The following is a 72,089-nucleotide window of genomic DNA, read 5'->3' as shown; positions in this document are numbered from 1 at the left end:
AAATAAAATAAAATAAAAGGGGGAAAGGGATGGAAAAGCAAGGAATTAGAGGCAAGGGAAGAAGTTGGGGGGAAGGGGAAGAAGAAGAGTGGAGATGAAAAGAAGAATGAAAAGAAAGAAAACCTGTAAAGTATTTGGAGGGGAAAGCAAAGGAAAGGGAATGAACAGGAGCCATTCAGACCTTTAATCTGATTTTAATTGGGAAGGATACACGTGTACAAGATAGAGAATGCATCCTTGAATGCATGTTTCCATGTCTTGGTCTTGTTCAAGCCCCTGGCTGACGGAGCCATGTGTGAAAAAACAGTTTCCCTCCTGGAAGGGATTATGCCCTCTGACTTTCCAAAGACTTCTCTCCCCTTCTCTACATCAATAAAACTCGATGGTGTTGGGTGTGCAGCTGCTAGCCTGAGGAGTGAGGGGCAGACTTAAACTGGGAGGGAGCAAAGCTTCTGAAACCTTCCTCCATACCTGGCCAAGGAGTAAGCTTTCTTTATACACATACATGTGCATGTCCATAATAAAGCTAAGAATTTATGCATAATTACCAAATTAGCAACATGAGAAAAATAGTAGATTTTTTTTTGTTTGTTTGTTTGTCGAATAATGATCCAGGACAAGGGTTTGCAGTGGCAGCTGGGGGAGCAGGAGCCGATCTTTGAGACCAAGCTGCCATCTAGTGTTCATTTTCCCAAAGTCCTTCCCAAGCTGACAGTCTGCCTCATTTACCTTCACAGCTGGAGATGAGGGAAGTGTATTCTCCTAAATGTGTTAACTTAGCAGTGCTATACGCTAGAAACAAATTAATATATAATTCTTCTGTGTCTTAAGGTCATTACTGTCGAGGCATAAATTAATAGAGCTATTCCAGTTAATTCATTTTGGCATTTGCTTCTGCATGTCTGAGCACATATGTGGAAAGAAGCCTGTGCTCATTTCTTCAGGAGAGGGGATGGGAAATGAGAAAGTCCTAAAAGCAGCTTAGCCAAAGGAACAAACTCCATGACCTCAAAGCTTGGGGAGGGTTGTGAATTTCCGATTCACCAGCTTCTCCATTCTCACTTGCCTAAGCTGGGTCAGAGCTGTGCACTCTGCCTCTGACAAGATCCAAACCGAAAATGAAGGGCATGATGAGATTTTCCTCCTCCCTCGTGGATTGGGAGCATTTTCCAAAGAGCTGTCATTCAACTCATCAAAAGACCAGGGCTGTGGCCATTTGCTGATCATAAGTGGTCCGATAGAAAACGCAAGATATTTGCTTCCAAACCTGAAAATGGCATCATTAGTGTATTCAGAGCAAACTAGTCATTGACAAGATCACAAGGATAATTACTAGCCCTGACTCTGCTTACCAGAGTGCTTCATGTTCCCTTCATCTCCATCCTTTCCTGCTGCTCCCAGGATGACTGGATTTCAGAGCATGTCTCTGCAACAGAGTTTCCCTATTAACACCTATCGGGAAAACAATTATGGCCCTAGGAAGGAAATAGTTCTCTGATTTCTTTAAGGCTAGGTTTTAGAATGGATTTACAAACAGCCCAAGCTGGACTAAAGATCCTCCAGGAAACTGGTTACAGATCATTAGTTTTTGCTTCCTTAGTTCATTTTTGTCTTCCATCTTTGTTTTTTCAGTTATTCTGACACCATCTTTTCTAGCAGCCAATTATATAGCAATGGGGTCTCAATTATTCATAACCAGGAAAGAATGATATGGATCAGAATCCATCGTTTTCTTCAAACTTTATTTTCACCAATAGTTACTGTCATGAGTATATAAATTTTAAAATCCCAAACAAAAGTCTCAGAAGGGGCATTGGTCCCTTTCTTTGCTATTAGCAAACTAAACAGAATTCCATTGAAGAGGTTTCCCCCCTTTGATAGATTCCCCACTGAGTGATATTTACAATTCTGTCAATAATTACAATTCCCCATCCTGTGTTATGCCTTTTAGGAGAACTGCCACTGAGAAACAGAATGGACCACTCTGAGATTCATTTCCTGCTAGTCTGATCAATTTATCAATCAATCAGCACCTATTTATTAAACACTTGCAATCTGTTCAGAAGAAATATTAGCTATGTATCGGATCTTCCAGGAGCTTAGGGCTTAACTGAAGAAGAGAAGACTGTACTTATGTAGCAACACAAGCAATATAAAATCCTAAATAATGAAGGGCTAGATTGTATGATATAATCTCCAAGTGTTACAGGAGTTCAGGGTACCCTACTGCCATTTTCACATCAAATTTTTGCATCATGAATATGGACATATGCCTTCACTCATCCCTTCAGACCATAGTAATCATGGTACAATTTTTGTTGTCACTCTGGGCAATTCCCTTAGCTCAACCACCACTATCTGAATTACTAATTTTGGTCTGGCCTGGGTCCCTAAATGTGGGATCTTCAAAACTGCAGGGCTCTGGCCTCTGTTCTAGCTCAGTAAGTAGAGAAACATACAAGGAAAATGTCAGCTGTAACCTGAGAATTGAAGAAGATGGATATTCAGAGTAAGGAGAACACTGCAGGTGAGATGAAGGTATCATCAAAGGTATAGAGATGGGAAAAAGAGCATTGTGTTCGTGTGACAATGAGAAGAATAGCCTGAGTGGAGCAAAAGGGAAGAGCCAGATTGTGCTGGGGCCTGGCCAGACTCTAGGAGGACACATAATGAATCCATCAAAGGATATGATCTCTAGAATGAGAGGAAGACAAGCTTTAAAAAAATTAACCCCTATCTACCAGAGGATTTGCCCACTTTTCACTTTTGTCATGGACCTCACTTGTCTCTGACCTACTTCTGGGGAAGTTGGATATGTAAGAAGCAAATGATTAGTTTTTCCTATTGCACTGTTACCGGGAGCTAGTTTCCTACTTCAGGGTTGAATAATGCACTCAGCCGCATTAAACAGACAATTAATTTATCCCCATGGCTGCCCACTACCCAACCTTAGTATACTTCTTTTAAAAAGAAGAAGGAAAAAGAAGAAACAAATAATGCTTAGTTTGCTTTAGCTAGTGTGGTATTTTAAAAGTACAAAAGAATACAGAGAGAGAATATAAAATCACTGCTATAAAAGACAATTCAGGTCAGTTCTAATGGTCTTGTGATGGACAGAGCCATCTGCACCCTGAGAAAAGATTATGAGAACTGAGTGTGGCTCACAATATAGTATTTTCATTGTTGTTGTTGTTGTTTACTTGCTTTTTGTTTTCTTTTTCATTTTTTTCCTTTTTGATCTGATTTTTCTTGTGCAGCATGATATTTGTGGAAATATTATAGAATAATTGCACATGTTTAACATATATTGGATTGCTTGACATCTAGGGAAGGGGATAAAGGGAAGGGAGAGAGAAAAAATTGGAACACAGGATTTTGCAGGGGTGAATGTTGAAAACTATGTGTGTGTTTTGAAAATTAAAAAAAAAATTAAAGAACTCTCTTGAAATGAATTTGTATATGTTTTGTATTAATTTGTTGTTATACCACCAATAAAATGAAAGATGCTTGAATAAAAAAAAAGAAAAAGAAAAAGAAAAAAATCACTGCTATAAGAATTATCCTCAACACCTCTGGATCAGCATGTCAAATGTTACTTTATAATATTGTTACAGAGAAATCAGAGCAGATGAGTAAGAAGGATCTTCACACAAAAGAATGGAGTGTTATTACATCATTTTTGTATTTATATTTTGCAATCAGAAGATGCACTGAACTTCAGTAAAGTGACCAACACATTGCTTGCTAAGAAATATGAGGCTTTCAGATTTCTAGATTAATTGGCCACATCCCAAAACCTGCCCAATTGAAACAATGTCAGGCCCCTGCACTATGGAATGCCCATTCAAAACCATCCTGCCATAGACTAAAGGGAATGGCAAAAAAATTCAGGCTACTAAATGAGAAGCACTTAGTAAACTCCTATGGCAAAGAAGGACTAAAAAAGCTGATCTTTCAAGAACTTCAAAAAGCTACCTAAATGGTTTGCCATTAACCTGGCAGACATTGATGTTTTCTGAAGGGCCCTGTTCATTCTGATAGCATGTGATTTTGTGGACTTCAATTTGTTCATGTCATTCTCCTACTTAAAATCCTAAGTAGTTCCCTGAGGTCTACAAGATTTGAGTCAAACTCTTCAGTCTTGCATTTGAGGACATTAATAATCTAGCCAAACATATACAAACTGTTTATCTCCTTCTATTCATCCATATAAACTTTAGTTCAATTTGCCTGTTGACTTATCATCTCCTGAACATGCTTTTCTATTCCATCAATTCTTCATACTATCTTCCAAACTAGAAAGGTCTTCTCTTTTCTTCTGTATATAAATTCAACTCACTCTTCAAGGTACAACTCTTCCTACTTTTCAATGAAATCTCTTTCCTGTATAGCACTATATGAAATTTTCTCTTCCCCATTGAAACTAATATTTTGGCATATCTTATCAGCATTACTCATATGTCATAGCTCACATACTATTTTAGCATTAAGTATTGGTTTTGTTTTTGATTTTGTTTTGCGTTTCGCTACAGCTTGAGACAGGGTCTTAAACTGCTTTATCCCTAATATAGCACCTAGCACAGTTCCCTGTATATAGTATGTGTTCAACATAAGCGACAGGATATAATTGGGAAGTCACTTTATTGGGTGTGCAGAGACCTAAAAAAAACCCTAACTTTAGTATTATTTTTCTTTGAGATCTTAAGGTTATCACTTCTCATTGGGTCTGAGTTTTGCCATTTATATGTGAGGAAAATTAGACTAAGACTCTAAGTTTAATTTACTATCACCAGTCATAAGGATAAAGACTGAGTATAAAAAAGTTAGAGGTACAGATTCTGATACAAATTATTTTAGAATGAGAATTTTTTCTTTACCAATATTGCAGAAACTCTTTTATTCCTATCCATTGATAAGACAGAGAGGTGCTACACTTACTCTTTATGTGAGTTACATCTTTGTACAGCAGTTTCCAACAAGGAAAAACACAGATTAGAGAGAGAACAAGACATGTTTTTAAAGGCAAGGCAAGGATTGAGCCAACAAAATTGGTTCTGTCTTCAGGTCCAAGTTCTTTCTGTTACCTTGGTAAAAGGAACCAGCAATATAACAAAAATATTTTTCATTCTCTTGGTAAAAAGCAAGAGCTAAGGGGACAATTAATCAACAAATATTTATTAATTTAGCGTCTATTGTGAATTCAGTGTTTAATAAAATGTATTTAATAAAAAAAAACTGTTTCAAAAGGTCAAACGTATGGCCTACGAGCCCCATGCAGCTTACAAAATGCTTTTAAAAACAATTCCATGTTTTCTCTACCTAATCTTTATCCTTCCAATGATACTAAATTAGATCTTAGAGATTGTTTAGTCTCATTTTACTGCCAAAACCAGATTAAAAAGTAATTGTGAAATGTTTAACAGAATAAATAAAAATAAAATAGAACATATATAATGTTAATTTGTGGTTTTCTATGTCATTTATATTGTCATAACTTCCATCTGTTTCTTTTTGCACCACTGCAAGTGGATAGGACATACTAAAAATAGCAGGTGAAAGAGATACTTGGACATTTGGTCATTCTTGGGCTCAGCCAGTAGCCAGGATGGAGTTTTATTCTAGTTTGAATGAATTGCCTTTCTCTGCCACAGATTCACTTATTCTCCTTGAACAGATTCATTATGTCCTCAAAGATGGGATATTTGATTTGTCTCCTTACTACCAAGTCCCTCCATTAGTGAAGTAGTTTATATAAAAAGGGTCATCTACTCCTTCTTGATTCCCACCCTGGATATTGCCAAGAAGCATCTAGGGACAAAGTCAGCTGGTAAAAGAGCTATATTTAGCATCTCAAAGCTGTATTCTTTAGGACCACAATAGGTTACTAAAGCATACATAATTCTAAATAAACCACATAAGGAAGGCTCTTCTAAAAAGGAGCACCTGCCCCTGGCCCCTACTCTTTCCTTTTCCTTTCCTCACTCCATCCACCCCATAATGGATTTGTAGTGTTGGCAACATTGCCACTATTAATGATCCAGACCCCTCTACATAATGGCCTCCTGGTGCTGGCCATTATAGATGAGATGTACGTTATTTATAAATTAGTTCTCTTGTTCCTGCATATTCCTGAGTTTATCATCATTAAGGAGAAGAAATGTTTCTCAACAAAAGGCCCAGGTACTATGGTGATAGACACAATAGTAATGCTTAGATACACAGATAGGCATGTTTCCATTTTGGTCTTTTGTATCCATTTTCACTTGTCCCAGATATGCCATATTCTGATTCTCAGGGTGAAGAATGTTTTGAAATGCATTTGCGTATTCATGGATTGTTGGCTGTATTCAAATTTTTATATTCAGCTAATATTTAAATGTATTTAGGAAACAGGCATCAATTTAGATTTGCAATGTGGTATGAAATATCATAAAGGGAAATCACTTTCAGGCTGTTAGATGTAGAGCAGCCTGGGAGATAGATAGGTTCAAAACATCTGTCAACCCACAAAATTTTCGTGAACCCTTTCCACTCTCAACAATGTCATATCTGTGATGTATCTGATAATAGAAGCATAAATGCCTGAAGAAATATCGAAGCAATGGAGTGAATCTAGTCTACAATTATTTTATTAAAATTCTTACTTGCTTGCTGCTTGAGTTCTTTGAGGGTCTGAGCCAGTTCTCCTGTGCCCATTTCTACTATTTCAGTAGACTGAAAAAAGGACTGAAAATCAGGACCTCAGGGCTATTCCTGGAACTCAATCAGCATATAATACATTATAAATCTGAGTACTGGGCTTACCTACTCAGTACTTAGGGCAAATTAAGTGAGTTCATTGATAAAGGAAACTGAGGGGTCAGCATTGTTGGTTTGATCCCCACGGTCACAAGTTATGCTCCAACCCCTGGTCAACTATCTTGCCCTTCTATTATTAAAGTTTTAAAACATGTCAGACGTTGTACTGAATATGAAAGCAAATAAGAAAGTCTCTGCCGAGAAGTTTAAATTCTAAAGAGAAAAGACAGCCCATATTAGGGGGCTGGAGAGTAGGATGTCATGCCTGCAGTGACATGGCAGAGATATGAGAGGTTCTGTATGATGCTTGTGTGTGTGTGTGTGTGTGTGTGTGTGTGTGTAAAATTTCCAACCATCCAGGAACAGGGCCAGCTTTTACAGATGGGGTTAGTAGAAACATCCAAATTCCATCTGTGGCCTGAGACAAATGGTACCCTGTGGTAGGAAGTGTCCTTTTTCCTCCATGTGGCAGGGGGCTGAAGATAGACAATGAAGAAGGAGGTTGCCTAGCTATGTTGATATCTGCCTTCACTCGAGAAAAGATTACTCATGAAGGCACCCCTGGCCCATACCCCAGATTCCAGAGGCACATAATCTATATTCATAAAGCACTTTAGGATAATTAAATATCAGATTCGAGGACAGTACAAGCTACAATTAATCACAGAAACAAAGATGCCTCTCTGCAGCTAGATTCAGTGCACAACTAGTAGGTGCTGAGGAAGGTACTTTAATTCTTTCAGGGCAGTGGGCAAATGCATTAAGGTGCCAAAGCCATAATTCACTATGTGACCCCCTCCATTGGCCTGAGTGAGTTAATTCCCTTCCCTTGTTCCCAGACTGACTCCTAGTCAGTAATTTACAGAGGGAGAGAAAATGGCTGAAAATGTAAGGAATCATTGCTACAAACCAGATTCTAGGGTCCCCCTCAAAGGTAAACAAAATGTCACCATCTCTAAGTTGCATGTGATTTTTATCTTATACTAACTCATATTGTAAACTTTGTCACATACCTTTATCTTGCTACCCCAACTAGTTTTAAGCTCCCTGAAGACAGTAGAAGTTTGCAGAATACTTCTACAGACACCCACCCAAATGCCTTGCATGTAGCAGCAACTCAATAAATATTGATTGACTTTTTTTTTTAATTTACTCAGAACTGAGCAGATGTTGTCATGGTGTTATATCCAGAGCTCCTGTCTTCTTCTTTTCCATTCTTAAGCCTTCCCCAACAACACACATTGGTGGGTTTAGTGTGAGTGATCCTCACTTTTTTTAAAAGGCTACCTGTCCCCCTCCAAATCCTGTTCATTTCTTCCTTCTATTTATGAGCAATGTCATTGTGATTCTCTGGCCTGTCTGTTCCAGGGAAATGACCAACAGTCCCCAGCCCCCACAAATGTACTCCTAGTCACTCAGCTCATTTGTTGGGGATGAATAATTGAATCCAATTAATACACCCTGGCTATTCATGGCCAAGTGAGCTCTGACAAGAGTCAAAGCAAAGCGGAGGTGGTAGGACCATTAAATCTAAGAGCCCGTGCCTTCCCCATAGCATTAGAGTTAAGTGCTGTGTTTAGCACAGTGTTGCTAAAATGTGTTTGGTTAAATCATGGATAGAAAATGTTCACATCTCCCTGAGCCAGCTCCATTCTTCTTCTCTTGGGTCTCTCTCAGAGACCTCCCCAGGAAATTTCTACACTCCTTCTTTACAACTTGGTTCAAAGAGAAGAGCTCACTGTTTAGCATTTATATGTATCTCTGTTATTATTCTGATATTGTGAAAATTGCAGTGTGATCTAATGGAACTAGGATGGGGCCAACAGGAGAATCAAGACACCTAGATGCTAGGACTTCTCATGTCATAAGCTAACTCTGTTATCTCAGACAAATCACTTCCCTTGGCTTTGTATTCCCTTACTTGCAAAGTGGGGATGATCACATTTGCCCTTTCTCCCTTACAGTATAGTTGCTAGAAAGAAAATTAGAATTAATAATAAAAAAAAAGATTTTGAGAGAGTAAAATAAATGAATGTACTATGTAAACGAAATATTATAGATTAATTTTATTGAAGAGGTAAGGAAATACAGGCACAGTGAAGAGAAAGTCTAAAAGACTGCAGTTAATACTAGGGAAGGAGAGAGAGAGAGAACCTGGTCAGTTGTTTACTCCCACATTTCCCCTTTCTCCTGTCCCCCACTCAGATGGAAAAACAGATAGTTTGGAATGTCTCTGTTTGCATCTGTAAAATTCCCAGAGAAAAAGCTTTGTAGAGGGAGAAAGGCAGCTGAAATCAAACCTCAATTACTTTTCTCTTTCCTTTCAGATCCCCTGATTTATTCCCTCCATGAGACAAGTGGCATTTGGAATTAAAAACTCCAAACCCAGAGGAATAAAGAATAGGAAGATGAGAAGATAAGCCATCCAAAATAGACAAAATAGAGTAATAGAGTAAGTTGGAACAGGAGAGGAGGAGAAAACAAGGACAAAGAGAAAGAAGAAAAAGAGTGAGAGGAGGGAGAGAAAGAAATGTGTTCATGCTTTATTTTGATACTTAGGTGAGTTGCCATTTAAAGGGCCAGATGTCTTCATTTTCTACAGCTAGGATTTAAAAGACAGAAACCCAATTTAGTTGCTCTTTTCTCTAATAAAAAATATGTTTTATCCCAATGGAAGAACGTGTTTCTTTCTGCCAATAAGTGTCAGCAGCTAATCTGAAGCCTTCAATAAAACAATCCCATTAAATAATTTAACCAGGAAAAAGCCACTGATGGCTGTGAAATAATGTATAGATTTCAGATGGGTCAACCTTTAAAGCCGCAAAAGAGGAAATGTGAGAAATGGGTTTCTGGAAGCACTGGGGCATTCCCCGGCAGACTGAAAAGGAAACCCATTAGAGCCAAGGAATGGTAAATAGCTGCCTTAAACATATTTGCTGACACAGTGTTGTGTTAATGTGCAAAATACACTTTTCCTATAGCCATGAGAGAAATCTCTCAGAACCCAGTTCCTATAAAATAGGGACTGTGGGACTAAATCCATTGTTCTCTCTGAAAATCAATGGGCAGTTTACCCCATAGAGTCATTCAGATTTCAAAGGGCAGTGGACATTAAAGAGTAGTCCAGTCCAAAAGAAACAGTGCAAGAGAATGAAGAGAGCTTCAGATTAAGACCAAAGTGACCTGAACTCTAGGGATAGGATAGTCAGTCACTCACTTTATAAGTCCAAGCAAGTCATTTGCCTATTAATCCACAGAAAGCAACCCAACTCCAAAGGGATGGAGTGAAGCAGATGCAGCTGCAATGCAGAGAAGCATACCAGTGTTTCCATTTCAGCAGCCATTGCAATTGGCCAGTATTTAAATATATGTTGATGGGGTTGACCCTTAGACTTTATGATTCTGCAGGCACAGAATGATCGATTTGAGGAAAGAGAGGAGCTGAGTAAAACCTTTACATCAATAAAGTCAAGCAGCTGCAGTGGTTTGGGGTCCCTGGGAATTTTCTCTTCTTTGTATAACAGTGTGCCCTACTAGAGCATCTCCCATTCTGGGAAGACAGCCAGGATGGGCCCTTTGTGTTTCTCCCTGAGGACATTTTTGGATGCCTCAGTCCAAGTCATCAAAGTGGCCTGAAGTCTAGGCATGTATCACATCACTTAAGAGTTTATCTCTGATGATTAATGCTTCAAATCTATGTTCCTCATCCTGCCTTTGGAGGCCCTTCCCCTTCTCCCTTCCCTGTTCCCCAGAGTATATTCAGCACTTGTGTTGCTTCACTGAGGACTTAGAAGAAATAAGAGACCTGAAATTATCCTCTCTTAGGGGTATCTTCATTGATTGATGAGATGATCCCACCCTATCAATGTGACAAAGCTGTTGAAGAATGAAATGAAATAGTAGCTATGAAGACTGCTTCAGAAACTATAAAGCACTAAATGAATGCAAGATATTATAAGACCATATCTATCTTCTTTTTTTAACATTCCTTACTGACATCCATAAAAAGAATTGTTACTCTTTTTCAATACTGAATATTTCCATTTATGGATCTCACAAACCTTTAGGGTGAGGAGTAGAGGCTCAGAATGTCTCAGAATGTACTTAGCAGAAACTCAGCCCTTCCCAGTAGAGGGGCTTGTCAAGCATTGTCATAGTAACTACTGCCTGCTCGCCTCCCCCTCCCCACATCAATCACTCTATGTCTTCAGAACCATAAATTCTAAGGGTCAAAACCAGCAATACACATTTAAATAACAGTCAATGCCAACAACTGCTGAAATGGGAGCGCCAGTGGGCTTCTAGTCATTACAGCTGCACCTACTTCATTTCATTCCTATTGTTTATGTTGCTTTCCTTATTACACTAAGGCAAATGGTTTACCTGGACTCTCAGACAAAATAATTGATAGAATCCAGGTCTCCTTAGTCCTAACCACTATAACTAACTGAGAAAAATGAGGAGGAGGAGGGGGAAGCAAATACACACTATCTGACCAGTGTCCTTCCTATTGGTCAATATACCAGAGAGATATAGGAACAATTCCATGTTAGAGACACTCCCTACATTCTGCTCTTAATAAAACAAATATTCTTTCTAAAATCTAGTTTATCTTGATCTTATTCTTACCCTTCAAACAATCAAAGTCATCAAGATTATGACCACTCTAATATCCCACCAAACTCTAATCATTATCTTTCTTTTTTCAAAAATACTTAAGTTCATTCAATTTCCACATTTCTATACAATCTCCCCCATCTCCTACAAGCTCTTGAGGACTGGAAATGTCTTTTGCTCTTTTTATATTCCCAGGACCTAACATGTGCCTGGAACATGTTTAATACATGTTTATTGATTAACTAGTATATTTTCTTGAATTGCATTTCACTTGCTTCCCACCCACCCACCCACCCAAGTGTCACTGAATTTCTCTAATTACAATGATAATAGAATTGTTCCTTCTAAGATTCCTTGTCTCCTATTCCTCTCTACAACTGGCTATCATCAAAAAGGCCAAGAATATCACTCTCCTCGGTTCAAGGGATCTGGGATAGTGTTTAAAGTTGTCTAGTGCTGCTACACTTGAGTAAACTTTTTTACTGCCCTTCTCAGTGCTCCCATTTGAGGTACTCACTTCCTATGGTATTCCTTCTTGTCCTTCTCTTGAAGGACTAGTCAATGCTAATATTCTATCTACCTGAATCCTATGAACTTTCAGAATTCTGAAAAGAGGAATCAATTTCTGATTCATAAATCTCCACTTGTGATTTATAAGCCCTGAGCAGTAACTTTAATTACAAGTTCTTATGCAACTGAAGGTGTCTTTTCACTCTTACAAAGTTCCTAGGATAGTCATCCTCACCAGAAGAAAGAAATCAGTTGGCCCCTATTCTTAGGTTAGTCTGATTCAAATCTCTAGTTGTTAGAACTGTTAACTAAGAAATGTTGTGATGGGGTAGCATAAACTGTCCAGGGAAAGTAGCAGGAAATATACCATCAAATCGATTTTTTTTCAGCATCAATACTCCCCTGCATGAACAGAAACCACTGCTACAGTGACCTTTGTGAAAGGGGAAGGACTCACTTTGACTGAGTCCATTCTATGAGATACCTGTTTTAATGTTTTTTGTTGTTGTTGTTGTTTTGTTTTATTTTTGTTTTGTTTTGTTTTTTGCTAAAGAGGTACTGAACTCTATTATTGTTATGATGTTGAAAGACTTTTAGCACCTTTTGAATTTGGCACCCTTGGACCAAACCCCAAGCCCTCCCAACCTAATTACTCAGCATTTTGCTTTGTTAAATGTTGTTAGGCAATGTTATCCATAACAAACAAATTCAGAAACGAATCATTGACTTTGAAGGCTAATTGAGGCACGGATTGTGCTGCCTATACCACTGCTACCTGAACACTATTCCTGAAGACATATTGACCACATGAAAAACTAGCCAGTTTGAGTGATATGATATTTGCCAGGCTAGTGGCTTGTTTTCTTGTCACTTCAAGCCTCTGTGTAAGACTTTCTTCAACTGAAACTATTCATTCAGGGAAAGTTTTCCTTTTAAATAGCATGTCCCACCATGTTAACAACTATGAGTAATATAATTTCTTAGCACTCCAGAGTAAATACTTGTACTTAAAATTTGATCCTTAACCCTAAATGAACAATCATTCCATGTAATCAGGGGAAAAGACTTAGAAATGCCAACAGGACTTTTCCTGGAACTGGCTGTCCTCTTTGCCCTGAGTGGTTGTCCCAGCAGTCTGGGTAATGGTAGAATTTAAAATAAATACAAAAATACTTCCCATCCTTGTATAGCCATTTTATGAGAGACTGGGGCCTATAACAAGATTTTCTTTGTTCAGTCTTTGGGTCTCTTGCTTGAGCTTTTAGATCAAATATAAACTCCCCTTCAAATGCCAAAAAAGGGAGTTTATGTTTGATCCTAAAAGTGATAAAGAGCTTATTGAGTAGAGGAATAAACTGGTCAGCTCTTGGCTTTATGAACATCATTTTGTCAGCTATGTGGAAGATGAATTAAAGTGGGAAGATTTAATTGGAGACCATTGCAATGGTTCAAGAGAGAAGTTTGCTAAAGTTTTGACTGTAAAGGGGATGAGTATGTTATAGGATAAGAAATTATAATATTTGGCAATTAGATAAAATATGCATGACAAAAGAACAAATGGAATAAAAAATAACATTAATGTTTCTGATCTGGATTTTAGAAGGATGATGATTCCCTTAACATTGATAACTATATGTGGAAGAGAGGAAGATTTGGAAGGAAAGATGATAAATTCTGTTAAGGATATGTTGAGCTTATAATGTTTCGAACCATCCAATTTGAAATATCTAAAAGGCAGTTTGTACTATAGGACTAAACTTCAAAAGTGAGACAGAAGCTGATATTTACATTTGGGAGTCATCTGCTAGAAATGATTAATAAAATCCAAATGAGCATATAAGGTCAACCAATCAGAATGTATATAGAGAATAGAAGCCTAAGACAGAGCTATGGGGTTCAGCTGCAATGAGGATGGGGCACAATACAGGTAACTACATAGAAAAGAAATTCAGAAGGAATAGATGCCTTAGTTAAAGAATCCAAAGAATGATCAGTGCCATAAAAACACAGAGGAAAACGTGCATCCAGGAGGCAAGAATGGTGAAGAATAATGGCAAAACTTATAGCTGAGAAAGATGGAAATTATCAAAGGTATATAAGATTTATCAGTTAAAACATTACCAGTAACTTTGGAGAGAACAACTTTCATTGATAAGGCTGGAAACCAGATAGAAGAGAAAGTAAGAAATAATCTTTAATTCTTGCTTAAGCAATTTTCAAAATACTACCATCAGTGCCATTTTCTCTAAATCCAGGATAGCTCAAGCTTGGCAGAACTCAGTGACATAGGCACACAATGCCATCTTCCCTGTCAGATGTTCCAATATGGATATAATAATACTGCCCTTAAAAAGGACACAATCCCAAGGACATGCCTGAAGTGCTAATTCTTTCCTTTGAGAGAGCAACAGAGGTGGTGTCCATTCTGTGAGATTTGGGGGGCACACAGATCCTGTAATGGTTTTTAATGGCAAAAAGTTCTCATTAGGCATTTAATAGTAGTTACAAGAAACTTTTTAACACAATGTTAAAATGCTGTCTGAGGCAACCGAATTTAAATTGGTACCAAAGTCAAAAAAAAAAAAGACTTAATCTTAACGTGGGGGGTATTTTGGCTTCTGGCTAATTATACTGAGGTAAATATACTAGTTAATAGATTCAGGTATAGTCTAAAGAGTCTTAAGTACTTCTTTTTCAGGGAGAAGCTTTCTAGGCACTACATACTGGTAGATAAGAACAGAGATTCAGTAGTCGGTCCTGAAGAGCTGAAATCCAATAGCTAGAAGCAGATATATGCTCTCCATATATGCTTTTATAGATCCTAGGAAAGATCAACTTTAAAAGGCAGGGGGTGATATGGAGTTGGTACTTTGAACTCAGAATACTTCCAAGAAGTCTAAGTTTTTTCTTTTTTTTTATTTTTGCCTTTATCTCAGAAGCCAAAAAGACATATCTCAAAGAAACCTACATTGGAAATATAATTTCTAACACAAAGATGACTTATCCAGCCAAAAAACCATGTTAGCAGAAATGAAAGAATAGTGTGATATTATCAGAGGTTATCAACAGCTCTACAATGGCTGGCCCTGGATATACATATTGCCAAAATGACTTCTTCATTTGTAGTCCTTGGTCACATATGTTCTCAGTGTGCCCTTCCAAATGGGCATGTGGTAACCTATGTAAGATGTGTCTGAGGGAAGATCTTTTGTGAGTTTATTTGATGTTGTTTAATTAAATGCTAATTTTAAACTAATATGGACTCTAGTTAGTTGGTGAATGTAAATACATGGAGTGATTGCTTTTAAGTAAGTTAAGTTTGGTTAATTTAAACATTGCCTCAAATCTGTAGCTGCCAGATTTTCTGACAATTCATGTTGGGGAGGGGAAGGAAATGCCCTAGATGCAAAAGAGCCATACTGTTCTAGAGTCCTGGAGACATCTTTGGATTTGATTCTTGCTCAGTAAACAACCCAAAGCTTCTCTATGCAGCTAAACTGCATCAGTATAACTATTCACTGAAAGAAGTAAGCCACCCCCTCCCTTTTCTTGCTTAAATGCATCAGCTAACACTGCCTCCCACACATTTGTTCACAGTCTATTTACTTGAGCAGGGATCCTTGGTATCCCTCTGATTCATTGATCTCTGCAATGCATCTCTAATTATAGTGTTAATAGAAGGAGAGTATATTGAGTAAGTGGTATATGAGAGCTTTTTGGCCCAAAGGTAGATTCAAAAAAAATTTGAAAACCACCATGATAGACACTATGTTTATATCTCTTATTCAATATAGTAGAATGTCTCAAAAGCTTTAGGAGTATAATGGGGTTTAATTCTCTGTTTTTGACTGATCCCATCAGCACACAGACTTCCAAACAAATGTGTGTATATAAACTTTTAGAACTAACATTAGAAGAAAGTTCAGTAGTTAGTCTAACCCTTTAATTTTAAAATTTAGGAAAGTGGGACATTAAATATGTTGCCAAATATCACACAGATACTAAATGTCAACACTAGGATTTGAATCCAGGGTCTCTTATAAATCAAAAACACCTTATAATGTACCACACTCGGTAGCCTTACTCAATACAAAGGGGTTTCCATTAGTGAGGTGGAAAAAGGAAATACCAAGCAGGGCTTATTTCTATCCTTCAGAGTCTATCATATGATCAATAATTCAATCCAATTATTATTGTTTAAAACACTGTATTTCTAATTCTTTGTTCTAACATTTAAAGCGATGCATTATTTACTTTGTTGCTGTTCAGTTACAACTGACTCTTTGTAATCCCATTTGATGTTTTCTTGGAAAAGATATTGGAGGGGGTTGCCATTTCTTCTCCAGCTCATTTTTACAGATGAGGAAACTAAGGCAAACTGGATTATGGGATTTATCCAAGGTCCCATAGCTCATAAGTGTCTAAGACCAGATCTGAAACCAGAATGATGAGCCTGACTCCAGGCCCATTGCTCTATCCACTGAACCACTTAATTGCCCCATTCTACCTATTCCCATAGTATATCTATATCTCCCATGAATCTTTAGCAAAATCTTTTAGTTAAACTATGCTTTTTAACATGACTCCATAACTTTCACTCTATCATTTCCTCTACCAATGATGCCATTTACACTTCTAGTTTGCTTTTGTATTTACGTTTTTAGTGCTTAGCACAGTTAAGAACTTAAAAAGTACTTTTTAATTTATTCATTCATACTTGGATTCTTCCAATATAATAATAATAATATTATTATAACTTTTTAATGATTAATGGAGAGTCACTGTGACAAGTTCATCTGGGTGATATCCTGGGGGAGGATAGTATTTCAGGTGTTTATTATACATAGAACCCATTCTGGAAAAATTCTTACTCACATAGATTGATAAGGTCTTCCATTTATAGACTCTGAGAATCTCTGAGAATCCTTTCTTCTCCTTTCTCCTCTGCTCTTAATTATATTTTCCTCTTTCTACTTCTTGTATTTCAGTTTTCTATTCTGTTCTCTACCTTTTCCCTTTCTTCTTTGTCATTTATCATTAATTCCCAATTTTCCTCCCTGTTTAGCTGGATGTGTTGTTTTTCCCCTTTTCCTTCTACATTCTTCATTTGCAACCATATTTTCTTTCCCAATGTTTTCTTATTCCCCTTCCTTTACCAGCATACATAGATAGAATTCAACCTTTGTATACTGGCTTGTAAAATCAGTTTTAGGAGAAGAACAGGCTCTGTAGTAATGGGGAAATGTTGAATAGACTAGGTTATCATATGAGAAGGTTGAAAACTAATTCAAGATAGAAGCTTCACTTCTTTAGGAAAACCTAGAATCAGAATTCTTTAGCTGTAAAGAACTTTAGATTTTATCTGGTCCTTTGTCCTCATTTTGTAAATGAGGAAATGAAACTCAGAGAAGTTTGAGTTCATACTCTGCCATCAGCTTATTATATGACATTGTCTGAGATCTCATGGGTAGAAAATGGCAAAGTGGAATCTAAACCCAGCTGCTCTAAATGGAATGAAAGTATTTTTTTCCTCTGGGCCATTCAGCTTCTCAGGTTTTTGCCAAGTCATTGAGAGGTTAAATATTTTGCCCATGCTCACAGGTCTAATAGGTGTCAGAAGCAGATTTTCCTGACTTTAAGACCTGTCCTATATTCACTATGATACCCTGCTATGCTCATGCCAATTAGACACTCAATTTCCATAACCTGACTGGGATTGTGGTGATAATGCTCACAATGGGACCAAGGAGTGAAAGGAAAACTAGAGAGGAAAAAAGAAAAACTGGAGAGGCTGAAGGATTAAAACACTATATCCTCCTTTTCCAGATCATCAGTGTTAGCAAGGTATTAGATTTACTAGTTAATTTCACTCACTTCCATCCTCAAAACCCTCTTTCTCCCCTATCCTCCCCATACACATCTCTGTGAGCTAGAGATTAGGGATTTATTTCAAGGCCTTACCAATCATATGCTAAGCTGGTACATCACTAAAGCATCTTCTGGGAGGACAGGTAGAAATCCAATCTAGGATTGAAAGCTGCAACTGTCATAGGTAAAAAATGCCCCCCACAGAAAGCTGCTATTGAGTCAGACAGTGGGAAGAATTATGGCAACGCCATCAGTGCTTCAGAGAAGCTACTGGTTAGTTCTATGCCAATGTGCCAGTCACCATGAACCCTCCCCTCCCAACCCCCCCCCCCACACACACACAGAGCAGAAGATGTTAACTTGTCTACCCTTCTAAGGACTGCCCTCCTAATTTCCCAATCCCATCATCCTCCTAGTCAGTCAGTAATGGCATTCAATGGCATGAATTGTGTTTCCAGGCTGTTATCAACTAAGTGTTGGAAAGGGTGAAGGGACAAAAAAATTGATGCTGGTGATTATAGTGGTGGAACTATCCCTACTGTATCATGACTAAACCAGACTCCCAATCTGTTGAGAAAAGGCTACATTCTAAAAAGACATGATCTTTGGGGGGATGAAAATGCCTCAAAATTTGGCCCATTCTAAGGATGACATGTTTTCTTTCAATCAATCAATATGTATTTATTTAGAAAATTACTCCACTGTCACTGATATACATTCATTAAAGTTCATGTCAAAGTTAGAAACGAGGATTACACCCATTGCATTCTCTGCTCTCTGGGAGCTTCCAGCCAAAACCAGAAATACTGACATAGACACATCTATACAGGGAATAAACAAAATGAAATTAAAAATTGAAATCAAAGTATGAGTGGACAGGACTGATGACAACTATTTAAGTACATATCCAACAACAGGAATTGGTATAGGTAAAGAAGAATGAAAAAAAACTTAATATTGGAAAAATCATAATGATCACATTTAGCCCTAGAGAAGGGATAAGAAAATGCATCCAAAACCACACCCCTCTTTTCAGTGGAGAGGTGGAGGGACTGTGAGAATGTACAATCAATATCTAGTTTGATTTTGCTGAGCTTTAAAATAACATCTTTGTTTCAGAGGAGACTATTGGTAGGGGAAGAGAAAGAATATATTGAGAAATAAACATAATAAAATAAAACAAAAGACCAATAAAAATCTAAAGGCAGAAAACAAAACAAAAATGTTATTTTGATAAGCATCTCATCTTTTGGGGGCATATTTACCAGATTAATTATTTGGTATAGATAAGTATCCCCAAACTTTGCTTCTGCCCATGTATTTGCCAGTCTTTCAAAATATTTTTGTATAGAAATTATAGTAATACAAAATCAGAACAGGTTGAATGAACAAACGTGAATAATGGCATTGATAGTGATTGAATAGCATTCCATAATAGAGTACCACTAGGCTCTATCTTTGGCACTAACTGTTCAAAATTTCTAACAATTACTTAGAGGAAGACAGAGTTAACATTCTTAGCACATTTATGGATGACATTAAGTTGGGAAGGATAAGCGATGTGTTGGGCGACAAACTCAAAATCTAAAAATGCCTGGATCTATAATTGCAACAATATAAGGGGTTCCCAAATTCCCCCTTTAGATCACTTCTTATTTATAATTTACTAGATAATTTCTAGACAGTTCCCTTAAATCCTGAGAACTAAATATAGTAAGATGAAATTTAAAAGGGATAAATGTAAAGTATACACTTGGGTCTTAAAATACCAATTGCACAAATATAAGAGGAGAAAACAACAGTTAGAACATAACTGAGGGTTCCAATGCAACACAAGCTCAATATGGGTCATCACTATAATGTAACAGCAAAAAAAAAAAAAAAAATCCTACAATCTTATCTTATTTTGATAAATGTTATTTCATGGCATGGATGTTCCCTCAACAAATGGAAATTATAATCCCTCTACAATGTTTCATTTTTGATGATTCATATGAATATCTTTCTGGCTAGGTGGTACAGTGGCTAGAGCTCTGGACCTGTAGTTAGAAAAAATCTACTTCAAATCTGATCTTAACCAACTATTAGCTGTTGGGCTCGTAATAAACCACTATCTGACTCAGCTTTTTCAACTGAAAAGTGGGGATAATAATAATAATGCCTAACTCCTAGGGATTTTGTGAAGATAAAATGAGATATTTATAAAACATTTTGTAAACCTTAAAGTGATGTATAAATATTAATTATTATTATTATTGCTATCATTATGGAAATCTTCCATAAATTATCTACCTCTTATATTAGAGATTTATATACCACTGTTTAAATATTTCATGGATCCAGAATATTATTCAGACTCTCCATTTGTTGTCATTTATTCTTGCCACATGTCTAGGCCACCTCCCTTTCTGATCATTTGTACTCTTGATATGTTTTTAATATTATTTCATGCATGCAACATATCTTTGAAAACATTCTCCAGTAGGTTGATAATCATAATTTGTCTTTCCATTGTTGTCATTTTGATTATTTTGGGACAGTAGTATTTTGTAATTTGTAACTGTGTTGGAAGTTACCATTACCAGGAGAATATTGATATTAAACAAACTAGAAGCATAATGGCTGTAATGAAATAGTATGCCTTGTATTCATGACAAGATAAGGGCAACCAAAATGTTAAGAAGTCTTGAAATTATGTCACACAAAATTTATTTGTAGGTAAATAACCATGTTTACTTTAGAGAAGAGATGATTTGGGAAAAAGAGGCATAGTAATTACCTCCGAGTATTTAAAAAGATGCCAAGTAGAAGAAAAATCAGACTTGTTTGGTTTACTCCAAGAATGAAAATTTAGAAGCAATGGGTATACTTTTAGAGAGGTCAAATTAGGTGAATGTAAGATTTCTTTTTTAATTAAAGCTATTCAAAAGTATAATAAAGTGCTCCAGCAAACATTGGATCCTTCTTTTCTGGAAGTCTTTATGTAGAAGCTGAATTAACTAGTTTTCAAAGACATAATGAAGGAAATTCCTGCCCATTTCCAAGTTTGACTAGATGACCACTGAGGTGAGAAAATTGAAAGAAAGGAATCCACACAGGAGATGGGAGCTCTAAGCCAGATGTGAACCACAGGTTTCATAGCCCCTAAGATCATTAAGATAATACATTTACAGATGGAAGGGAATTTAAAGGTTTTACAATTTGACCTCTTCATTTTATAGATAGAGAAATTGAAGACCAGAGAATTAAATGACTTGAGCAAAGTCACATAGAAATTATGTAGCAAGAATGTTCTTCCAATGAAGGGCTTCTTATTCCAAATCCAATAAGCTTTACCATGCTGCCTATACTAATTTTAATTTTAATATTTTGAGCAATATTTAATTTCATTTTCCAGATTAATTTCAAACCTGGTTATAAAGGGCTAATTCAAGATAGTATATTGCTATGCAGAGTGAGTTTATGGTAGAGAAAGCAGCCTAGGCATTTGTTGGCTGATTATCCTGTGATGGTCATCAGAAAAATATCAGTTTCTTAGAAAAGCATACCCCATGGAGAGTAATTAACAAAACTTAGCAAGAGATTCAAATAGAAAGTAGTCTAGTAAAAAAAAAAAATGCAAACAAACAAAAACACAAAACAAAACATGTTTTCCCTTCCTGGATAATTAAAATAGTGACAATCAGGCTTAAGAAATGTGTCACTCAAGCCATACAACCAAAGGGACCAACATCTTGGAGATATTCCAGATTCTTATGATTCATTCTTTGCATTTGTATACCTACCAACTAATAGAAGGACAGACATTAAATAAATACCTCTAAGATGATATCCTAATGCTTTCAATGCAGTCTTTATCTATACAATGACTTTCTCTCATTTAGAGTTTATTTGCAAGATAATATGTTTATCTTGGATCAGTTGAATATAAGAGTAGTATCCTAAATCAGAGCTACATTGTAATATGTTTAACTACATTGGTTGCCAGTTGGTTTACACCTTGAAGTCACCTTTCACTACTGGGACACAAAGTGAAACTTTTGGACACCTGTAAAGGCTGATGAGACATAGCTGGCCAAACTCCAAGCTACTGGTTGATCTTCTTGCTGTCTCTTAAGGAGGACAAGCATGTGCCTGTGATAAGTGGAAGATTAGCTGAGATAGCTAGATGGTTTAGCATATAGATTGCTGGGCCTGGAGTAAGGAACATCTGAGGTCAAATCTGTCCTCAGATCCTTCTAGCTGTGTGACCCTGGACAAGTCATTTAATCATATTTGCCTTAGTTTCCTTATCTATGAAATAACCCTGAGATGGCAAATCATTCTAGTGCCAAGAAAATCCCAGATGTGATCATGAAAAGTTGAACATAACTGTAACAACAAAACAACATCAAGAATCTGATCCATGGGACCTCATTCACAAAGCCTTAAATGTAAGTAAAGGAGGGATTTCTCTATATGTAATGCCTGTGATATCATAATTTGTGTTTAGAATATGGAATTCAATTATCTAGAAGATATCAGATTTGTGGACCAATAAGGAAAATATAGTCTTGATAAAAGAACAGTGCCTTTGAAGTCCTTGGACTTGGAAGTCTGATCTTTTGAATCTCCTTTCCTCTATGAAACTAATTCTCTATCTACTATATAAAAACAAAGGACTTGAATTACAAGCTTTCTCATACCTCATCTTGTTCTATATTCTGTATAATTAAATGAGAATTATTAAGAGTTAGACCAAAATCTGAGAAAGGAGGCCTTGGAGAAATGGTATGAGAGAGTTGATCAAAGATAGTAAAGAAAACAAATAAAATCAGTTTGAAGCTGAATCATTTTATGGTGTTTAGTATTCTAACTTAACCACCTCTTCCTATCTCCAACACAATTAAAGGTGACATGGCTGAGGGCTCAGATACTCTACCTTCTTGAGGATGCTTACTTTATGTCAAGGCCATAACGTGATGGGTTCTTATTAATATCTGATTTTGAATGCAGATATCCATGTTCTTTCATTGAGATCATAACACTTTGCAGATAAGGGATCTGGGACCACAATTTCCTGAACTATGCATTCATTTTGTCCATTTGTAATTAGCAGGGGTGGGCAAGGGGTCAAGTAACACATGTTCAATTTGAAAAGACCCACTGTAAAAAATACCAAGGGAAAATGGTCGATGGAGTGAGCTGAATGTTTTTAATCATTAAGCCTTGAGGATCACTTCTGAGCAATTATCTGCTAGGGACCTATCACTTTCTCAAATAAGTTTTCAGAAGGATTTGTCTGTTTGCAAATATATGAATGCTTACTTCAGCAACTTATAGCTAAGCAAAAACTGTTTTTCCTTGCATTTTTTTTTTTTTGGAAGGAGAGAGAATGGGATCTTTGGGTGACAAAAAGAAACAGAAATGTGCAGTAGAACAGACTAGGGGTTATTGTTAATATGCAGCAGTCTGAGACTCTGCAACAAAACTTTTAAAGGAAGGCATGAAGATTAAAAACTAAGGCGTCTTTTGTTATTGTTGGTGGTGGTGGATTTAGTTTGTTTGTTTCTTTTTCCAAGTATTTATTCTGGCTATTTCTTCCTTGATGGCTGGTACAAATTGGACATGGCTGCAATATCATAAGAAGTTGCAAGTATCTGATGACCAGGGATATATCTTGGAGCTAGACCATGGGAATTCCAAGCCACTGAATCATTTTTACATTTTCACCAGCATAAATTACACATTGGGAGAGAATAAAATAGAAGCATCAGAGAAAGGCATTAACTGCACATGGGCAACCTAGGAGAAGATGGGGAATAGAGAGATGGCTACTGAGTATAACAGAGCTTCTCTTACTCTACTTTGGTAATTTCACAGCTCTAACTTGTTAAATTACCAAATAGCACACCACAATGCCAAATCAATCAGGAGATTAGCTCAAAAAGTTTTTATGAGAGCAGTGAGAAGATGCACGCTAAAGCATGGCAAGACATCTCCTTTCCCTGTGGCCTTGATGTCAAGAAATACTTGGAAAATATTTCTTTGCAAAAGGTCTTCATAAGAATGTCTATCCCTTCCTCCCCTTTCCTGTGAAAGCAATGGTATATAATTATACAGAAAATGGTGAGAGTATGGATGATGGATCATAGATTTAGAGCTTAAGAGAATCTCAGAGGTCTCCTTCTCTATCCTCTTAATTTTCAGATGAGGAAACTCTGCTCACAAAATGTAAATTGGGTTTACCCAAATCACATAATGATTGAGTACCAAAATTAGGATATGAACCCAAGTCCTTTAACTCCAAATTATGCACTGTTTCTTCTGTACCCCACTTTCACAAATTGAAAATTTTACTTTTGCCAAAATTGCTACAATTTTAGCAATGTTATATCTATTGAATAGGAATGCAGAATCCGGATAGTACCAGAAGAGAGGAGCTAGGGAATTATTGGGATGGCCAAGGATTTTCTGCACATGTTCATTTTTTTCACATGGATCTCTGGATTTATTAAATACCTACTATGTGTCAAGCCTTATGCTAAACATGGTTATACAAAGAAAAACAAAAGATAGTCCCTGTTTTTGAAAAGCTCACAATATACTGGGGAAGAAAACAAGCAAATGAATATGTACAAACAAGCTATATATAAGAAAAATAGAAGGTAATGACTAGAGGGAAGGCATTCAAATTATGAGGAATTAAGAAAGTACAATTTCTTTGGGAAGTGATGGGATTGGGAAGAGTCAAGAAGTAGAGATGAGGAGAAATAGTATTCCAGGTACAGGGACTCCCCAGAATTGGAGGTAATACAAATGTAGAATAACAAAAAGACCAATCTCACTGGCTTAAGGGTGGGAAAGGTACCTTAACATGTAAACATATCTGCAAAGGTAGATAGTGAGTTAGGTTATGAAAGGATTTGAATTCCAAATAGAGGATTTTCATTTTATCTTGGAGATAATACAGAACCACTGAAGTTTATTGAGAATTGAGGTGATATGGTCAGGACTGGTAAAATGGATTATGGCAGTCATACCATCTTTAATAGTCCTGTTTTGAAATGATGAGAGCTTGAACCAGGGAAGAGGCAGTATCATAAGACAGAAGGGGCAAATTCAAGAGGTATTATAAAGGTAAAATCAATAGTTCTTGGCAACAGATTGGATATATGGAGCAAAAAACAGAGAGAAATTATGAATGATATTTAGTTGCGAGCCTGGGGAACTAGGATGGAAGTAAGACCCTCAACAGTAATAGGAAAATTTGGAAGGGGGAAGGAATTAATAGGGGAAAGAAGAGGTCAGTTTTTGATATGTTGAATTTAAGATGTTTACTAGACATCCAGATCAAAATGTCTGAAAGGCCATTAGAGATATGAGATTAGAGTTCAGTAGATAGATTAGGGCTAGATAGGTAGATTTGAGAATCTTCAGTAGGGAGATGATATTTAAATTTATGGGAGTTTAGGAGATTGTGAAGTGGAATAATACAGAGGGAAAAGAGAAGACACAAGAAAGATACTTTTGGGATACTCATGGTTAGTGAGGTACCTTACCTAGCATTGCAATTATCAAGCATCACCAGGTGCTTATGGAGATTGGTAGAAACACTGTCCTATAAAACCTAAATTAGTAAAGCATGAGGAAAATAGTTTCACTAATTTCTTTGATTAATCAGACTAGAACTCTGACCCTAAAAGTTTTCCTAAACATGTGAGATCAATCATCTATTTATAAATAATATAGTCACCTACTAGATCATTCTGGGCAAATCTCCTAAATTAGAAGAACCACACTATCAAGAGTGGGTTCAATTTTTAAAAAAGGTATAGAACCCCAGTTTCACTTAATATGATTTATTTATACAAGTGAACTGAGTTAGTATAGCAGAATTTAGTGGTGAGAGGAACTAAAAGAAAGAAATTATTTTGATAACATAACTACTAGCAATAAAGTATATAACTATTGGGCAAATTATGCTCTTCCATCAGATCAAAGATGATATAGAGACATGAATTTTAATCTATCAGTTGTGAATGGTGCAATCATTCCCATCATGTTAATTCTAGTTTAACTGACTGCATCAACATATCACAAGTGGAAAACAGAGTGGAGTTAAATCTCAAGACCTAGGTCCCTACAAGCAGGTGGATCACAGAAAACGAAGATGAGAAGGATGAAGACAAAAGTGTTTACCAGTTTCAGATTCAAGGTTAATAACTGGATTTCTTTATGTCCACATTCCATACACATACATACTCAGTATCTATAAAAGAGTCAAAAAGCATTGGATATAGAGAGTTGGAAGTGAGGAGAGGATGTAAAATAATGCATCTGCAATCTACAGTGCTAGGATTTGATGATACAAAGATGAAAAATGTCATAAATCCTGAACTTAGGGAATTAACAATTCAGTAGAGAGAGTAAGGCACACAAATAAGGATAATTGAAATTTGGACATGATTCAATTCACAGAAGTAAAACAAATGTGCAAGGAAAGAAGGGTCACTTCTGATTGGGAGATCAGCAACTGATCATGCTTGTGGTTTTTATTCAAATTGGGAAGAGCTGTGTCCTTTTTCTTAATCATTCTTAAGGATGTGACTAGTCCTTAAAAGTAAAATGTTGTCTTAGACCCAGTGAAACTGACAGGATTAGATGTAAGCTAAATTTAAGAGTTGTTTAGCTGACAGCTCCCACATGAGACTTTAAGTATTCTCAGCATAATATTTGATATCCCCAAAATGTTAAATACAAAAAGACCTTTATGTATTTTCCAATGCAATGCCTTTCTCAACATGCCTGTATATCTTAACTTTCCTCCTCTTTTTACTAACCTACAAATGCCACAACCTTTCTTTTCCCTGTACAAAAGGATATCAAACAAATTGCACTCTGTGATATATGTCACTACCTTCACTCAGGAGAAATGACATAGCTATTTTATTAGACAGGAAGTCTCGAGAGCTCCTGAACCCAATAGATAGTCTCGTAAATTATCAAGAGCCCACACCAGACCAAAACAACAATAAACTTGAAATGGGTTAAGTGGCTTTGTTATCTGGACTCCCCAACAGATTTCTGCAGGTGGTCCTCCTCTTAGGAAGTACTCTGAGTATAAAAAATCATATGTTGGCTGGTACTTTATCCCCAAGATAAGAAGACTTGAAATATTAGCTTACTATCTCCATCTTGGGAATTTGCTGAGTTCTTGTAGTTAAAGGCACCCTGAATGGTCTCTTGATAATCTGTCAAGATCTCAAATCCACCTAGAAGAACATGGTCCTATCATCCATAAACTTAGGTCAATTTTCCTTGAACTTTTCCTTCATTTTCTTTACTATTTCAAAAGATTCATGATTTCAATACTATGGATATTCCAGCCATCAAGACAAATTATAACAAGTCAGTGTTTTAGTAAATTAGTATTAGGTGATTTATGAGTTGCAAAAATCAAATATTTTGTCATCAAGTAGTCAACCATTTAGCTTTGAGCCTCTCCAAACTCAGTGAAGCTAGTCTTTGGATGACCAAAATACAATCTAGTGCCAGGCCTGGCTCAAAATTATTTTAAGCTTCATAGGATTTGTCAGAGCAGATAGTACCTGCTAATTTAACTTGAAAAGTCAATAATAATATCTTCATAACATAATGAGAATAGGGACAAAGGAAAAAAAACTTCAGCAAAAGACAATGAGAAAATCAGTTATCAAATTCTATTATTTTCCTACTTTACCCACTTTAAAAAAATATTTCTTTTTACTTCTAATAAATCTAATAAATCTTGTTCAGGAGCTCTCGAGACTTCCTGTCTAATAAAATAGCTATGTCATTTCTCCTGAGTGGAGGTAGTGACATATATCATAGAGTGCAAATTAGACTTTGAGAGGTCATCTCTAATTTTAGTATTTTACCTTGATACAGTATGATTCATTTAAGAAAAATGGTAAAAATAAAAGGAGTTGTACATGAACTGATGCTAAGTGAAGTGAGTAGAACCAAAAGAATATTGTACAACAAGATTATGTGATGATGACACGGCTCTTTTCAACAATAAGATGATTCAGACCAATTCCAATAGACTTGTGATAGAAAGAACCATCTGCATCCAGAGAGAGGACTGTGGGAACTGAATGTAGATCATAACATTATATTTTCACCTTTTTATTTGTTGTTGTTTGCTTACTTTTTTCCCCTCTTTTTTTTCCTTTTTAATCTGATTTCTCTTTTGTCACATGATAAATATGGAAATATGTTTAAAAGAATTACTTGCTGTCTAGAGGAGGGAGGAAGCAGGGAGAGAGTGGGAAAAAAATAGAACATAAAGGTGAATGCTGAAAACTATCTTTGCATGTATTTTGAAAAATAAAAATGTTATAAAAAATAAATAAAAGGAACTGCATTACAGACCAATGTCAAATAGGTATAATTGTGTCCTCAGAACAAATACTGGTCAAAGGATTGGAAGAAGAAATAGGAAAGTATAAAAGGGAAGCATTCCACATATAGCAGACTATCTAAGCTTCCAGCCCTTCTCCTTGGTTTATCCTTTAAATATTATATGTTCATCACTCCATACAGACTCTATTTTTATGGACAAAACATCAGGCTATTGAATGTGCAGAAATAACAAGTCCCCTAAATCATAATCTAGTCCTTCAATCTGTTGCTCCCTTCAATTGCATTCATCTCTACCCTACAACAATATAATATACTGAATCCATTTGAAAAGGATGGTCATTTGAGTTGGCAGGAAATAAATGAACACTATCAAGGGCACATCCTCTTACCTCTCAGATTGTTCGTATCACTCTCTCCCACTGCTTAGTTTTCAAAACAGACTGGGGGAAAATACCAACTTGGTCTTCCTTCTCTAAACAACAAATAGAACAACCACATGAAGTTGGAGACACCCAAATTGGGACAAACTAATTCTACTTTGGCAAGTATACATTCAATAGTTAATAGGATCAAAGTTCTAGAACTAGATCTCTGCTATTTTTGAGTCCAATCCCTCATTTCACAGATAAGGAAGCCAAAGGTCTAAGATATAAAATGACAGGTTTAAAGTTACAAAAGTAATTAATGACAGATCAAGAATTGGAAACCAGGTCTCCTGAAATGCCCTCCCCCCTCTCCTCCCCACTATACTACCTCTTCTGGATAAAAGACAATTTGACCCAAGTAACTTACAAGGATAACCTGTTTTTTATTTTTTATTCAAGCTGTAGACTCTGAGATCCTTTCAGCTCTAAATCTATTCTCTTAAATGCATTATAAAGAAAAACGTATGTCCATTTTATTGGATTGAATGAAGTCTCAAATTTTATTCCCTATGACTGGGTGGGAATGACTTTGGACCTGTCATTTCATCCCATCAGCCACTCTTGTAAAATTTGTGGTCTTAGAAGTATACTAGGTTGGTAGACTTGATTGCAGGTTTTCCTAAATCCAAATTCAGCCTTTTTTTCTCTCTATTACTTTACTTTTTTAAAAAAGTTTTTCATTTATCATATAATTAGTTCCTACTAATAAAAAAAAAAGCAGGCATGATCCAGTACCCAAATATCTTATTAAAATTTGCAAGCTATGTTTCTTTGAAAGTTCAGTATGACTCTTAGAACTGAAAACTGATTGAGAATTCACTACATTATTCTTTTCTGTGGTTCTGAAATTATTCAACTATGAGAAGAGTTCAATCAACAAGTTTATTTTGAGCACTTAGCATATTCCAGGCTCGTACCAGAAATCACAGGAGACAGTCAAAAGAAAGAAAACACAGTTCTTTTCCTCAAGGACCCAACAGTTTAGTTGGGGAGTAATAATGTGTACATATGAAATAAAGCAAAAACAGCCACAAATAGACTAACATAAACTATGTATGATGAATCCATAAATGATAAATGGATACTTTAGTTGTTGTAGTGTCATGGAATTAATAAGGATATAGATGGATTTATGTACTCATGTCTCCCTGCCACATGCATACCCTCACCATGTCTCATACTGTACTTTATCCCATTAACTACTGAAGAAATATGTGTTCGGCTTTGAACACACCCTAGTGATAGGGTTCTTACTGAGATAATAAAGGTTGCAGGTTATCCTGCTCCTACTGTGACCACTTCAACTAGCCTCAACACATAAAATCACAAAATGCTAAACTGTCCACAATATTAGTGTGATGTCTATGGAAGGGATAGGCAATTTCAATTGTATAGAATCTGCTGGAACACTTTCTGCTCTTCTCTTCTCTCTTTTCTATTTCTTCCTCTTTTTCTCCCCCCAAAACCAGAGCAACTGGTAAAATCTATTTGCCTTAAACATAGTTACATTCTTTGAAAGCTGAAGAAGTGATAAGGAGAGTCTTATTCTGGATATGATTTTTGCCAATAAGGAGGAACTGGTTTGAGAATTAGAAATGACAGAAATGGAACATTTAAGTTAGCAGTGATTGATAAAGACAAGGGACTCTTTTATGCCATTTTGAGGGCAAGGGGAATATCATAAAAGGAATAGGATTGGTACTTGGGAAATGGAATGATGATAATAGATGGCAGGAAAAAAGTAAAGCTACTCAGTTCTTATCTTGTTTCTGCTTTTAAAATGAAAGAGAATACTATTGAAACTGAAAAAAAAATAATTTTTAATAAGAAATAAAAAACTAAAATGAAGGAGAACACTAAAATTAAGAGAACACTTAAATACATTCAAGTCACCAGATCAGTTGAATTGTATATCAGGATACTAGAATTACTTGCCAGTGTGATTGTTTAGCAGGCCAGACATCTTTTCAAAGATGGAAAATAGTTGGTCCTATACTACAGATTGCTGAAAGCAGAAAAAAGGTAGATTTTCCAAATTACAAGTGAGTATGCTTGACTTTGATTTATGACAAAATGATACATACTTTCTTAAAGGAAGGCTCTGTGATCACATAGAAGCAGAAGCAGTACTAAAACCTAATGTAAATTTATTGAGATAATGTCAGTTTAACCTAATGTTCTTCATTAATGGGTTTACTAAACTGATTTACCAATCAAGGCAATACATATCTTAGGTAAAGCATTCCTAGATTTTCACAAGGCATTAGGAAACATGCTTTATAAAAGCCTTGTTGTCAAAGAAAGAAACAGGCTGAAAATTGTGAAGTGGATTCAGAACTGTTTGAATGACCACACTCAATTAACATTATTAGTGGTTTGAAAGAATTGGTGCTAGTATCAGCAAGTGTCATGAAGATGGTATAAATATCCAGAATATCAGAGAGCAAAATACAAATCTAAAAGGGTCCCGACAAAGAGCCAGATTTGAAAAGATAGCATAATAGGATCAAATGATAAATCCTATAGTTGTAGTAAAATAACAAATCACAAAAGTATGGGTGAGGGACTCTTAGATAGACAATCGCTATAAAATGGAGTTTTAGGATCTATAGTTTCTGTCACCAACCTGTTGTGAGGCATATATTAGATAGCATATATAAAATGCTTTGTAAACTTTAAAATGTAATATGAATAGCAGTTATTAATATTAAAGTGTCCAGAATTAGGGAAGTGCTAAGTTCTTTTTGTCATGCCCTGGTCAGATTATATGCAAAGCATCATGTTTCATTTTGAATGCTGCATTTTAAGAATGGCAATGACAAGTTGAATATCTTCCGGAATAAGGTGGCCAGAAGACTGATTGAGAGCCTTAAGACAGTTGCTTCACCTAACATTAAATGAGCAAAGTTCATAGTCAAAAAGTCAATGTCAACTTCAATCATTTCAATTCTCTACTTTCACTAGTTCAACAGGAATGAATTTATTTAACCAGTCAGTCAGTATGTCAAGCAACAAGTCTTTTATGCAAGGCACTACTACACCAAATGCTGTGAAGTACACAAATAGATTTAAGATATATATAGTCCCTGACCTCAAGGAATTTATAATATAGTAGAAGAAATAAATAGCTATAATAATGAGTACTTGTCAAACAAGTATGTCAGAACTTATATATACAAATGTATTATGTCTCAGAATAAACATATTGATAGTTACATATTTATTTGAGGCAACATAATTCAAAATGTTAATAAAACTGTTTTTGAAGTGTTTTCCAAACTATGTCCTATAGAATTCTAGATTTCTACAAAGCTGTTCAATGAGTTCTATGAAGACAGAATTTATGGAAATGGACGAGTACCCAAAGCAAATCCATACTTTTCTCTGCTTCTATGGCACTTCTCATATTCATTAACTTCTAGCCTCTTAGTTAGCTACCAGAACTTCATCTCTGAGCTGACTAATTGCAGTTTACAAGCATATCCCTGTTATCTAGTCTATCCCTTTATCAATTCATCATCCCTCAAATTCATGATATTCCTAAAGCATAGATCTGACTATGCCATTCTCTTGCTCAAAAGCTCTAGTGACACCATCCTGCTTTCAGATAAAATCTAAACTCCTAAATTTTAGAATTTAAATTTCTTTACAATCTAGGTTTAACCTGCCATGAAAAATTATTGCACAATACTCCATACTTCATTTACCATACATTCTTCTAAGCTTTTCACTGTATATTATTTTTTACCTCCTACTTCTATACATTTGTCTAGGCTCTTCTTTATACTTGTGATGTACTTTGTCTCAATTTTGTGTCTTCCCAGCACTGAAGTGCCTTGGTCACATATGTTCTCTATACACGTGGATCAATCTCATTGTACTACATTTTTATTTTTTCCATTAACCTTCGTTATATCACTGTGAAGGTGTGTCCTAAATACATTGCCTTTATTAAGAGCTAATCATGTCTACCTACTAATTGTTCATAGCAAACTCACTCTTGTAGGCTCATGAATTATAAGAAAAATTACTAACTTCAGGTCTTTTTAGAAGCTGTCCTTTGTAAAAACACATTAGTGAAATCGTCACTCTGAGTTGAATAGCCATTAAAAGTAAATGGAGATATATATGTGTGTGTGTGTTTGTGTATCTCTGTGTGTGTCTGAGTATATACACATATACACACACATTATATACATGTATCTATCTATACATGTGCATACATACACACAAACACAAATATCTCCATTTACTTTTAGTGGCTTCTCTCTAACTCACATACTATGTATAGACAGACACACATATACATATATATCCATATGTTAATGAGGCAGCTGGGTGGCTTAATGGATAAAGTGCATGGGCTAGAGTCAGGAAGACTAATTTTCCTCAGTTCAAATCTGGACTTAAATGCTATCTATGCAACCCTGAACAAGTAACTTAAGCCTGTTTGCCCCAGTTTCCTCATCTGTAAAATGAGCTGAAGAAGGAAATGCCAAAACATCCCAGTATCTTTGTCAAAAAAACAAACAAACCAATAAATCAGGTGGGGTCCTGAAGAATCAGACATAAATAAAACAATTAAACAGCAAAAAACAACATTTTTTTAATATTTTTTTTAAGTTAATTAATCCATTTATTTATTTATTTTGCTGAGACAATTAGGGTTAAGTAACTTGCAAGGAGTCACACAGCTAGGAAATTTTAAGTGTCTAAGGCTGGATTTGAACTCAGGTGCTCCTGACTTCAGGGCCAGTGCTCTATCCACTGTGCCATCTAGCTGCCCCCCAAATGTTAATATATTAGCATATATGTGGATGTGTATGCATGTGTTTATATGGATAAACACACATGTTGATATATACCTATAGAAGACTAATACCTCTGGTGTGAAGGCTGCTGAGCCCTTTATAAGGCTGCATTCCACCGTTGGTGTCCACCTGATCCACTTAATTCTCATCTGTGGCTCCAAGAACCCAAAGTATGCACATGGGCACACATCAGTAAACCATTTTGGCAGATTTAAACCAGATTGAGGGTAACCAGAGAGACTCAAATTCTAAGGTGAGTTCAGAAGGTGTCTACCCGATCATGTAAAGACTTCCTCTAGTATAATGTCAGATGAGAACAATTTGTTCCAACAGCCATGAACTCAGGTGAAACAAGTGTTGTAGAACACTTAGAACTTGGTTAAACATAAAGATATCACTATATCTTCAGTCATCACCAGTCGTCTTGATTCTGCCCTGTCACTGGACAATAGTACATTTAGAAGAGAGAGTGAACCAATGATTTCATGTAACTCTGTCCTATTTAAATCCAATTTAGCTACAAATCACCATGCCATTTACATATACATGTACATGTATACACATATAATCCATATGTACTCTAATATTACTAATCTATCAAAATATTGATGTGATATGATTGTTGACTCTAGTATAATCAATTACAAGAAATATTAATGATATTTATATATACACATGTGCATATACTAATAGATAAAATTACTTAACTATTCATATGCATGTATATAAAGAAAATTATCTAAGCTCTAAATTTTATCAAAGAATATCAGAGATGCTATTATTTGGAAAAAAGTTCAGTTTCCTCTACTAATCTGAATGTTCACTTGCTCCATTAAGTATCTTCCAACTTGTATTTTAAAGTCATCATCTTAATAGCAACATTCTACAGTGAAGTGAAAAAAAGATACCTACTTTAAAAGTTTTAGGGTTTTTTAGTACTTTTAAACAGTTCAAGGAACATCTCTGGTATCTTCCTAAAACCAATTACACTTTTTAACCACTCCTTTTAAAGATTCTCCTTTCAAACTGTTCAAAGGTGAACAGAGATACCTTTCTTAATTAAACACGAAGACATCCTTATTCTTAGTTTGGTCATCATAAACAGAACATCCATTCCTGATGATCTTAATCTCAGAGAATTAAAGTCCCTTCTTGAAATTAAGTTTAGATTCAAATAAAACCAATTAGATATTTTATTCAAATAAAACCAACAAAACCTGTTACCAAAGCAGATTGGCAGCTGCTCTACAACTTAGAAATTAAGAGTGTTGCCTGGGACACAAATAAATTGTGAATTACCCCAGGGACACACACTAATATGTATATTATGTATGTATGTATGTATGTATGTATGTATGTATGTATGTATACACACACATATGCATATGTGTGTGTATGTGCATGTATATACATAGACACACACATATATAAATCAAGAAGTTGCTGCCACAGGAAAATGGAACAAAGGCCACTTACCTTTACAATGATCTCCAACCAAACTAGACACTGGTGTTTGCACACAACAGAGGAGCACATGATTGGGGAGACAATGAAAGTAATTGCCTTAGGAAGGTTTCACTCTGCTTCTTTTCCATTTGAGGAAGAAGAGTCCTGGGAATACTTGCTCCACTCTGCATGATAAGAACTAAAAATTAAAATGAATTTATGACCACAAATCAGATGAGAATTAAACTCAAGAAGTCAGAAGAAAGAATACAAAAAGAGAAGGTAAAATCAGTCAAACATTTATTAAGTCCCTACTATACTCCAAGCACAGTACTAAGTGCTGAGGATACAAATGCAAATAAAAAGAAAGATAATCCCTGTTCTCAAGAGACTTACCCTCCTAAACCAATTGATAATCATTTATTAAGTTTGTACTATGTGCTATTAAGTTTTTACTGTGTGCTGATACTGTGATAAGAATATCTAATTCTTGATAAAGATATGATAAAGAATATCTAATAAATATCTAATCTAATATCTATGATAATAATATCTAATAAGTACAATCAAGCAATATACAGGATAAACAAAAAGTAAATAAGAATGGGAAGGAACTAGACTTGGATTTTTGTGAAAGGATTGCTGTGTAGAAATGGGATGAGATTTTAGCTGAGACACACAAAACAGAGGGAAGCAGAGATATTGAAGGAAAGTATTCTAGATATATAGAGAACTAGGGGGTATCTTGTTCATAGGAGGGTCCCTGGATTGAAGAGAATATGAAAGGGAATAAAGTATAAGACGACTGAAAAGGTATGTAACCTCTGTGTCCAATCCCATTAGTATGAGGCTCATGCCTTATTGGGATAAATGAATTCTCATACCTGTATAAGAGACAGGGTGTTGGTGAAAAGCTAGTGAGCTTCCTTCAAAATCAGTTTCCTTCCCGAACTTTTCGAAGTCAATTTTCTAGACTTTTCAAGTAGCAAATCGCTTTGAGTGCTCCTGGTTTCCAGTTTCAAAAGAAAAGATAGAAGTGATCAACCCCAATTCTGGATGCTGAAAGAAAAGAGTATGGGAAGATATAAGAGAAGCTAGCAGTCTCATTATACTCCTATCCCTAATTTTCAACTCTAGAAACTGGCACGGAGTTTTCTATGTCGTGAAATCCAAAACTCTCTCCAGATTAAGCAAATTATCTCACTTCTATTGAGAGAACTCTTTTATTCTGGTCTGTCTGGTATACATTCCTTTTTATATTTTTTTCATATATATTCTCTGATTTCTGTTTTGTTATTGATTTTGATAAATGTGTTTTCATTGTGGAACTGGTATTCCAGAGAAAGGGAGCCTTAAATACTTGAACCAAACTTGGATCTTTCCCTCCAATGATGATGATCAGGGGAGAGGAAGTTTGATAAACCCAATCATATTCCCTAGCTAATAATATTTAAGGGAGCTGATAAGTACACTTCTGATTTAATACCTTTTTTCTCTCAGGAAAGTAGAATGACAGGCTCTGGTCCCAACCTCCTACTTCCCCTCCTAGAAAAAATGAAAGTCCCCTGGAGAAGGCTGGAGAGAAAAGAGGTAAAAAATGTGTATTTTGCCTACATTTGAGCTCTTACAACATTTGAACCTCTCACTATGCATGGAAGACTCACTTTTTTCTTACAAGTAGGAAGGCGTTAGGTTATGAAGGATTTTGAACACTAGAGGAGCTAGCATTGGATCTGGTGGGTAATAAAGAACTACTGGAATTTACTAAGTAAGGAGGAGTGACATGATCAGATCTGAACTTAAGAAAATCACTTTTGTGGCTGAATGGAGGATGGATTGAAATAGAGAAAGACTAATAGGGAAAGGACACATAAAAGGAAACCAAAATTCAAGGGAGTAGAAGGAAGGGAAGAAGTAGGCAATGCAGGAGCATGATGAAATAGAGCAATCCAAAAAGTGCAGTTAGATAGAAAATAAAGAGGTAGCAATCCTGGATTCCCTACTTTAATGGAAGGTTTTGAACTTCATGGTTCCTCTCTCCAGTGAGAAGGGCAGAAGGTAATGATAAGACCTGAAGACCAAGATTGATTGAATCTCAAAAATTTCTTGAGGCATGATGAAGAAGTCCAAGGAAGTCCAAAAGAATATAATTAGGTAGGAAATGATTTACTGAAGGGAAGAACTTTATATCCATTAGCTCCAAAAAGGCTTCCTAACCCTTGACTAAAAGACTTGACTAAGAAGAGCCATAGACCTTCCTAGAAAGAAAATTTTCATAAATACAGTGCTACTTACATATAAATAACAAGTGAGTGTGAAACTTATCTCAGTTGATAATTATAACAAATCTAAGGGTATGATATTTTATGTAGACAGAGAGCAGGAAAGGAAAGAAATTTTGATCCCTGAAACGCTGTGAAAGATCTTGGGGTTATGGGCCAGGTCATGACCTAGTGGATCTTATCCTGGGACCTATTGTTGGTCAATCAGTGAGAGACGGTGATTTGAGTTGATGGCATGGTCCTATCCCATAACCCCAAGATATTTCACAAGGTTTCAGGGATCAAAATTTCTTAGAACTTAAGATACATAAGTGATGACAGCTAAAGGTGCTATTTATATATTCAAAACAAATAGATTTTCTAGTTCATTGGCTTAGAAATTCCTACTAACAGAAGATCACAAAATATTCATGCTTGAGAGTCTTATGTAATTCATCCATATCCTTCTACAAATTCCCCAATTGGTATCTACCCAACAAACTAGAAGCCTTTTCCCCTCTGATATCTCTAGAGTATCAGCAAAGTACTGTGCCTGTTCACCTGTAATATACCTCACTCTCTTAATATGAATAGTCCATTCTCTGTTCCCATCATATCTTGAGGATTTCTTTTGCTCCTGTTCTTTTTTCCTAATGTGTAGGTCTCAAAGGTATGCACAGTTTTATAGACCTTTGGGTATAGTTTCAAATTTTTCTCCAGAATTGTTGGATCAATTTGCAACTCCACCTATAATACAATAGGTGCTATTTTTTCACATTCCCTCAAGTATTTGCCATTTTCCTTTTAAGTCATGTTAGCCAATCTGACATGTATGAGAGGGTACCTCAGTTATTTTAATTTCCATTTCTCTAATTATCAATGATTTAGAGATATGATTATTGGTAGGTTCGATTTCTTCATCTGAAAACTGTCAATTTATAGCCTCTGATCATCAATCAGGAAATGACTTATTGTTATAATTTGGCTTAGTACCCTTTGATATCTTTATAAATGAGAAATTAGACCTGTTACAAAAAGAAACATAACTTTTCCCCACTTTCCTGCTTTCTTTCTAATTTTAGCTTTATTGATTTTGTCTGTACAAAAAAATGTTTTCAGCTCATGTAATCAAATATATCTAGTTAACCTCTCATGATTCTCTCAAGCCTTTGTTTGGTCATAAATTCTTTCCTTATCCACAGATCCAAAAGGAAACTTTTTCCATGTTCCCCTAATGTGCTTACAATATTCGTTATGTCGAATTCAGGTACCCATTTTGACCTTGTCTTGGTATAAAATGTGAGATGTTGTTGATCTATGCCTACTTTCTGCCAAAATATTTTCTACTTTTCTCAGTGTTCTTTTGCCAAAAAGTAAGTTCTTGTCCTTAAAGCCTGGATCTTTGGATTTATCAAACTACATATATTATTATCATTTGTTTCTACTGATTTTAAATATAATCTGTTCTGCTGATTAGCCACTCTGTTTGCTACCTAGTAATACCTTGTTTGATGACTACTATTTTGTAAATTGGTTTGAAATATGATAATGCTAGGAGGTCACATTATTCTTTAATTGATTCCTGTAATATTTTTAACCTTTTGGTCTTCCAAATGAATTCTGTTGTTATTTTTCTAACTTTCTAATGATTCTTTGATAATTTTTCATGATTATTTTTGTTCTTAAAAAGTTATTTATTTGTGCTGTGGGACAGGGCCAGACAATGCAAGGCCAGTAGAGATTTTTCTGTCTTCCACACCCTTGTCCACCCATACACAGCCAATTAGAACTTACCAGTCTCCTATTAGTCAGTGCCATAGTCCCCCATGTGATTTGGATTACCAGAAAGCTACTATAAAAAAGCTTTTTGATAAAATGATAGGTCATTGGCCTTTACCATGTGACCTGTCACCATGCCTTCAGAACCCCAGGCCTTGCTATCTTACCTGCTATTGTACCCAAAGGACAACCAGACTTTTCTAACTGCCCTGTGATGTGTCCCTGCTATGTATACTGTCTGTCCACTTAGAATGTTAGCTCTTTCAGGCCTTGATTTTCCATTTGTATTCTGAGCATTTAGTGAAGATTTTGGCAAATAGTAAGCACTTAATAATTGTATCTTCATTCCATGATGTAGTCTGTTTAGACCCACTTGTTTCCCTCTATAAATTTTTTTAATTAAAAAAAAATTTTGAAAACTGTTCTGTTTCACTGACGTATAAGTGATATTATTATATTTCATGTCTCACTGATGTATAACACCAATTAATGCTAATATAAATGGATGGACCTTTGCTTTCATGGATATTATAAAATCGCAATTTCCTGTAATCAAATATGTCTATATATATAGGTGCATGTGTACATACATATAAACACATGTATATTTATGATAAAACATATATGTATAGATAAATAGATTTTTATTTAACATCTAGAATACATTAGCAATTGGAGACTATAATAGACATTGATATAGAAATATTTATAGAAAAAAATGTTATATTTTTTTCTACAAAAATTCTTGTGCCAATGCCCATTATAAATAATTGGGTAAAATCTGTAAGTTTGAAGACACAAGGAAATGTTTTTAACTAATACTCTGACAATGAAATAAACAGCCATAAACCTACTTTGAATATGAAATATAAAATACAAAAGAAATGCAAATGTGTCAACAGCTATCCCCCATTTGGATTTAATTCTCATGATCCAGATGTGCAATGAGTGACATGTTACTAGATTTTTGAAAAATAGTTCCATGGTTCTGGCAAAATTACAAAAACATTTACATATCAACATGGCTCGTTTAGAAAAAACCCTAGAATATTTCAAGTGGAAACCACAATAAACTGAAACAATCCTAACAAAAAAAAAAAAAAAACTAACTAATGTAAGAAAAGAAGATTAATTTTGTTGTGAAATATCAGAAATTATAGCTATTGCAACTAGTATTATTCCCAAATATAGAATAATATTGATAGCAAACAAGCATATCTTTTCACTGTCAAATGTTCTATTGGAAGATAATGAATAAAATACAATAGAAAATAAGAATTTTTTTTAAATCACAAAAGCTGATAATTCGTAATAATAATGAAAGTTGTAACTAGTATAAGAAAAAATGAGACTTTGTCTCAATGTATCTGTATCTAAGTTCCCTTCTTCCTCAGCAGGAGGCACTTTCCTGTAGAAAAGTGTACTTTCTATCTGGGGTAGCTCCTATCCCAGAACCTTACTTCCTGATCCTTCACTGACTAATGCTATTTTTTAGGACAGTTTTTTCCAGACTGCCACTCCCAAAGTCACATCACTGAGACATTCCTGTTCCTGGGCTATCCTACCAGTTACTTCACCAAGACTAACTCTACCCATGGTCAGATTGTTTTCCATCACACTCAACTTTTTTGCAAGGGGAAAGAATTCCTATTCATTGTTCTTAAAACAACATCAACATTCTCATCCCTTTTCCAGCCCCTTTCGTGTCTGCAATATCAAAATAGGAATTTTTCAACCTAGGTAATACACAGTGGAAACTTTTTATATCCCAAAACCATTACAGCAGATAGGAAAATCTGGCAGAAAGCCTAATATGCCAGCAAATTGTGTTCTGTTGATAGCATTGATTGGATTAGCACCTGAATCTCTATGTCATCCACAACTCCTCACTTTAATCCACCCCTCCCACATACAGCAGAAAATGTCAATGTTTCTCTCCAATTACAGAGCTATCACTCTAGTGCAGGTCTTCATCAACTCCCATCTAGTCTGTCGCAAAAGCCTTCAGATTGGTCTCCCTGCCTCAAGTCTTTGTGCATCCCAATCTCTCTTCCACATTGCTGTAATATGATTTTTTTAAAGAAAGGAACTTATTTAACTGCTTCTATGCACACATTTAATAAACTCCACTGACTCTGTGACCTTCAGGATCATATACTGTGTCCTCTCTTTAGCATTTAATGTTCTTGATCATCTGGTCCATTCCTAACTTTCCAGACCTTTTTATCCTTCCTTCCTCTATTCACATTCTCCCAGTCACAGAACATTCTCCAGAGCATGCAATATTCCATCTTTTTTCCCTGTGACTTTGCATTATCTATTGCTCATGCTTTGAATATTGTCCCTTTTCAGTCACACTTCTTAGCTTCCCCAGATTCTTTCAAGATTCAGCTCAAAGTTCATTTCCTGAGGTCTTTCCAGATCTCCCTAGATGTTAGTAACTTTGCTTCTGAGAATGCTCTCCATGTAATCTGTATTTTTTTTATATATGCCCAACTTTTCTTTGGATTTCTAGCACTTAGCACAGTGCCTGGCATTTAGCAAGTGTTTAATAAATGATTAATTTGACTTGACGTGAATAAGAATAAAATGTAGTTGAGGCTCTATAGGTTTGCAGATTGGTCCTACTTTGAACGTTTATAATAATAACCATACAGAGTGAATGGCATTCTTTCATTTTCTAGTATGAATAAATGGAATGAAAACAAAACACTTAAGTGCTTACTATGCATTAAATGTTTTGGAAACAGAAATTGAATTCAGTCATTGCTCTCAGTAAGTTCACATTCTAACACAGAAAGTAAATACATAAAGGAAGCTTTAGCTAAAATGCAATTAGAATGTACCTGTGGTCCTTAGGGTTCTGTCACAAAAAAGATATCTCTAAAGCTGATTAGAAAATAAAAACTAAATAAATAAAAAAATAAATTAAAACATCTATTTCTGATGTAGAATAATTTGATAGGATTTTTGAGGCAAAATCTTTTATGTCACAAAAGGTATCCAGAGCCATATTCATAATTTTCATATTCATAAGTTGCATATCTACAAAAATGATTCTCTGAATGGTGGATACTGGGACTAGATTGGAAGAAAGGTCCTATGATCCTATCCAGATTCTTGGTCAGCTGTTGGTATTGTGGTAGAAAGAATATCGAATCCATTCTCCCCAAAGGTGGCTTTCTTCAAAAATGACCGTGGGTACCCAGCTGAGAGCAGAGATTTTCATCAATGGGGGCACTGTTATCCCTATAGCTCTTGATATGAGACCTGCCTCTGTTGTGGTGTGAGGGAAAATGAGAGTTGAAATGGTGGTTTACTGGTACTATAAGAAGGCTTACCAGATGAAGTTATATTAGAAATACTAATAACCCATTAAAGCTGGAAATGCTTCAGTTTAGATACCATTATTGACACCTAAAACAGCTAATTCATCCTCATTGTAGCCATATTTCCTCTGTAACCTCATTTGCCTTTATCTTTCTAAATTAAAGGCTGGAGGAAAGAACAAAAATAAAAACAAACAAATAAAAACTCCAAATTTCCTTTTATAGAAGACTCAGAATGTCCAATCAAATCTTCATTTCTCACAAATAACTTTTCTTGGTTTTCACTCCACCATCATAATGCTCCTGAGTCAGATATCCTCTGATGATATTCCCCTCTTCCCATGATTTGCAGTTTCTTTTTGTGTAATATCCTCTCTTGTCAGATTGTAAGCTCCTTGAGGGCAGGAGATATTTTTTCTTTTTTCTTATTTGTATCCACAGTGCTTAGTACAATAGCTGACACATATCTGATGCTTGAAAATTTTATCTTCTATTATAATATAGTGTACTATGTTCTATCATGTTGTGCATGAATATGTAAACCAAAAAGTACCATGAAATGGGCAGAAATCATGAATGCTTTCATATTGCACCAGTGATTCATCTTTGCAGAATTATAAACAAGATCTTTATGATGCTTATAGTTAACAATACACTAGCTCCAAGTCATACAAAAATATATTACAGATCAATACATGGCAATAATAAGAAATAAGTTCATCTCAAAGTTCAAATTGGATGAAATAGGGGCAGATAGACATCAATGACTGATTTAAATCAAAAAAGGAAAAGCTGAAAAAACTAAAGTCATTGAAGATGACTTCATTTTCTTATTGTAAGCATCAAAAAGTAAAATAATAATAATAATAAGTAATATTTATAGAGTGCCATGTTCCAAGTTCTGTACAAAGCATTTTACACTTATCTCATTTGAACCTCATAACAAGCTTGGGAAATGGGTGTTATTAGCTCTATTTTACAAATAAGAAAACTGAAACAGACAGAAGTGGCTTGTCTAGAGATACATAGCTAGTAAATGTCTGAGAACAGATTTCAACTCAGGTTTTCCTGAGGCCCAACAATCTATCTGCTGAACTATCAGCTACTCCTAATATCAATAAAAATGAAGGAAAAGAGTAACCATAGGTCACATGATTATGAAGAAGAGATGGGCATACTTAAATTGGAATTTTTGAAAAGCCCATTTAAAGTTTGATGACATGAACCCAACTAGTAGATGAAATATACCAAAATAAAGTAATTTTTAAAAATTGTCATTTTTTCATGAATGTACATGTTTTTCTACAATGTTTGACAGATGTTAAAGCATCTTAGTACCTGCACACAGAGGCATAGGTTGCAGCCATCAGGAGCATAGGATGAAAGGTAAAACTATCAAGGAATGTTTATAAAAATAGATATTAAATATCACCATAGTAGAAGTTGATTGAGAAAGCTATCAAATACTTGTAGATGAGTGCATCAGTATCTACCTAGCGCTCTCAGTAGAACTTGAACATCATTTCATCAAATAGTAACCAAACGAAAAAGAAACACATTGACTTCTTATTAGCAAAGTTTCAGGCATCAGTAAGGAAGATTTCTCTTGGACCTAAGCAGAGCTTCTTGTGGCTCTCTTAAAATCACATCATATAGGGCAGCTTCTACAACTATTTATGAATAACACCAGCCCTACTTAGAACAGAAAGTTTGAGAATGGAACAACAATGGCCCAAGCATCCAACTATGTCTGAAACTAAGATAAGCAAACTAATCTCTTGGGTGAATATTTCATTGCTTGAATTTTAAAGCAACCTGACACTTGTCAAATAAATGCCTTTCCTTGCTTGGAGTTGCCTCAAAAAGTACTGAGAATTTATCAAAGAAACCTAATCTATTTTGAATCTGAATGCTAGATTAATTTTTAGCCTTTCTAAAGCAAATTTTTCTGGATGTCCATCCTGTACTTAGCATTCTACAGTGAGCTTCTGTACTCTGTTACATTAAGTTCATATTCCTCTTTCTAGAACTTAAAACATACCATACTCTAGTACCACACTGCTAATTCAAATCTCTATTTATCAATCAATAAGTATTTACTAGGTACTTACCTTGTGGCAGGCACCACATTGGAATTTCATCATCACCAACATGATCAATCAGTATTTACTGAACACTTTTTCTCTGCAGGATACTGACTTACGTATGCTTCCTCTATTCCAGTTAAGCTGGTCTCCTTGATATCCTCACCCCTGCTCACTCTTGTCTCTCTCTTTCTGCTCATGTTTTTGTCCCTACCTGAAACATCTTCCCATGTAGGCTTATCCAAGTTACAGTCATCCTTCAAGACCCCACTTAAGTCCCCTTTCCTTGGTGTAGCCTGGGCAAACCATTATACCCCTCACTGACAGTATTGTACAATCTGGGTTGGACAATTATCTCCATAGTACCAGAGATTAGGAAAAGCAATTTAAAATAAATTTAAAAAAAAAAAACCTATGTTTAAAAATGGAGTTTCTGTCCTCCCTGAATCTTTTGATTTTGAATCTTTTCTAAGAGGCATGTGATATACCAGAGAATCAGAAAGACGTGGGTTGACTTCTTATTTCTGACAGTAGTTATATGATCTTAGTCAAATCACTTACGGGTCTCATTTTTTTCATGCATAAAATAAAGTTGAATTTGGTTGTTTCTGAGATAACTTTTAGTTTTAAATCTCTGATCCAAAGTTAGGGATCTAGATTAACCCCTTCATTTTACAGATGAGGAGATAGGGCCCTGGGAGGTTTGCCTGCATCCCATAGATTGAAAAATATCTGAGGCATGATTTGAACTCAAGTCCTTTGACTCCATAGCTAGTATGCTTTCCATTATACTTTGGTACCTCCTAAATTTCAGCTCTGCAAAAGTGGGATATAACAACTGCAGTACCTACCTCACAAGTTGTGAAACATAAATGAGACCAGGTGCAAAAGCACTTCACACACCTTAAAGCAGTAGATGAATATCAATTAAAATTACTTATTATATCACACACAATTTATTTTAGCACAAAATAAGTGTCAGCATTTCATGGAGAATGAAATTTTGTAACATCAAAAATGGGTGCATAGATATGAAAAAATGCATTGCTTATTGTGCTTCTGAGCATGTGATGATCTAAATCTGCCTACCTTGGCCACCCATAACATAGTTTCTAGTTATGTACTTTAAATTATTTCAAATGCATATATGTATTTGTCTCCTGTCTCCAACCAGACTATTAGCTTCTTGAGTCAAGTTATCCCTGGTATACACTCCTATGAAGTTATATTTTCCTCTCATAATATCTAGAGCAATTGAGTTGCTGTTCTTTTTCATTTTCAAAGAATGGTGATATAGGGTGATATTTTGATCTGTGTAAATTGGATTCAAGTGTGGCAGAGTTGCACAAAATAGTCAGCCACACTATCTCTTCCTAAGTCTTTAGCAGTCCTGTATGAAAATTGAGACAACTGGTGATGGCTCAGGGTGCAGTGGTTGATGTTGGTTTCTGATATCTGAAGAAGCTCTAAGCATTCTACACTGCCAGTTTCAGCTGGCTTCATAACTTTTGAAATAAATTTTTCTCATTCTCCCAAGTCACCAGGGGAAGTCTTCACATGCTTGGGGTAGCTATCCCCCTAACCAACTGTTTAAGGACTGTCAGGTAACTTCAACCTGGTTTATAAAGCCTTTCTGCCAGACAGTTTTAGCAGGATATGGCTTCTACACATGCTATAGCTTCTTGGAACCAAAAGAGCTTGGTGATGGATGGGCAACAAGGATGGATTAGTAGCCCTAAAAAGGGCTAAGCAGAAAGGTGACATCCTCACTCTTGGGCTTCAGGAAAAAATAACTTGGAGAGTGGAGAGAGAGTTGGAGCAAGCTGATCTACCAAAATGCTGTTACACTAATCCAGATGCAAGGTAAAATGAAACAACAGTAAGGTTGTGATAGTATCAAAGGAAAGAAGGGAGAATATCCATAAGTTTCTGCAAAGGTTAAATCCACAGTCCTCCTAAACAAATTGTATATGAAAAATTGAGACAGAATGAGGAATTGAGTTCAACACCAAGGTCGCAAGCTGGGGGACTGCTATGAAGAGATTCCAATATTACATAAAAAGTCCTTGTCCTATCATTAAAACTCTTCATTTAGAACAATGCTGAGAAAATAACAGATGAACCAAAAATGGAATTATTTCACAAACATGTACAATCACATTCTAAACTCTTAAAGCATGTGCATTGAAGATTTTGTGTATGTGTGTGTTAGCTATGGCCAGAGGGGCAGGGTGTTTTTTCCTTTAAGAGGGTTCTAGTTCTGGAATCACTGGATCCAGAACTGAGAGGAGCCTGACTTTAAAGAGAGAGGTTTCAAAGTTCTTGTGTTCTCTGGTTAATTACATTCCCATCTAAGAGTCTGAAGAAAAAAAATCTCTTAAATTAAGCTTAGAGGTGGCTCATGTCTAGGTCTCCCCAAAAGCAAACAGTCTCCCTTCCAGAAATATACCCAGTACATAAACTAGTAGCTATCAGATATAGAACAGCTATTTTTTTTATATAGATGGTTAAAATCCTCCTCCCCTATCCCTCCAAAAAAAATCTTATGAAAATATTTGTCAACATATACTTAGAATATGAAATATTTTGTGAAGCTGCTGAGCAGGTAATTAATTACATTTTTACTTTTGACCTGTACTGCCTACAATAGTCACAAATCCATATCATCCTCTCAAGCAAGGGCATGACTGGACCTTTATCATTTTAGCTTCTAATGATAATGTTTTTCTCCTTCCCAAAACAATGAAATTCAATAATCTCTCCTTGCTGACAGTTAGCATATGATTGTAGAGTTCTAGAATCCTCAAATTTATGAGGTTGTCTCTAAGGCTAGAAATATCCATGTCAGGGTAGCTGTTGGATGACCTGTGCTCAGTGAAAGAAGCACAAAACTTAAGAGGTAACCTGGAATTTGAGATCCAGTCTCGTGCTTCTGTAGACAAGTACATGCTTTCGGTGCTATAGTAACCTTCATAGTTGCTATTGAGAAGGGAAAATAGAAGGAAAAAAATTCCCATCCTCAATCTTCACTAGAAATCCAAGGGAAAAGCCAGGATTAGATAACTTTTTTAAATAATAGCTTTTCATTTTCAAAACATATGCAGATAGTTTTCAACATTCAGCCTTGCAAAATCTTGTGTTCCAAATTTTTCTCCCTCCCCTAGATAACAAATGATGCAATATATATTAAACATGTATAATTTTTCTATGCATGTTTCCCACATTTATCGTACTGCACAAGAAAAATCAGATCAAAAAAGGAAAAAAAAATGAGAAAGAAAAAAAAAAGCAAGCAAACAACAACAAAAAAGGTGGAAATACTATGTTGTGATCCACATTCAGTCCCCACAGTCCTGTCTCTGGATGCAGATGGCTCTCTTAATCACAAGTGTATTGGAACTGGTCTGAATCACCTCATTGTTGAAAAAAGCCACGTCCATCAGAATTGATCATCATATAATCTTGCTGTTGCCATGTACAATGATCTCAGTTCTACTCCCTTCATTTAGCATTAGTTCATGCAAATCTCTCTAGGATTTTCTGAAATCAGATTGGATAACTTTTACAGAGGCCACCTTACAAAACAAGTGAGAAACCATCTCTCACTCACTATAGATGATTATTCCTGAATAAGTTATCTATTTTTTTCTGACTTCTACTGCTCATCCCTTTCTCCCCCTATTCTCAAATCAGGGAGTCAGAGCACAAGTGGTCCAATGGAACAAACTAAGGTATCAATAGTCCCCACACAGACTCTAGAACTAACATATTTTCTTTGCTGTAATCAATTTGCCCGTAAGATTTTAGCTTTCATAGAGAGAAATGCAGAATTCCCGCCTACATCAACTTAATACCTAAGTTCTGTTGCCCCTGCTTCTGAGACTAATCTGAACCTCAGGAAAATTAAAGAATATGTCAATCACTCAAATGCAGGCGAGAAAAAAAAGGGAACAATAGAGACAAGGAGCAAGCTTTGAAGTAGCTAGGAGTGTAATGAGGAGAAAATGCCAAATAACAGTTACAGATATGAGATAAAATGACCTTTCATTGATGTGCCTGTGAATATCATTGAGATAAAAAGATAGTAATAATAAAGTGGGAAAAAAGTTCCCAGGTTTCATGAGGAGCTCAGCAGTTTGACAGGAAGCACAGATGGCTTGAGCCAGTCCAAGCAAAGACCCCAAGCTGCACCACAGCTGCAGGCTAGAAAGACCTTCGATAGAACCACACAAAGGCCAGTCAGACATGTCAGGGAGGCGAGCAGGAGGCGGTGAGAGAAGTCGAGATTAATGAGGAAGAGCATAATGAGAAAGAGCAACAACTGGAAACCCTGGTGGTGACATCAGGAAAAGAGCCAGAGAAGACAACCTTGTTATCACATCTGTTCAGTCATTATAATTAAATGGTAATGTTCAGCTCTTGTTGGGTTACCAGGGTGGAATTCCAAGTGGGAGAGACGCCCGCTGCTTACTTGGTCCTGCTGTCGCTGCCCTTCTCATTGAAACTGAGGAATCGTTCCACGAGCTAATGGGCAGGGTGTTTGGAGCAAGTGTTAATTTTGGATTACATCTGAGTGGAAATAAGATGAAGGTCTGGGGAACGCTTCAACTTCACTCAGATGTTTCATTTCCATTTGCTAGTGCTGTAGAATACCCAGGGACATTTTTCACTCCAATTTGGAAGATTTCATAAGCCTCCAAACTTGAAGGTATTGATCCAAATGCCTGAGCTATGCCCACCTGCACACGTGCTATCTAAAAGAGTCCACAGAGTTATCTGAAAAGAATAAATGAAGAGAAAACAGATAGATTTTATTCCATATTCAAAAATATTCCACTTATAATAGCCAGATGGGTCCTGACCAAATTTCAGAGCAATTCTTTTTAGGGATATTCAAAATCATTAGAGTTATTATTTCAGACTTGATCTATCCAAAACAGAAAGCTATGTCCAAATGGAAAAGTTTGTCCATTGTATTTAAAAAATCAGCAGAGTACTTAAAACCCAAAAGTTTTGAAGTACATTCTAATGGGTTCGTTGCTTTGATATATTAAATGTATATAATTTGTATATGTGTGTGTGTACGTATATGTGTATATGTAGATATATGTATGTATGATACTTGGTATGTTAAAATAAATCTCAGAGTGAGGAGGCCTAGGGTAAAATGCTGCTTTTTAGACTTATTAACTATGTGATCTCCAATCAGTCACCAAACTTTTTCGCATATCAATTTTCTCATTTGTAAAATGGGGACATACTGTGTTTTACACCACCTACTTAACAGATTTGTTTCTAAGAATGCATTTTGTATACCTAAAACTGTCATATATCTAACCAGTGTTTATCCAATGGCAACCCTATTCTCAGATTATGATCATTTTTCTGACTTCTACCAATACTTTGGAATTGTGTGACAGCATGCAGTGGAGTACATTGCTCTTGACCTTTCATTTTACTCTATGGTGAAGAAAAGGAATTTTGATTGGCTTCTGAGTTGGAACTCAGTGTGCATTCAAAAGGCACTAATCAAAAAAAATTGCTTTGTCTTTCCTGCCTGGCTGCATTTGACAATGGAGGAAAGCACCAAGGTAAGTCTCTGGATAGGAAGAGAGTTAGAATGCCAGTGACTTACATTCTCCATCCAGATTAACATGAAACTCTGAGCAGACACTAATCACTTTTGTCCCTGTTCTGTCTATTTTTTAATGCCTTAAATGAAGGGCTGCATATCTATATTCCTTGAGAAGGTTAAGTCACAAACATTAAGTAATTACTATGTGCCAGGGAATCAGAGCACAAGTGGTCCACTCAAATGGACTAAGGTATAAATATTCCCCACACATACTCCATGGGATAAACCCACTATATTTTCTTCAAACTGTTTTTTGTTGTTTACTTTTACTGCTATGCTCTGAGGATACAAATATAAGTAAAAAATAAAAACAGTTGATATATTCAAAAGGTTTACATTTTGATAAGGGAAGACACACAAAAAAGGTTGAAAATCATAGGATTCAGAAGGGGTAGGGAATGAAGATACCCATATAGGGTCCAGTACTAGACTAGTACTGGAAAGTAAAAAATGTAGCTGACAAAAAAAAAAAAAAATGAAGATTGGTTTGCCTGGATATATCTTCAAAGTGGAAGCTACAGGAAGAACTTACCAATGGTAAAAAAAAAAAAAAAAAAAAAAAAAAAAAAAAAGGGGGTGGAGGGGTGGGGCAGGATAACATAGTAGATGAATATTCCAGAGTGAGGAGGGAGTGGTGTAGGTACTGAGGGAGCTTTCAAGGAGAGATTGAAGCAGAGGCATCATGTTGAACTCCAGAATATCAAAAATGCAAGCTCTGTTTTAGAGTCAGAAGAGATTAAGCTGTAACTTCTTGAGTTTTGAAATGTTGAAAGAGCAAGTCACTAGATATGTAGGAGTCTGTGCTAGAATGGGCATGGTGGGGAGGGGAGGAGTGAGGGAACCATACCCAGTGAAAACTTAAGCTCAGTATAAATTTTGGTTGCACTAGCATAGTAATGTTCCAAAGATAACCAAGGGTGAGGAAGAGTGACAGATATATAGATATAGATAGAAGAGAGAGAGAGAGAAAGAGAGAGAGAGAGAGAAAGAGAGACAGAGAGAGACAGAGAGAGACCTAGAAAGAGAGCAGAGAGACAGAGAGAAAGAGGGAGAGACAGAGACAGAGACAGAGACAGAGAGAGACAGAGAAAGAGAGAGACACAGAGAGAGAGAGACAGAAACAGAGAGAGAGACAGAGAGAGAGAGAGAGAGAGAGAGAGAAATGGAGAGAGAGAGACAAAGAAAGAGAGAGAGAGAGAGAGATGAAGAGAGAGAGAGAGAGAGAGAGATGGAGATAGAGAGAGAGAGAGAGAGAGAGAGAGAGAGAGAGAGAGAGAGAGATGGAGAGAGAGAGAGAGAGAGAGAGAGAGAGAGAGAGAGAGATGGAGAGAGAGAGAGAGAGAGAGAGATGGAGGCAGGGAGGAAGTCCAGGATCATACACTATATTTAAAAGTTAAGTTGGAAAAAATAGAATGCTTTGTAGCAACTACTTTAAATAAAAGTCAATTCTCTGAAGAAACCAAGATGCTATTAGGATAAGTAGTCCTGAAGTATTAGAAAAAGATGTATTTGAACTTCTCTTTTTTTATTTAATTTCAATTGGTCCATTTATTTTACTTGCATTTTTAATTTGTCTCTTCCACTATGCCCCTAATATAACAAAACAAAAAATAAGCATTCATCATAAACATACATAGTCAAACAAAACAAATTCCTACATTTTTCAGGTCTAAAAATATGTTTTTTAAGTTCATCACTTCCCTGGAAGGAGGTAAATCAACTGTTTGAACTTTAATCTTCTAGACTCATGATTTATCATTGCATTGATAGTATTCTAAAATCTTTCAATGTTATTTTTCTCAATAGTGTTATAAATTGTCTCCTAGTTCTGCTCACACTGATCTATACCAGTTCGTAGTTTCTGGTTTCCTCTGAAACTGTCGATTTGATCATTTACTGCACAACAATATCTAATTATATTCAAATATCATAAGCTGTTTAATCATCCACTAATAGGATAGTTTCCAACTGTTGTTATTTCAGAAAGATTTGCTATAAATATTTTTTGTACATATAATTCCTTTTTTTCTTTTTCTTCGATCTCTTTAGAAGATAGGCCTGGAAGTACTATACTAGATAATAAGGGATTTTAGTTTAGTAACTTTGGGGCTTACAGATCCAATTTCTTCTCCAAAATGGCTGGGCCAGTTCACAGTTCCACCAACAGTATATGAGTGTACAAACTTTCCTTCAGTTTCTTCAATGTTTGTCATCTTTGGTAAGTTCTATTCTTGATGTATCTTCTCAATAAATATTTCCATATAAAAGTTAATTGATGTTGAATGGTTAAGTATAGCTAAAATGCTAATTACTGGTTCAATCAATACTATAAAGAAGATACTAATTAAAACTGATAATGGACATTAGAGCGAACACACCAGAATGGGGGTCCAGGACAATCATATTGAAAAGATGTAGAATAGTTCAGAATCTTTGAGGGAGGAAGGAGAGATATAGCCAGGCTTCTAAAGAATCTGAGTCTACAGTGTGGGTAGAATTTGTGATAAGAACCCCTAGAATCTAAGTAAAGACAAGATAACTTGGACCGCCAAAAAGTAGTGGGAATGGTTATCAAAATAAATCTCATTCCCTCCACTTTGATACCTCCTCCTTTAAATACATTGAAATAGTTTGTCAAAATGCTCATAATTGGGCGCATTTGTGTGCAGACCACTTATTTTGAATAGTCACTTTTTCATCAAGCCATTCTCCAATTGATAAGTGGTCAAGAGATACCAACAGACAATTTTCAGATAATAAAATTGAAACTATTTCTACCCATATGAGAAGGTGTTCCAAATTATTATTGATCAGAGAAATGCAAATTAAGACAATTCTGACATACCGCTACATCTCTCAGATTGGCTAAGGAGACAGGAAAAGATAATCATGAACGTTGGAAGGGATGCAGGAAAACTGGGACTCTGATGCATTGTTGATGGAATTGTGAATACATCTAGGCATTCTGGAGAGCAATTTGAAACTATGCTCAGAAAGTTATCTTTTTGTGCATACCCATTGATCCAGCAATATTACTACTAGGCTTATATCCCAAAGAGATAATAAAGGAGGGAAAGGGACCCACATGTGCAAAAATGTTTGTGACAGCCCTTTTTATAGTGACAAGAATCTAGAAACTGAATGGATGCCCATCAATTAGAGAATGGCTAAGTAAATTGTGGTATAGGAATGTTATGGAATGTTAATTATTGTTCTATAAGAAATGATCAACAGGATGAATCTGGACGTCTGGAGAGGTCTGGAGAGACTTACATGAACTGATGCTAAGTGAAATGAGCAGAACCAGGAGATCATTATATACTTCAACAATAATACCATATGAGGATCAATTCTGTTGGAAGTGGCTATCTTCAACAATAAGATGATCCAAATCAGTTCCAATTGATCAGTAATGAACAGAACCAGATATACTCAGCAAAAGAACACTGGGAAATGAATGAACCACAACATGGCATTTGCACTCTTTCTGTTATTGTTTGCTTGCATTTTTGTTTTTCTTCCAAGGTTATTTTTACCTTCTGTCTAAATCTGATTTTTCTTGTGTAGCAAGACAACTATGTAAATATGTACATATATTGTATTTAACATATGTTTTAACATATTTAACATGTATGGGACTATCTGCCCTCTAGGGGGGGGGTGGAGGAGAGTAGGGGAATAGAAATTTTTGCAAGGGTCATTGTTGAAAAATTACCCATGCATATGTTTTGTCAATAAAAAGCTATAATAAAAAAATTTTAAATAGTCACTTTTTCATCTTTGTATTTCTTCAATGCCATGATCACTTCGTCCAGCTATACATCCAAGAAAGAATCACTAAGAGTCCAAATATAGGTCCCTATTGTCTTTGAAGAAGAAAACTTTTATTAAATAAAAAAATCATATTTTCATCTTCTCTTTTTTTGTTTTATTTCTTCTGCTTTAATCTTATATGTCCTTGGATAATTTTTCTTACTTGTGTCTCCTTTCAACTCTTTTTTAAATTGGTTATTCTTTACACTACTGTCTTACATGGTGTAATTCTTTAAAATCTTCTATGCACTTTGTCTGAAAGATTTTTAAATGTTTACAGTCTAAACTGACGTTTCCTTGAGCTACAAATTAAACTGTTTTACATTGTTTAAACCTCTATATAAAATTGTGATGTCTGATTTAATGTCCTTTCTTCCTAAATTTATTTCACATTTTTTCTGCCTCTAAAAATTATTTAAATGGTTCATATTGGTGCTGTTTTGATTATACCACAAATATTTTTTCCTTCTAGTTATGTTTTAATTTCAATATTTTCTCTAACAAGAAGATAGACAAGTACATAGACCTCTGAAACAGAAATGAAATCCACATCAGTAAACAGTAAATTTAAAGTCTTCTATAAAAAACAGTGTCACCTTTGTGATCTTTCCTGATATTCACAATGTCTAGTGACTTCTGATTTTTTTCAACAAAGCATTCATTTATAATACTTATACATGAAGTTGTTGTGTAATCTATGAATTTCAATCATTATACCTGATCCATATTCTGTTTTTTTTGTTGTTGTTGTTGTTGAGGCAATTAGGGTTAAGTGACTTGCCCAGGGTCACATAGCTAGGAAGTGTTAAGTGTCTGGGGCTAGATTTGAACTAGGTCCTGCTGACTTCAGGGCTGGTGCTCTATGCACTGCACCACCTAGCTGCCCCTTCTAAAATATATTTTTGTTCTCCTTATATCCATTTTTTTCTTTGAAGTTATTGTTAAAATATACATTGTTAATTTGGAGGATTGCAACACGTCTTTGTAGAATTACCCTACTTCATTATCACTTGAAACAGATGTTGGCACATATTCTTCCATTATTTTTATGATTGTCTTTTTGTAAATACTTTTATGTATTACAGTAAGAGATAACCAACTGTCCCATGAAATAATGTTTCTTGTTTTCTTTGAATGCATAATAAAATCAATTTCCCCAATTCCTTTTTTTTATTTCTCAAAATAAATATAAGGCATCTTAACATTTAGTTGCAACTTCCTTCCATCTTCTGATTTCATTTAGAATGAGAATGGAAATATTGATATAATCCAGTTGTTCCTATAATTTGCATCTCAAATTTAGCATACCATCAGTTAACATTTTTATTAATGGCTTTTCTTTTCTCCTTCATTTATGATGTTCTGCTCTTCATATGAATGTCAAAATTTTACAGGCTTCCTGCAAAGACATAAAAGGGCTTGTCACCTGATTAATAAATCCTTTGATCATTAATATTAAAATAAATATAAAACAGGGAGACATTATCATCATAGCATTTCACCATTATGGCAGATATCTAGCACCGATCTCAAATTAAGGAATTCTTCTCTGTAGATGACAAGACCTCCATTTGCGATGGAGTACTCTTTTACTGATTGCATCAGAAGCAGAAGTATAACAGAGTCTCATACATAAGTTTGAAATGACTTGAAAGAACTGGGTCCAACAATCTACAAAGGGAAATCTAAGGCCATGAAGAGTATCCATTGTTCAGACTATGATATGCAATTAAATGGACAACCTAAACTGTTTATCAATCAGTATATCTTTTATAGAAAAACACTGCAAATGGACAGTGAGTAGAGATTATGATGCAATAGGAGGAGAAAGACTTCTAGATTGTCTTTTGGGAAACTGCAAGGTTCATTGAAGAACCCCAAGTTTGCCTTTTAGCCAAAAGTCATGTTTTAATTCTGACATTCTTATGGTATTGTTACATGGCTGCAAGTTATGGAACTCAATAAACTGAAGAGAACTGAATTTGAAATTTTCTCAAGACATGAGAGAAGTATGTAGTAGATATGAACAGGGAGAAATATATTTTGAGTTAGAAATTATTAAAAACTTACAAAAATAATTAAGAATATGAACAAAGATAAGTTGAGTTTATGTGGAAAAAGCAACAAATAAATGACTAATAACTTGTATGATTTTTCATATCTTTTCAATAACAAGAAAATGATGAAGGTCCTCATATCAGGTGGACTCCCACTACCACAATTACCCATGGAGAACTTATGAGAGGACATGAATGAGTAATACTTGTTACAGATTCATGTGAATATTTGATTTGGAGGGTATCCCCTATGCAAGTACAGTGTCTTACACAAAAAATACAATAACCCATTGGTTGAATTTGAATTTTGAATTATGATTCCTGATCTATTTACTTTGAGGATGAAATGAAATGGTATTTGTGAAATGGCTTTGTAAAACACAACATAAGACTTTATTATTATTATTTTTAAAACATACTATTCATAGAAATTATTTGCCCTCAGATTACCATCACAATAATTTAGTGCCATCATGGATTCAAAATTCATCATATTAGAGATCAGGGAACTAAAATTTAGAGAAGTTGTTGTTTGTTCAAGGTCATATTAGAAGTAAGTGATAGGGGCAAAACTAGATATCCCCCCATAGGTGACCTTAAAATTTAGGTGCATTCAAATTTTTGTTGGAAAAAAATGAATGTTCCATAGAAGCAATCAAGACAGAAATGTTTAGAATACCCTAAATAGTCCAAGCATGTCTTTAGTAACAATAAAGGCTTACATTAGTGTAATACTTTAGAGTTATGGAGTGCTATATTTTTATCCTCTTTTTTGATCATTACAAAGGCTGTATGCCATAATGTTATTCACATTTTACAGATGAATTTATAAGACCCAAACAAGTTAAGCAACTTGTCAAAGATTACATAGCTAGTAAGTGGTGAAGCTTCTTTTCATTGCTGTTAAAATGAAATAGCTATAAACACCTAAGAGTGCATATTAACCTTCTTCTTTAACTCTGCACCTGTCTTTAGACAGAGGAACTAACAGCAAGATGTGCATGAAATGTGGGCAAAAATAAGAGAAAGACAGAAAAGAACAATTGTGATTATCATGGGATGAATGGGCATTTGCTTTAAGGACATTAAAATCAGTAGGGAAGGAGTATGTTTTCATGTTTAAATGATCACTGTTCTATATGCTTCTAATGTTTATGCCATTAAATTGTGCAACCATCCTCATGTGTCTCTCAAGAAACCTTTACCATGGTGCTAATTTTTCCCAAAATTCTGTAGAGGCAAGAGCCAAATCACCTCATCTCCAGTGCAACATCACCTGCAAGGAGACTGTCCACTGATCTGTACCCATTTTTATCTTCCCTCCTGCCATCCCCCTCAAAAAAAATTCCTCCTCCCCTATCCCCTAATGTCATAAATTATTTTTTAAAATTCTTAGCTATGACTCTGGAAGAGAGATGCGATTAATCCATAAATTTGCTGTTAGTACCATCTTCTCCCTTTTACCCCTTAATAATGATAGGTTGGTTAAAAATGAATATAGTTCACTTACATCTAATTCATCAAAGTTTTATTTTTAAAGGTCCTTTCTACCTTAAGTATTTTCTTCTTTTCTTAAAAGGAGTTAAGAGAACTGAGCTTGAACTGCAAAAGGTTTTCATTTGGATCAGAACTGAAGAATTCTTTAGGGTACATTTGAAACTTAGAAAGAGACAGGTTCAGTAATGACCCTTCTGAGATCAAACAGAAGCATGATAATGGCAGAACTGTATAAGGAGCTGCATACAAAATACATTTTCCCTTCTTTTGAAGTTGTCACTAAAATATCTCTTACTTTCCACAAAAATTAGGGAACTCATAGAAAATAGTGACTTTGTCAGAGTAAAATGCAATTAAGAAACGGAAGCTCAGAAAACAGCGGCTAGCTAGCTAGGTGTCTGTACCAGGTCCAGATTCATTAGCAGATGCACATGCCCCCCACAGCCTCTCACCCTGAAGTAATGAGCCATGTGGAGACCAGGTTTGGATGCCAACCACATCTGTGACTATAGTAGCATGGACACTGCCTGATGAAACCTTCTTTCTGCTGCTCAGCAATGTTCTTTTGCTTCTTCCAGGAGGGGAAAGATGTGATGAACAGACTCCGCAGCTACTTAATTTTAAATTTCTTTCTTTAAATTTTTCAAAATATTTTTTTTTCTTTTCTTAGACTCCTTCCACACACAGGGTGAAAGTATGAGGTCCCTTTCAAAGCATACTTGCATGCCAAGGAAAATAGTACAATGTCTAAAATGAAAAGCAAAACACACTTTTAAAAAATTACAAATTCATTAATTTTTATCATCAACCAGTAACATTTTACTGAGCACCTGCTGTGCAAGACACTAGACTTTGTATTGTGAAGATACAAGGGCACATATGATATATTGCCTCCACAAGGTGCTAAAGTTCCTGCCAACCCTAAAAAATTCAATATTTTATGATTTTATAATAATATTAGCAATCCCTGTCATTCATATAGATTTTATGTTGAAAAGCTTTTATTTATATTGTATTATCATATATTCACATATATTAACTTGATTTAATTATAAAAAAATAATCCCAAAACAACAGTGAAAATTAATATTTCTTTTCAATTCTATTTGACATATGAGGAAACTGAGGCTGAAGCCGCTTTAAATATTTTTCAAGTTCACAGAGTTCCTGGCAGAGAGAGAGCCAGAAATCACTAAAAATGATAAAATTGTCAGAATTGAAAAATAAATTGGTATGAGTGGAGAATTTTCTCTTCCTTTCTTAGTCTCCCTCTGGCCCAACTTCTAACCTCTTAGGAATTCTAATTATCTCTCCTAACATCAAAGCTCAGATTTTAGCTTAGTCGTGTCCTCCAATCCTTCTCTTATACCCTTCAAGTTCACTCAAAAGTTAAATCATGACATTTCTTACTAACTTTGTATACATTTTCCCTTTTTTTCTTCCTCTCCACTAATGTTTCCCTTGAATTGAAAGAAGTACAGATTCCTATCCTATGCATATTTCATATGCACTCATCCTTTACTCTAGGATACTAGTATCCTCTCATTCCTGGAATTTACTTCCTCCTTCCTTTAGATATGGAAACTTAGTTGCTACTTTCCTTCATCTTCATACCAAGTAATACTGACTCTCCCTAATATCCAGTCCTTAAACCCTCCTTATCCTCAATGTATCTGTTATAAATATAGTTATTCACTGACCATTCTTATAATGGAATAACATTTTTATTACTCTGCACAGCATAAAAGGCATGTTGGTGGGTAAAGAAAGAGCTGACCTAAAAATTAGCAGATTTTCAATTCTGCTTCTGATAAGCACTGGCTGGGTGATTTTGGGAAGGTCACGATCTCTCAGTTCCTCAGCAAGACTCTAAGACTCTATCAAAGTGGGGAAATAGATATATATGCCTTTGTGGAACTTCTCTCACTGAGAGTTACCCAAAAGAGTGAAATCATAGGTCTCTCTCTTGTCACCCACCATAAAAATAAATAAAAGAAATGTCCAACATAGTAAAAGCACCATGATATAATAGACAACATTCTGGGTTCAGAGTTAGGAAGACATTGGTTGAACCTATCTCTGACATTTAGCATCTGTGTGGCTGATAGAGTCACTTCAACTTCCTGTGTCTCATACAACTTCATAGCATATATTTATTACTAAGTCGCTTATTTTTTCCCCATCAATAGAATGAGTTCTCACATTGAGATTTGATCACAAAGAGAAAATCAATTTGAATATTCATATATATGTAATATAATAGTGTCAGGGCATACAGTTCCATATATGAATTGTTCTTAGATAGAAGGGTCAAGGTTTTTTTTTTTTAAGCTTTTTATTTACAGAGCATATGCATAGGTAATTTTGCAACATGAAGGGTCAAGTTCTTAGATAAAAGGGCTCTTGATACTTGTGCTCTATAGGTTATTGTTGTATGTTCTTCATTCTTGAAGAGGATTCTGACATCAGGGAGGTAATGCTATGATATGGAAGTGAATTGGATTTAAGTGAGGGAAGGCTATGTGAGGTTACCTGTCTCATTTTCTCTTCCACAGCCATCTGGGTCCAGTGGCCAGATATAGATCAAGACAACTGGACATGGCCCTGGATAGAATGAGAGATCTTAGTCTTTTTAAGCTAAGGTCTTCAACAAGTCTCAGTTTGACTGAGGCTGCGCCCATTCGGTAATTAATATTAAGTAGTGATTAAAGCAAAGAATCTCCTCTTTCACCTAGTCCAAAACAATCTAAATGAATGAATTAATGACTCCAGGAGGGGAAGACCCTCAGGATTTCTGGACAAAGCAGAAATGATTGCTATTTACATTTAATCTGAATCAATCAGGACCCCCAAAAAATGACCAAATGGAGTTCTGAGACCTATTAGTGGCCAATTAGAATCAGATTGATTTTGGTTTAAGGCCTGGTCCTTAAGAAAGAAATCTAACCAGTGAATCCCAAGATATTTTGAGAGGCTTCAGAAGTACAAAGGATGAAAAAATGCTTTTAAGAACATCTGGAGGTAAGAATATGCTTCTCTATGTGAACAGAGGAGAAAAGGATATTTAAAAAAAAGAAAGAAAAAAGAAAGGAAGGAAGGAAGCAAGGAAGGAATGAAGGGATGGAGGAAGGAAGGGAGGGAGGGAGGGAGAAGAAAGGGGGAAAGAAGGAAGGAAGGGAGGGAGGGAGGGAGAAGAAAGGGGGAAAGAAGGAGGGAGCAAAAGGGGAAAGAAGGAGGGAGGGAAGGAAGGAAGGGAGAAAAGGAAAGAAGGGAAGGAGGGAGTAAGGGAGGGAGGGAGGGGGAAGAAAGGGGAAAGAAGAAGGGAGCAAAGGGGGAAAAGAAGGAGGGAGAGAAGGAAGGAAGGGAGAAAAGGAGGAAAGAAAGAAGGAAGGGAGGGAGAAAAGGAAGGAAGAAGGGAGGAAGGGAGAAAGTCTTCCAACTGACTCATTCCAGGCCAGCTTTTCTCACAGAGATTGTTTGTCCTTCCTTCTCAAAGAGGACTATGACATCAGGGAAGTGATTCATGACATGCAAAAGAATTAGGTTTAAATGAGTGAGGTCTATGGAATGTCACCTGACTCACTTTCCCCTCCAGAGCCATCTGGGTCCAGTCGATGAGATATAGAGTAAGTCAACTAGAGTGGTCCCTGGATGAAATGAATACCTTGAGTAGCTACAGCAAAATCTTTCTCACCATGGTCCTTCCTTTTAGTGCTCATGCTATTGAAAACTTAACATACTCCTTTCTTATTGCCCAAATGCAGAGATGTCAAATACACAAATAGCCATATTTAATAGCATGCTAATTAAAATGAAATTGGGAAATATTTAATAAAATAAATAAAAGAATAAAACATAGGTATTATCAATATATTATCTTCTAAGTCATTATGTACCTTTATATGCAACAATAGTAGCCCTCATTTCTATTTGAGTGTGATGTCACTGATTTATAATGTCATTTATAAAATTTTAATCTGTAGCTGTTTGAGGCTCTTGGTGGGAGAAAGGAGGAATAAAAGATGTATAAGACATGACTTCTACTTATTTGAGGATAAGAAACATATATACATGAAATAAGAGAATACCTAATTACTAAATACTAAATTAAGTACTGCCAAATTAAGTCTGCATATACTTAGCTGTTACTGATGCATAAAATAGGGAGTGATCCATTGTGGGTCAAGAGAACTAAGGTGAGTTTTTCTGCTTCATGGAAAAACCTTGATCCTACTATTTGTCAGCATCTCGTGTTTCTTCTCTATCCCAATTCTTAAAAATCCCAGTTCACTCTTTTAATTCTATGAGCTTACTGTTACTTTGAACCTTCTTCTTCTAAGAGATATCATTCACTTTTCCCCATACTTTCCTCCACTAATTGAAGTGATCCATGCACTCATAGGACCGAAGGATCATAGATCTAGAGCTGAAAGGCATCTCTAATTTAAAGCATCTCATTTTGAAGATTAAAAAAAAAACTTAAACATAGGGAAGTTAAGTAACTTGTACACATTTAAACAAGGATTATATATAAAAAGTGGAATTTGAACCCACTGTAACCTTCATAATTCTCATTCTTTAATGTGAAATTCTGAAGGTCTTTTCTCAAGGCAGCTTTCTTTGAATAAGACAGCAAGAGACAAAAAAGTCTCAATTTTGACCCAATCTTAGCAATGCTTCTGGAGGCCCATAAATAATACCACACAGGCAATCATCTACAAGGTTGATGTTGTCCAAAGAATGTCTTTCTGGAATACAGTCCTTATCACAAAAGGAATTAAATTTCCACTCCATATTCCCTTTAAGTTACTTAAACTAAGGATGATTTCCATTTTTTGTCTTTATTTCCACATGGTTTGGCATAATTCCTTGAGCATCATACTTAATAAATGTTTAATGATTGATCTGATTCAGCTATATATGTGTAAATCTTTTCTATATTCTCTATTTTATAAAGTAAGAAATTGAGCGTCCAGAGGATTAAATGACTTTTTCAAATATAGTTGATAGGACACCAAGGAATGAGATCTGGAACCCTAATTTCCTCCCTATGTCTAATCTTTCAGAGACAAACATGAACCAAGAGTATTCATTCATTATAGATCAACCATAGACTAGACAAAGAACAATCACATTGAACACAATTTCCTCAAAAAGAAAGGAAAAGATTATAAATTGATACAAAGGGTTTTAAGACAAAACCCCTTCAAAACTCTTGCCTTAAGTCTGGCTTCATCATTGATAAAACTGAAGATAATGGATCTCAGTTCTGCAAGGGATAGGACACTTTACTCAAACACATCTCCAAATATAAAATTATTTCAAAATCATTAATTAGTGAAGCAATGCATCCTGCAAGTTGCAGTCTCACAATAAAACCTGCAGGTATCTGATAGCATGGAAATGAGCTGATCAAAATGGAATGCTATGCTTTTCAAAATCATGGCGGATCATTTAGTTACAATAGAAATTTAAGGTTTAATTCTCGGCTTCTGTGGAAGAGAATTTTCAGCTACATGTTGCAGAAACTCCAGAGGCTTTGCTCACCACAGGTGTTTAATCATCAGAGATGCTCTGGGGAATATGCAGAGGAGACTGGCCTGGCCTGAGTCTACAGATGGGGAAAAGCTGAGAGGGGAGAGCGACAGGTTAGAAGAGTATCTAAAGCTGGACAAGCTCCAAAGAAAATCTCATCTCTCATTTCACACCTTTGCTATTTGCTGTCAGTCTCTCCCCAGAAAGCGTTATTACTTTGCAGAGCTCAACGGGGGTTGATCGGCAGCCTCGAAGCTGCTCCTCAGTTTCATTGCTGTGCCAATGGACTTCTTCATTAAAACCGATGCCACAGCTCCCCAAACTTACCGTGCATAAATATATCTTCCTAAAAAGAAAAGAAACATATTCCCATCCATGAAGATATTACATCCAAGAGACGAAAGAAAAACCTGTTAATTGAGAATCACACTTCTGTTAATTATGCAGATGCTAAAATAATGAAACTGAAGCTCCTTAAAAATATAATTACCCACCATACACTGTTTGAGATTAGGCTTTATCTCCCTGTGTTTAGTGCACATGATCAAGAGAGAACCAACAAAAGAATCATTCCTTGGTAATTTGGGAAATTGGGACACACATGGGTTTGAAAGATGTTTTTTAAAGAATCCTGCCCTGGAAGGAATCATCACAGGTATTTTGCAAATTATTGCATCTAACTGTCTACCTTTTTTGCTTGTATGATTCTCCTCAAAGGTAACTGGGAGGCTCCTTAGTGAGCTATACTTCAAAAATAGTAAAGAGCAATAAGGAAGCTAGAATTCTTATCACACTTTCTTTCTACCCTTCACAAAGGTTTGGGAGCAGGATGCAACACAGATTACTTGGGAGAGGGCCAACCTTGTACATAGTTGACTGCATATATGGCAGATTCAAAGGGGTACAGAAAGACCCCCTTACCAAAAACAAGGTAATCACAATATCTGCAATTTTATCATTACTGATTCAAACCTTTGGATTCAAATATCCCTCTTTTAAAGTCTAGACATGCCTAAAAAAAAGTGAATTTAATTAGTCATCAACCATGACCACCTTTCTAAGAATATATCAGTTCTTTTCCTGTCTATTACATGACAGTTAACTGAAAATAGTGCAAATGAAATACTAAGTTGTCCTGCCCGTCTATATGGTCTGCGACTGAGGAAGTAGATCCAAAGGTGGAAGAGTTTCAGAGCACAGACAGTAGCCTGAGGGTATAGAGTTTAATTTAAATCCTATAGTAGATAGTTCTTGAACAGCCAGGCAGCTTCATGAAAACACTGGTCACCTGGGCAAAGGATTTAGAGAGGAGGAAAGTATACTAAAGGAACAAAAGAGTACCAATGGAAAATTTCATGCATTTATGATCTCATCAAAAGGACCCTAAGACTCATAGATCTTCCCCTAGCTCTGTCACTAATTATACTTCCTTGATCATACCACTATCTTCTCTGTGCTTCAAGAGTCTCATCATATAATTAGAATTAATAGTATTTTTCTCATACACTCTATATGTGCTGTCAGAATAAAATGGTAAAACACAAGTAAAAGTACATACAAAGAACCATTATCCTATATAAAAATAGCATTGACATATACCAAGTTCTCCATAAGAACTTAATACTTCAAAAAAAAAAAAAAAATCTGTGATTTTCTCCATTGCAAGAAAGGTCACCTCCAATGCAGACAGCAGTTCTTCTATGGATTAATCAACCATTTCATGAACTCTGGTAGCCAAAAACCAAAAAGAAAAAAAATCTCCTGGTAGCCAACACTAATGATAAAAATCTGCATTTAGGTAGTGTAGGTTATGTACAAAAAATATATGATCTATTAGTAGAACTGAAATTGGAGCCTTTCCAACAAAGTTGCACTTGCCAAGAGCTGATATTTCACAGGTGTAGTCTTTAATCCACTGATAATGGCCTTCTAGCTGTTCCATGAGACACTCCATCTCTTGATTGGGTATGTTCTTTGGCTGTCCCTCATATCTGCTTCCTCAACTGACCTCCCTGAATTCCTTCAAGTCTCAACCAGAATCCTATATTTTACTTTTAAAAACCCTTTTTAATTCTAGTGCCTCTTCTCTATTAATTATTCCCTACTTCACATATATAGTTTACTTTTTATATATTTGTTTGGATGTTATCTAACCCATTCAAGTGTAAGATCCTTGAAGGTTAGGACTGCCATTTAAATCTTTTTGTATCCTCAATTTTTCAGTGTCTGGCCTATCATGGAAACTTAATAAAAGTTTGTTAATTGATTGGCTTGAAGGAAAGGGAAAACAAAATAGGATTATCTTCCTTTCACAGTTAGTCATCAGAAGACTTCAGTAGAAAAAAAAATAAATCTGATTGAGTCTTAATATGTATAAATTAGAAATTATAGCTATATATGGACCTGAGAACTATTTAAGGCCATTCTAAACTCTCAGGAAGGTTGGTTTTGCTTTCATGACAATGGGAAGACAACTTATGGATAATTGCTACCTACCTTCATTGTCTCCTTCTTGCTACCAAACTCATTTTAGGAGAAGCAGCTTAATGCAATGGATAATGAAATACTTTCCTTGCATCAAGAAGATATTCTATATATTCTAGTCCCACTTCTGACATCTGACATCTATGTGACCCTGAAGAGGGTCACCTAATCTCTCAGTCCCTTCTAAATTGCTATTCCATTGTGTAAATTGTGTCTGACTCTTCATGATCCTTTGGGGGTTTTCTTGGCAGATATTAGAATATATCACCATTTTCTCCTACTGTTCATTTTACAGATCAGGAAACTAAGGTAAACAGGTAAAGTAACTTGCCCAGAGTCACATAGCTATTAAGTGTCTAAGGTCAGATTTGAACTCAGATCTTCCTGATGCCAGACTCCATACTCTAATAGAGCACTGTGTCATCTAGCTTAGACTATAGAACACTGGAGAAGTATTTGTACTATCTCATCAGTAGTTTCTTATATCATACACACACAAAATTCCAGGTCCAGATCAACTAGAAGGTATAGACGGTTTTTGAGTCTTTTACATGGTGTCCTTATAAACAAGACTGAGTGATAGTAACCAGATTATATTATAGATTTAGAATGACGATGACCAGGATTTTAAAAAATGTACCATGAATCAGGGTCAACCTGGTCAAAAAATTTTAATGAAGTCTCTTAAGATTCAGACATTAGCCTTGTTCTGTTCAACATAAAGGCATACACAATGTGCTTATCTCATTTAAAGGTGAAACAAAATTTCAGAGGATAGTTTGATTATTGGATGATAGAAATAGAACAGATCAGAATCTCAACAGGTTGAAGCTAATGAAGCAACAATGTAATATGGATGAATGCAAAGTCCCTATACTTGGGTTCAAAAAATTAGGTGCAAGATAAAACAGTAGAGGAGAAGTATTAGATAGATGCCATTTTGGGAAGGAAAAAAAAGCTAGATTTTTGGTAGACTGCAAGTTCAATGGAAATCAAATGTGTGATGAAAAAGCCATAAAAGTCAATGTAATCACAGGAAACATAGAGTATAATACAACATGCAAATGAAGTGATAATCATACCACATTCTGTCCAGATTGGGCCACATCTGAAAAATTATATTCAATTCTGACTGTCATATTTAGAAATAAGATTGATTAGCTAGCGAAAGTCCAAAGGATGCAAACCATAATGATGGGGAGACATTAAATCATGTCAGATACTTCATAAGGATCAAATGAAGTACTAAACCTAGGACAGAAGATAAGTAAGGAAAATTTGTCTCAAACTTCAATGAGAACTGTACATTAAATAGTTTATGTTACTTACATAATGTTACTTATGTTACTTATGATTTTGCTAATAGTATGGAAGCTATTGGCACTTCTATTGGGGAATATTTTTCATACAAGAAAATACATTTCATAATTTCATAGTCAAGTCATGTTTTAAATCAAAAGGCAATATGACCCAGCTCTGTCAGCTCTCTTTTCCACCTAACTTCTGATTCTGACATTTCTAAAAGCATAGTTTCAATAATGTTGTGGATAACCGAAGCACATTTGAATAAGTTTTTAGTTTTCCTAAGCTAACATCTCTGAGGATGAAATCTCATTTTGATGTATAAATCTTGGCATGTTTGTTTAATATTATGTAGGAATTATGTGGTCACATTTTGAATGTGATAGTACTTTGAAAGAGCAATATTTAAATAAAAGATACTTTCAAATCAATCACATTGGTTGACTGGTTGATTAGTTGATTAAATAGACTAGTCAATATTAAAATATAGCAAAGTGATAAAGATAGCAAAACCATGTGTGAGTTTACTCTGGACAGGCATCTTGGGGAGGTATGCAGAGGGGGCTGAATGAGTTTTGAATAGGGCTTTGGAGGAGGAAAGTCTTAGAGGAGAAGAGAGAATTACAAATAAGAAAGATTTTTTAAAAAAGCACAAAGCTGAAAGTAGATTTTTTTTTCCTACTCAATTTTAATTAGTTTCAGAAAGAAGAGAACAATGTTTTAGAAGTTTATTAATTAGGATCTCGGATTTTTTAAAATTCTTTCATGAAGGATAATTTCTTGTTCATTTAGCTCTAACCTTGTACCTTCATAGCAGTTTTTATTATAGAAAAATAGTGAGTGGTGATAGATCTCTGCTAGGAAAAGCAAGACCTATGCCATTCATCAATATTTTCAAAACCCTAATATGTTATCTGTTAGCATTAAGTAGAAATGATAGTAGTAAAATAAAGCGAACTCATTTGGAGGGAAAAGACTCAAATGGACACTAGAAATAAAAACCTTACTCTGGTAAATGCTCTATGATATTTGCCTACATAACATAATCAAGCTTTGTCTCTGAATTTATATGGATAATGCATGCTATTTGAAAAAAAAATCTATGTATAAAAGAGCAGACCTCAGCAAGCATAGTAAACCACTTCTAAATGTATATTCAGAACCAGCTGATATATCACACTTATAAATATACAAATAGAGATTCTATAAATAGAGCATTCATCAGTGGGAAAAGTAGATGCCCACAAGTTTCGCTAGAGGAGTTCACACACACAAAAAAAAAAAATACATGTAGCTGAGGCAACAACAATTTTTAGTGCTACCAGGCTCCCTGAAGATCTCTCAAGATCATCCTTGAGACAGACAGATAGATTCTATTAGCAAGGTACATCATCAGATCTCTTGGACCTTTTTATGGAGTGCCATGTGGCTCTGATATTTGATCATTATCTCCACATCTCCACCTTCAGCTTAGTTGAAATCGTATTCTAATGTATTACTATGCTCTTTAAGAATGAACCAAAAAAAAAAAAAAGATAAATTTTAAAAATAAATTAATAAAAAAATTTTAAAAGAATGAATCATAACCCATACCCCAGCACTAAATGATGCTTGATCCTAGAGTTTGCAATGTCTCTAGAAGAATTCCAGGACCAGTTAAGAGAGTCTTGCCTCCTCTCATAGTGCAATTATACATGATTCACCTCCTTACCCAGACTCTGCTCCACTGGATCATTTTATGGGTTTTATGGCATTGACAAGTCAGGAAGGAGAAGAGAGAAATTTCGTTTATCCTTTTATTAAATTCATAAAGAGATACAAAGGGAAATTTGAACAGCAAATTCAACAACTGGATTCTTTCTCCAGAGCTGGCTGATTTAAAGTGGAACCCAGTTACCTTTTAAAATTAGACCATAAATGGTGTAGCTAATTCTTTAAACTGATGTGTTTGAGTTAGTCATTTTGTCTAATGGCCAATGCTCTACAATGCCATCAGGCTGACTGAAGATCTTCATAATAGTTTGTTATAGGGCTATTTGTGAAAACTTCTTTGCACTCGGCTATCAAGTTGTTTGGGGAATTCCCCCATTTATTCGAAGTACAAATTAAGACAACTGTGAGATACCACTACACACCTCTCAGATTGGCTAAGATGAGAGGAAAAGATAATAATGAATGTTGGAGGGGATGTTGGGACACTAATATATTGTTGGTGGAGTTATGAACTGATCCAACCATTTTAGAGAGCAATTTGAAACTATGCCCAAAGAGCTCTCAGACTGTGCATATCCTTTGATCCAGCAGTGTTTCCATGGGGCTTGTATCTCAAAGAAATCATAAAAGAGGGAAAGAGACCCACATGTGCAAAAAATGTTTGTGGCAGCCCTTTGTGTAGTGGCAAGAAACTGGAAACTCAGTGGGTGCCCATCAGTTGGAGAATGGCTAAATAAGTTATGGTATATGAATGTTATGGAGTATTATTGTTCTATAAGAAGCAATCATCAGGATTATTTCAGAGTTCTAGGGAGACTTACATGAACTGATTCTAAGTACAGAACCAGGAGAAGCAAACAAGTACAATCTTGCAACAGCAAGATTGTACAATGATCAATTTTGATGCACATAGATCTTTTCAACAAATGTTGAATTCAGGCCAGTTTCAGTGGTCTTGTGATGAAGAGAGCCATCTGTACCCAGAAAGAGGACTGTGGGAATTTAGTGTGAATCACAACATAGCATTTTCACTATTTTTGTTATTGTTTGGTTGTATTTTCTTCTTTCTCATTTTTTCCTTTTTGATCTGATTTTTCTTGTGCAGCATGATATTTGTGAAAATATGTATAGAAGAATTGCACATGTTTAACATATATTGAATTACTTACCATCTAGGGTAGGAGGGGAAAATTTGGAACACAAGATTTTGCAAGAGTGAATGTTGGAAATTATCCATGCATAAATTTTGAAAATAAAAACTTTCATTAAAAAATATATCTCTAGTGATAGAAAACTTATTCCACATAATGGTAGTCCATTTCATTTTTGGACAGCTCTAAAATGGGTTGAAATTTGTTTTCCTATAGTTTCTGTCCACTGTTTCTAATTCTTCCTTCTGGAGCCAAGAAAAATGTAATACTTTCTTTAAGGTAACAAAACTTAAATAATTAATAAAAGATACAAGTTTCATTTGATTTTCTGGGTTTAACAAACCCTATTATTTCAACAAAATCATGAAAGTTCGTTCAAAATGAAGAACGTGATTGATCAAATTCATCTTTTCATTCAAAAAAGATTTGACTATGAAGTAATAAAATGGTGGTAGAGTATAAAGATCACTATACAAGCAGCTAATTTATTTAATAAACATTTATTGATAAATTAATCCATGTAAGTTACTGTAATATCTGCTATAAAAAGTACAAAGATGAGTAAAATAGCATTCTTGCCCTCCCTGAAATTAGATGATGACATAGTTAGTATGTATTAAAAGTGTATCAGCTCTTGCTTTTTGGTGTTTTTTGCACAAAACCAGGATTATTTACATTGGTAAATCCAAGCAGCAGTGACTTTACAAGTTATTTTGGTTTCAGGTTTTTTGGATAAGGAAATCAGACTGTGACTTCATTGATATGGGGAAGCTCCCAAGGAGCAAATTCCATTACTGTAAATAATTGCAAAGCACCTGCTCTGCAACATATAGCCATAGAAATTTGCCTGGATCACTAAGTTAAGGGATATGCCAAGTGTTATAAAGCCAGAATATACTCAGAGATAGAACTTAAACCAATATTTTCTTAATTCTGGTTTTCTATCCATTATCCACACTGCTTTTATGAGAAGTAATCAATAAGCATTTACTGAGAGCCTCTACTGTATATATTAGGCACATGGAAATGTGCCCTACCACATCACCCCAAAAAGAAGTAATAGGTCCTACCTTAGAGTATAGACTGTGGATTCACTTTTGATACTATTTTCACTGCTCAATCAATCAATAAATTTTATTAAATATTTATCCAGTAAAAAAGATGTGTTGTACCACTTAAGTGGTCTCTACCTCTGGAGCTTCTAATAAGACCAATCTATATGATCACCAATACAAGACAGCAATTCATATTTATAAAAAGTTTAAAGATTTGAAAAGCACTTTCCACACAAAAATACTTGCAAAATAGGGAGGGTTTTTTTTTTCTGCATTTGATAGACGAAGAAACTGAGGTTCTCAAACATTAAATGATTTGCTCAGGTCATATTGTAATGAGAACTTCATGAGTAGAGACAGTATTGCTAGAGGAGAACAGATAAGTTAAAAGATCACTGCAGATTTCGATTTTTCAGGAAAGATTGACTTAACTTTGACCTTGAAGAATGAATAGGTCTTATAATAAAGGGAAAGGATTGAATCCTTTAATGGAAAATCCTAAATCTCATTCATATAACTTTTCCTAATATGGATGATATATTTCTAGACCATGTATGAGGGTAGGAATTTGTAATTTTTCTACAGAAATCTTTTTTTCCTTACTCTAGCCCAAAGAACAAGCTGACCAATTGTCTAGGAGGTTGACTCCTTGGGAGAGGGGCTGGATTGTAAGACTTCTTATGTTCCTTTCAGCTTGAAGAAACTTGATTATTACATACATTTCAGAGATAGACAGATCCCAGGGATCTGACTCTGTGGCATTGGAAATGACTCATTCTTGGCATTTTCTCTAGATGCAACCCTAAACAACTGTATCCTAGACAATACTCCAGTCCCCTAAGGGTGAAGGGGAAAAACCTATCTCAGTTTCTTTTTCTTTTCTTTTCTTTCTTTCTTTCTTTTTTTTTTTTTTTTTTTTTTTTTTTTTTTTTTTTTTTTTTTTTTTTTTTTTTTTTTGTTGAAGATACTTTTCTTTCTCTCCCTGAGAAACTTTATTTCCCTTTAAGAGTGGCCTCAAAATTACCACTAATTTCCTCCAAGGAACCTGTTCTTTGAAATATACCATATAGCATTTTCTTTTCTTTTCTTTTCTTTTTTTCTCTTTATAACACTGGCAATGCGTTGGCTGTGAACATGTAAGTAGAGTTGCTTTTGAATGCTGCAAGGTAAATGCAGAAAATGACAGCTTAAATGGGATCATTATAGCAGATGTGGATATTATCCGAATGCTACCAAAGCCTTCTTTGCAAGGCAATAAAGTCTTTATTTTTGCTTCTGATGCCTTGCACCTTTTCAGAGAAGCTGACAACCTATCATTTCTGACTTTTTTCCCCTCATTTTCAGCATGAACTTAGAGACCACGTTTCTATCTTAAGTTGCAACCTGTTGATTAGTAGAAAAGGCACGGAATATATACAGTTCCACCCAGAATAGTTATTACCTGGCAGCACAACAGTGGGGTCTCTCAGCCTATTCAAAGACATTAAGTGTGAAGAAGTCACAACAAAATAGATAGTTCCTCATATATCAGGT

This window comes from Antechinus flavipes, chromosome 1 (genome assembly GCF_016432865.1).
Source record: "Antechinus flavipes isolate AdamAnt ecotype Samford, QLD, Australia chromosome 1, AdamAnt_v2, whole genome shotgun sequence".
Taxonomy (NCBI): domain Eukaryota; kingdom Metazoa; phylum Chordata; class Mammalia; order Dasyuromorphia; family Dasyuridae; genus Antechinus; species Antechinus flavipes.
Note: the sequence above shows the minus strand (reverse complement) of the source record.